This window comes from Coregonus lavaretus (genome assembly GCF_964263955.1).
Source record: "Coregonus lavaretus genome assembly, chromosome: 13".
Taxonomy (NCBI): domain Eukaryota; kingdom Metazoa; phylum Chordata; class Actinopteri; order Salmoniformes; family Salmonidae; genus Coregonus; species Coregonus lavaretus.
Window position 1 is genome coordinate 11055322 of NC_140000.1, and position 72089 is coordinate 11127410.

Genomic DNA, 72089 nt, shown 5'->3' on the forward strand with positions numbered 1-72089 from the left:
CATTTTAAAAAAGATATGTCCAGCAACAACATGAAGACAGGGGCAGCATATAAGTCAACACTGATATACACATTACTTGCTTCAAAAAGGCCTCATGGTTGAATTGGAAATATGTGCACCTGAGAAAGCAGGAGCTTTTGATAGAGGCTACTGAAAACATTGATGCAAGTTATTGGTAATAAGAAATTTTTATAGACTTCCATATTCTGCCCTCTTGTATAGATTTGTGAAAATGAACAGTGATAGACATTTTGCCTGAAAACAGAATTTGAAAATAATTTCTAGAAAAGGTAAACACAGCTATCTGTATGGCTTTGTAAATATGAACAACCATATTCTGGCCAATTGTATAGATTTGTAAAAAAAATTGTTTACTTTTTTAAAAATGAAAAATAACTATTTTAAACAACATCAACTGTGAACTGATTTGGGCGTGTGTGTGTTAAAGAGACAGACAGGGAGGGACAAAGAGAGAGAGAGGCTACATTACTTGTACTGAAACTGTTCTCTTCTCTCTTTCAATGCAGCAAAGCGGTCAATGACTTTCTCATTGAAATCAGGCATGCTGAGGACTAGTTTACTAGTTACTCTTTAGCTTGCTGCATGATCAAATTCAGCTGATGCGCATAGCAATGCACGTAATGGCCTTTCTTGAAATGCTCACGCACCTTTTGCCTTCTCTCGCCTCATCACACTGGCTCCATCGTAAGCTTGCGCAATGAGTTTGACTTTCACGTCGTCGGCAAAAAGACCGTTCAGTCTCTCCAAAAGCACACTGGCGATTGAGACTGAGGTTGATTCCGAGATGGGAAGGAACTCAAAAAAGCGCTCCTGCACTTTGTGGTTGTCTCTTTGATGTGAACTTCTTTCAAAGAGACAATCGAGTTGCACTGAACGCTATAGCCATCTTGATAGTAGTACGTGAATTGATTGATGCTGCTACCCGCTCTTTTCTTAGTTACGTTCATGGTTACGTTACGTATGACGAAAGCGCGTAAGTGCAAGCCCTCAGAAACCCATAGAGATTGTATTGAAAGCTCTGAAATTTGAAAAAAATAGATTTTACATGAGAGGCTATGAGAGACTTCTGGGCGATTTTCAACCTGACTGAAATCGCCCCAAAACGGGCGGGGCCATTTGAAGCACAACTTTAGCCTGATTGGACATTTAGTGGCAGATCAGACGTCTAGATTAGAACACTGATAACTACTGTTGCCGTGATATAATTGATTAGAAAAAAAATCCCTTGCTTTTCCCGTTTGGCAGTGCGTCGCCCATATCGCCCTAATGAACACACCGCCCCTGCACTATATAGCCTCAAAACATGGTTAAAACTACACTTTTGATATCATGGATGGTCAGTTATTGCATCCATAGCTCTGTTTATGAATTTGAGAGTGGATGCATTTCTCCAGCCCCATCCCTCAGCTTTTTATCAAAATAAGGGTGAGGATATGCTTTGTTATTGTTTCAACTGCTGATTGCCCCTTTAAATCGCTCCTGAGAGTATTGCAATGGTGAGAGAAATTACTGCAGCATGTTCCATCTCTTCTGATTTTTTAAATGTCTGTGATTCAGACTGAAGGTCTGTCTCCACAATAAGTATAGAAGACAAGGCTACAATAAGAGCACTTTACAGTAACACCAAAACCTGACATGAGGAAGAAATATTAAATGTATTCATCACTGCAAAAAGGAATAAATGACCAAACTTCCCCATTTGTTGCACAAACTCCACCTCCACAACCACTAATAAGGAAGCTGTGTCGGGTTTTACCTTCACTGAGCCTGTTCAACAATGTTGCCCTCTATTGGTTTGTAGGCTTTGACTGATAAACATAGTGGACTTTGGTCTTGGGGTATTTTCCGATAGTAAATGAAGCACAATTTACATTCATTTGAGATTATATATTCTATATAATAAACACCTGTGCTTTATAATCCTTCTCTAACAATGACATCACTGTAGGATCTTTTAGAACCATCACCCAGCTTTGTAAGAATGAATTAACTGAATGTCATCAGGTCATATCAACATATTACTGGTCACACTTGACACAAAGAACAACAAAGTTGATGGAGAAATAGATGTCAATCTTTATTATTCTGTTTTTACATAATTTAAAGCATTTAAGTATCCAGCTTCTGTACCTTTTTGCACCATAATTGACAATACAGAACACCAAAAAAGTGTATTTACAGTACAGCCCCCACCACTACCAAAAGAGGACAACCTTATCATTATGCTTTAATGTATTAAGTTACAGTATTGTGTTATCTACTTTTTATGAACATGTTATTTTGTTACTAAAAGTACACAATAAAGCAGACAATCAAACATAGCATGAATGTCATGATTATGTACATTATATTACTGATCCACACTGGGTGTTATCATGCAGGTTTTCTATGTGTTAATGATGGAACTCACTGGAGAATGATGGTTGATTGAAGATCTCTTCCATTGACTTCTTTTACTGTTAGATTTAAGGTGAGGGAGAAAAGAAATGAACATCAACTTCCATTTATCAGCTATAATACAGCATGAATACCATTTGACAAATAACACATCAATCAATTGTTTTTACAGTATAAAGAAGGTGTTGTTTACAGGGAGCTTAATCAAGAGATGACTACATTAATTACATGAATGGTCATTATCAAAGTTGACCTAAATGGCTCAATCAAAATGCAGATAATTAAGAAGAGGTAGACATGCAGACATAAAGTAAGAGACTCACAGCTGATGTTAAGGGTTAGTGTCTAGTTGTCACTGTTGATGTCGTTGGACACAATACACATGAACAGCACCTTGTCATACCGGATCACACTGTCTATGGTGAGAATGCATCCTCCATCACCAAACTGAACCCCATCACTGGCTGTGACTTCAGAGCTGCCATTCAGCCATCAGTAAGAGAAGGGGGAGGAGCCAGAGGAAGAGCAGGACAGACTGACAGAGCTGTTGAACTCCACTAAGTCTGTGTTGTTAGGAGTTATTGTGACGTTGGATTATTTGCACTGGGGGTTACATTTTAGCAGACAGTCTTATCCAGAGCAACTAGGGTTAAGTGCTTTGCTCAAGGGCACATTGACAGATTTTTCACCAAGTCTTCTCAGTGATTCAAACCAGCACACCTTTCGGTTACTGGCCCAACGCTCTTAACCGCTTGGCTACCTGCCGCCCATTTAAAAACATAACAACTTTCTCTTTCCTTGGTAGCCTATTTCATCCAAAGCCATACAATATTCAGGGCTTGGCTTCAGTATTACACATTTTCATCAACAGAGCAGAATGGAGCACCTAAAAATACCTATAAGTGTCATTCAGAAGAGCTCAACAGTGGTATAAATAACAAATAGACTTGGAATCAACAGGACCTAACTGCTCCATATCTCAAACAAATGTTCAATAAAGCAGTTATCATAACTTGGGAGCCAAGTAGGTCATCACAAACTGACCATGACTATCTTCATTCTGAGTGATGCTGAATGAGTCTATTAGAAAATGTACCTAACACACCTTTACTTCATCAATGATGCTGACATTAATAAAAAGATTTGTGCATAACGCATAAAAATAACATATTTGGGAATTGGAAGAGATGGACAGAAGTAATGGTTGACACTGAGCGAAATCATTGGATTTGAGAAACACCTAATAATGCAAAAGTAATGACAAACAGTAGCCTAATCCACTTATCAGCCATAGATATGTCTGAGATTTGGCCAGAGGAAATGCGTTTCTTTACTTCAAAACCATTTACTAAAATATGATGTGTCAGCATTATGGTATGGTAGTATGGTATATGTATGGCTGTGAAATGTTTCTGCAGTCCAGCCTCATAACGAAGTATTTGGACTGATGATGTGAAACCAAAAGCTAGAAAATGGAGGGGAACATATAGAATTAGAATACAAAACTTACCATACACTTCCAGTTTGGTGTTTTCATCCACTGATACTGTGTATTGTCCACTGTCAGTCAGAACAAGATTCATGAGCTCCAGGTCCTGAGGATCTGTCCAGATTGATCCTGTCTCTGTATCCATTTTCAGGGTGTCAGAACTGCTGATATAGTTTAATATAGTTGTACCATTAACCTTCCATTGTAATGTTATAAATGGCTGGGCTGATGCTCTGTTAAATGTCACACTCCCTCCAACCTTCCCAGGTAGATAAAAATGCCACCTAATCATCCCTATCTTTAAACTGGCTAAATCAACCCCTCTTGTTATAGTAAATTAAAACGAATGAGGCAACGGTAACAGCAGCATTTTCATAAGTTTATATCAGCATCCTTATTTTTCATTTGGGGTCGAATGTTAACACTGTACATTAAGTTACCCCTATTACTATGTAACTACACAGTAATGACTAGGAACACCATAGTAGTTACATAGGAATTGCTATGTAGGCCTATTTACATGGTAATAGGGTTTAGCAGTATCGGTTATAAGACAATTGGAACAAGGGCTGTGTAATTACGAATCCACTTGCTGAAGGTTATTCCAAATATGTAATTACTAATTACCTAATTGATGTTACGGAGTGGCTGAATGGCCAGATTCTCTGGATGCCGCTTTCCGATAGCTAAACAACCGTACCTTCTGCACATGTACTACTTTACGGTGAAAGGCCTGTTGTACAAACTTCTTTGTCTGCTGTAACTATAAACGACAAGATCGACAAGCGGTCAAAGTAGTAGGGTTCTTTTTTCAGCTTTTCAGGCTACAATATGGCAGCATATACTGTATATGACGATTAAATCAAGCATATATATGACTATTACATCATCACAAATAGCAGTAGGGCAGGCAGACAGTCTAAGCAGTAGTGTTATTTTTTCCGTCTCGGGGCTGGAAGAGCGGTTCGATCCGGTCGTGCAGCCTCATCCTCAGTTATTACACATTTTCTTATTACACATTTTGTTGTTCCACTATGACGTTTTGTAATTACACGTTTAAAGCTCACCTCCTGGTTAGCCTATTGTCTGCCAAGGTTGTTACACTGTAATTACATAGTAATTAAAAAGTCATTCCTACTGTGTTACACTTTACATTATATTGCTTGATTATAATTACTTTGCTTGATTATAATTACAAGTGTATTCTTTGTAACAACATTGTAATTACATAACATTTGATTGAATGTACCTGTCAAAGGTGTGACTTATTTGCATGTTTAATCTAACTAGCATTCCTATTGGTTAATTGACTCCATACTTAGAACCTGTCATTTACCACCTCGTGACACGTGTGTTGTAGTCGGCAGGATCTGGGCCACTGAGTGGACAGTTGTGGAGCAGGGGCCAGTTTTGTTTGGCTTTTACTGTTTTGTGTTTCTGTGTTCCCAGGTTCTGCAGTCTCCCCATTGGGTGGTTCTGGAGGTAGCTGGGGTAGAAGAGGAAACCATCCTCTGCTGGACTGAGAGACTATGTGTCACCTAACTGGCCTGGGGCATATTAAGGTGCCCCATGGGTGAAGGCTAAGTGTCTCCAAGGACATGGCTGGAGGTGCGTGGCCTGGTGAGCTGAGGGGAATGTGCCAGCAAGAGGACAGGTCAGCACTGCGATGGGGGCCCGCGGACAGCCGGATAGAGTTCCTCAAAGTGGGTGACCGATGGGCTTGAGGTGACTGGAGATGGGCGGAGTTCTGGATGTCACATCCATGGTTACCTGGCAGTTAGGATGTCAGCCAGGCGGAGTTGGGGCCACCGGAAGCCTGATGCCCCAGTTCAACCAGGAAAAGAGGAAGCAGGGGATGGAGAAGACGAATGGCCAGGCTGCCACAGGACGCCATGTGGGCGAGCTGCTTACTGCATTGTGGGACTGTTTCTTGATTATATTCAGGGTTTATTTACTTATGTGCGTAGAATAATAGTGAAGACATCAAAATTAGTCTTTGCATACAAAACTTTTTCTTGTTAAGCAAATTGATCTTGTTTATTACAGTACTACATCCCAGGTTACCAGGGCTTGCTTACTGTCAGGGGTAGAGGTGGAGATTGATTTTGTATTGTGTTCTCATATACAGGTAATGGGTTCTCATATACAGGTTGTTGTGAGCCTATAAGAGATACACAAATAGTAGGGGTTATATAGATGATGCTACAGTATCTTGTCTGCATTTGTTTGCATGAGCATTGTTACAGTGTTAAGCATTAGTGGTTACATTATTAAGTCATAGTGGTGTTGTACAATATCATGTAATTTGTCTGAATCCATCTCATTTCTTTGTGGAAACTGTAAATCACTCTGGATAATAGTATCTGCTTAGACACTAAACATAAATGTAGAGTGAACAAACATATATATATATTTTTTAATTAATTAGATATACCATAACGACCTGTAAGATTGGATATACAGTATGCTTATCTCCTTGATGCATTGGCTCAGCATTGTTTCTGTATAAAACAAGAAATAACATTCAAAGGTTGCTGTTTAGAAAATTATAAGAACATAATATTACAGTGATTTGACAGTTTACAGTGCTTTTGTGACCAGTTTTAATCAATGTGAAAACAGAGGCTACATTTTCTACAACTGCAGTGATAGAAAATGCACTTTCTTTACCCATTTTTCCTGATGAAGAACACTGCAACACCAGCTGCCACTCCCACAACCAACAATACTCCAATCACAATACCAGCGATGGCACCAGCAGGCAGACCTGGTGACAAAGATTCCTCTGCTGCAGAGATCAGAGACAAAACCATGCAGAGATGAGAGAAAGGCTACACAACAAAAACAAGATGGCAGACCTGGTTATGAAATATGTCAGCATATTTTCCAGAGGGATACTGGACTGTGGCGAAGCAAGAGACTTTGTGCATAGAATAAGACTGAAAGATGAGAGGCCTTTCAGACTTCCTTACCGCAGAGTGCCACCATGTGATTTCCAAAAACTAAAACAAACCTTGGAGGAACTGGAAGAACGTGACATCCTCAAGAAATCGAATAGTGAGTGGGCATCCCCTCTCGTTCTTGTCTGGAAACCAAATGGTGAACTCAGAATCTGTACAGATTTCCGATGGCTCAACACGAGAACTGAGAAGGATGCTTATCCCCTACCAAATCAAGCCGATGCACATTGGGCGGAAACTGCCCTTTCAGCACAATGGATCTGACATCAGGATACGTTTGCCAGGATGATGATGTCAATCTTTGCGGACCAGAACTATCTCTCCCTTTTGTGCTATCTAGATTACTTACTAGTCTTTGGTAAAAGCGAATAAGAAGCACTTGAATGGTTGGAGCTGGTTTTCAGTAGACTCTCAAACAACAACTTGAAGCTTGCCCCAAAGAATTGCCACTTCCTTAGGCGTTCTGTGAAATTCTTGGGCCATGTGATATCTCAAAAAGGGATCCAGACTGAGGAGGGAAAAGTGACGGCCATCAGTGAGACGACATCCGCTGAGCTCATGAAGATGGATGGGAAAACCCCTGGACTGAAGAGGGTCCAGTCATTTTTCAGAATGATGAACTATTGCTCCCACTTTATCAAAGGTTTTAAAAAATCGGCAAGCCAAAGTACTGTTTAACAGCGGGACAGAAAACCAAACGAAAAGATAAAAATGGCAAGACTCCGAGTAGGCCGTCCCGGAGGCTGACACCTGAAGACTGGACGAGTGAGTGTCAACTAGCCTTTGATTAGTTAATAGCAGCTGTGATAAACGTTTTAGTGCACCCAGACTTCAGTAAACCCTTCATACTTTTGACTGATGCTTCAATTGACGCCCTTGCCGCTGTTCTGAGCCAGATCCCAGAGGGTGAGAGTAAAAGTAGACCCATTGCATTTGCTAGTAAATCCCTCAACAAATCCCAAGCAAGATATCAAGCCTGTTGTCTAGAGTTTCTTGCATTGAAATGGACCGTATGTGAACATTTTTGTCACTTGCTAAAGGGTGCCCAGTTTACTGTCCTGACAGATAATAACCCACTCACTCACATACTGACAAAGCCTAAACTTGATGCCTGCGAGCAGAGGTTGGTGGCGAAGCTAGCCCCGTATGACTTTGATCTGAAATACATACCTGGGTCACAGAACATACCCGCCGACTTACTCAGCTGTGTACCGTTCGTCAGGGATGGCACCACTCAACATGTCATAGCAGAGAACGTACAAGAGATGCTCCGGCTGTCTGTGAATTGCCAAGCCCCGCCAGACAGTGGCATGACAGGGTCCAATCAAGGTGCAAAGTCTGCTGAGGTCTCTGGTGATGAAGTGAAGGCACTCATAGACAACAGCTTGGACCGACAGTGGATCGTATCCATGTGCACTGTCCCTTTGATGCAGCTATCCCAACATCTGCTGCTGGGTGGTTACCCAGTGCTACCTGCTTTTTCACTAGGAGATCTCAAGGAAAAGCAGCAAGCAGATGAGACATTGGCTCGTGCTACCTATTATGTGGAAAGAAAATGGAGACCATCACATCGTGAAAGAGAACATGAAGCAGTGGGCTTGCAGAAACTTTTGAAACATTGGGAGAAGTTGGAATACAAGGATGGAATACTGTACAGGAAATCAAAGGACAAAACCGGAAAGAAGAGATGTCAGTTCATTGTACTTTTGTCCCTGAAGGCGAATGTGTTGAAAGGAACACATGATAATGTTGCACACCAAGGCCAAGCAAGAGCCTTACACCTCATCAGACAGAGGTTTTTTGGGGTTGTTATGGATGAACAGGTGAAAGACTATGTCAAGACTATGACGCTGTGTTGTGAGCAAGCCAAGAAGACTTGAGGCAAGAGCTCCTCTTGAATCAATTAAGACAAGTGTGCCACTAGAGTTGGTCTGTATCAATTTCTGTTATTTCATAGTTTTGATGTCTTCACTATTATTCTACAATGTAGAAAATAGTAAAAAATAAAGAAAAACCCTGGAATGAGTAGGTGTGTCCAAACTGTTTACTGGGACTGTTTATGCCCACCTGATGACCTTCTGGTCTACATTTACTTCTGCTCTATCTACTACCACTCTTTAATAGTAAATGGATCTCCATATCTCTACCCACTGGGCACACACTGGTTGAATCAACGTTGTTTCCACGTCATTTCAATGAAATTACGTTGAATCAATGCGGAATAGATGTTGAATTGACATATGTGCCCAATGGGTAGTTCCCAGCTCTCTAAATACCTAATTTGCTCTGTCTACATGGGCAAATCTCTCCAAAATCTCATCTCATCTCATTCCAAAATCATGGGCATTAATGTGGAGTTGGTCCCCCCTTTGCTGCTATAACAGCTTCCACTTTTCTGGGAAAGCTTTCCACTAGATGTTGGAACATTGCTGCGGGGACTTGCTTCCTTTCAGCCACAAGAGCATTAGTGAGGTTGGGCACTGATGTTGGGCGATTAGGCCTGGCTTGCAGTTGGCGTTCCAAAGGTGTTCGATGGGGTTGAGGTCAGGGCTCTGTGCAGGCCAGTCAAGTTCTTCCAAAATGATCTCGACAAACCATTTCTGTATGGACCTTGCTTTGTGCACGGGTGCATTGTAATACAGAAACAGGAAAGAAAGGGCCTTCCCCAAACTGTTGCCACGAAGTTGGAAGCACAGAATCGTCTAGAATGTCATTGTATGTTGTAGCATTAAGATTTCCCTTCACTGGAACTAAGGGGCCTAGCCCGAACCATGAAAAACAGCCCCAGACCATTATTCCTCCTCCACCAAACTTTACAGTTGGCACTATTCATTGGGGCAGGTAGCATTCTTAGGCTTGTGTGCGGCTGCTCGGCAACGGAAACCAATTTCATGAAGCTCCCGACGAACAGTTCTTGTGCTGAAGTTGCTTCCAGAGGCAGTTTGGAACTCTGTAGTGAGTGTTGCAACCGAGGACAGACAATATTTACGCGCTACACGCTTCAGCACTCGGCGGTCCCATTCTGTGAGCTGTGTCTGTTTGTCAATAACTGCTGGTGCGCAATGTCTAATATTAAAGAAGTCTCGAGGTATTGCTCTCCTGAGTTAGAATACCTCATGATAAGCTGTAGACCACACTATCTACCAAGAGAGTTCTCATCTATATTATTCGTAGCCGTCTATTTACCACCACAAACCGATGCTTGCACTAAGACCGCACTTAACAAGCTGTATAAGGCAATAAGCAAACAATAAAATGCTCATCCTAGTGGCCGGGGACTTTAATGCAGGCAAACTTAAATCCGTTTTACTTCAATTCTACCAGCATGTCACATGTGCAACCAGAAAAAAATAACTCTAGACCACCTTTACTCCACACACAGAGACACATACAAAGCTCTCCCTCGCCCTCAATTTGGCAAATCTGACCATAATTCTATCCTCCCGATTCCTGCTTACAAGCAAACACTAAAGCAGGAAGTACCAGTGACTCGCTCAATATGGAAGTGGTCAGATGACGCGGATGCTACGCTACAGGACTGTTTTGCTAGCACAGACTGGAATATGCTCCGGGATTCATCCAATGGCATTCAGGAGTATACCACCTCATTCACCGGCTTCATCAATAAGTGCATCGACGAAGTCGTCCCCACAGTGACCGTACGTACATTTCCCAACCAGAAGCCATGGATTACAGGCAACATCCGCACCGAGCTAAAGGCTAGAGCTGCCGCTTTCAAGGAGCGGGACACTAATCCGGACATTTATAAGAAATCAAGCTATTCCCTCAGACGAACCATCAAACAGGCAAAGCGTCAATACAGGACTAAGATTGAATCCTACTACACCGTCTCTGATGCTCGTCGGATGTGGCAGGGCTTGAAAAATATTACGGACTACAAAGGGAAAGCCAGCTGGGAGCTGCCCAGTGACACGATCCTACCAGACGAGCTAAATGCCTTTTGTGTTCGCTTCGAGGCAAGCAACACTGAAGCATGCATGAGAGCACCAGCTGTGTGATCACGCTCTCCGTAGCCGATGTGAGCAAGACCTTTAAACAGGTCAACATTCACAAAACCACAGGGCCAGACGGATTACCAGGACGTGTACTCGAAACATGTACGGACCAACTGGCAAGTGTCTTCAATGACTCTTTCAACCTCTCCTTGACCGAGTCTGTAATACCTACATGTTTCAAACAGACCACCATAGTCCCTGTGCCCAAGAAAGTGAAGGTAACCTGCTTAAAGGATTACTGCCCCGTAGCCCTCACGTTGGTAGCCATGAAGTGCTTTGAAAGGCTGGTCATGGCTCACATCAACACCATCATGCCGGAAACCCTAGACCCACTCCAATTCGCATACCGCCCCAACAGATCCACATATGACGCAATCTCAATCGCACTCCACACTGCCCTTTCCCACCCGGACAAAAGGAACACCTATGTGAGAATGCTGCTCATTGACTACAGCTCAGCGTTCAACACCATAGTGCCCAAAAAGCTCATCACTAAGCTAAGGACCCTGGGACTAAACACCTCCCTCTGCAACTGAATCCTGGACTTCCTGACGGACCTCCCCCAGGTGGTAAGGGTAGGCAACAACACATCTGCCATGCTGATCCTCAACACTGGGACCCCTCAGTGGTGCGTGCTTATTCCCCTCCTGTACTCCCTGTTCACCCACGACTGTGTGGCCAAGCACGACTCTAACACCATCATCAAGTTTGCTGACAACACAACAGTGGTAGGCCTGATCACCGACAATGATGAGACAGTCTATTGGGAGGAGGTCAGAGACCTGGCAGTGTGGTGCCAGGACAACAACCTCTCCCTCAATGTGAGCAAGACAAAGGAGCTGAATGTGGAATATAGCAATAGGAGGTCCGAATAGGCCCCCATTAACATCGACGGGGCTGAAGTGGAGCGGGTCGAGAGTTTTTCAAGTTCCTTGGTGTCCACATCACCAACAAACTGTCATGGTCCAAACACACCAAGACAGTTGTGAAGAGGGCACGACAACATCTTTTCCCCATCAGGAGACTGAAAAGATTTGGCATGGGTCCCCAGATCCTCAAAAAGGTATACAGCTGCACCATCGAGAGCATCCAGACCGGTTGCATCCCCGCCTAGTATGGCAATTGCTCGCATCTGACCATAAGTCACTACAGAGGGTAGTACGTACGGCCCAGTACATCACTGGGGCCAAGCTTCCTGACATCCATTACCTACATAAGGGACCGAAACGGCGGGGGCCGTATGATCGGTGGGACTCACCATATGGCAAACGGACGGCCCCTTACTAGAAGTCCGCGGGTGAGCTAAAAATGGGGCGATGGCCTCAGGTCGAGCCCCCGGGCCCCGCCCCTCGCGAAGTCGCGAAACGAAGTCTCCAGGACCTTCGCTTTCCAGGATATGAATTGTTCTTTTTTTGGGGCAAATTCCTGCAGTACCAGACAGTTCCACAGTGTGGCGATGAGCGTCATATTGCAAATGGACATTTCATCAGCCAAATGGACTTGGCCGTTTCTCGTAAACGGTACCGGCTTTGAAAGCGAAACTCGGTGAGCGGGGGCACGGCCAGATGTGCTTTTAGCCTGAAGACAAGATGGCGTCGAGGACGCGACGCTCTTCGAGTTAATGCACAGTTTCTGAGAGTAGATGTCGAAAATGGTCATGCAGCGCTAATTTGACCGCTGCGCGTCAAAGTACACGACCCTACGGTGTAAGGAAAAATGGAACCAGCAATTTAACTGTCGTCGTTTACGAGAGATCGTAAAACGTCACATTGACGATGAAATTATTATTATTTTTTTGTAGAAAACACTTATAGGCCCATTTGAAGCGTGTTAAGGCGCATCCGTTAAGGCAGGTTTCGGAGCTCTACGTGATTTCTTTGATTTTATGTGATTTTCTGGGTAAAATTTGTCCATCTTTAACTAGTTATGTACATTTGCAACACTGATATCTACGTGTCCATTTGCCATTACGTACATTGCCAGTGCCAATATGTTGTAATGGAATTGGACAGTGCCAATATGTTGTAATGCAATTGGACAGTGCCAATATGTTGTAATGCAATTGGACAGTGCCAATATGTTGTAATTCAATTGGACAAACTAACACAAGTACTCTTTTGAGACCCAAAGAACCACCCCAGAAGCCCAGGACACAGAGAAAGCACCCATAGAGACATGCTGTAGCCTGACAAGCGCTCATACTAGCCATCAGACCTCCGAAAAAAACTCACACGCACAGCCAAGCTGGAGTGATACAGTGTGGGGCTTACAGACGCACAGAGCCTGTAATAGTTACCTGAATTGGAACCGTCAAAGAACCGTCAGACCTAGAGCTCTGAAACTTAAAAAAAACGGTTCTAGAGCTTAAGCCGGTCCTGCACAGTGAGTTTCGTGGCTCTAGGAGGTTCTCCGGCCGAGAAACAGCCTCGTACATTTGCAATAAGTTCCATTAATTTTTATCATCACGAATATTACGACATTTAGAAAAGTCCCAGAATCACAAGGCTGGGTGCATTGAAACCGGCCCGGCCCATAGAAACGGAACATAAAAGTCTCTGGCCGATAGCTCGTTCAGGGACCCCGTAGCGACCCCTGAAAGAAGTGATTTTTCAGCACTAATTAAGGCCTATCAATGACCTATCAAGCCGAAACTCTGGATTCTGGTTCGCCTCAGCTGGGCCTACTCATAATGTCAGAATCGGACCTGCAGGTTGAACGTAACTACGTGTTTTATGGTTTTTTATGGTTTCGAACAGAAGGCGCTATGTGTTTTGGTCCGGCTCTGACATATGTGATAGGTGGCTTCTAAACGAGTTGAACAAAGTGAGTTTGGTGTCAGATTGTATCCGTTTGGTGTCAGTATGACATTTTTTTGGAGTGATGGCTGAGTTGATGGCTGACTGTCCAATTGCAGTAGAAAGTATTGGCAGTGGCAATATGTCATTTGGCAAATGGACACTCTCCATCACCCAAACAGGGAGTTACCATCACCAAGTTGTCATGCTGAAACCATCACTGAAAGGCAAATGGATGGCATCACTGTAGGGTTAGGGTTAAATGAGTTATACTGGCATTGGCAATGTTTCATATGGCAAATGGACATTGTACATAGTCTCTAGGCCGTTCCGAGTTCAACGAGGTGCCCCACTTGACCGTAGCTCGCTCGGGCTGATCGCAGCGTCAGTGCAAATAAGTAGGCCCGGAGTGAAGCCTGACTAGTAGTGATTTCAACATGCTCTGGGTCCCCAGATCCTCAAAAAGGTATACAGCTGCACCATCGAGAGCATCCAGACCGGTTGCATCCCCGCCTAGTATGGCAATTGCTCGCATCTGACCATAAGGCACTACAGAGGGTAGTACGTACGGCCCAGTACATCACTGGGGCCAAGCTTCCTGACATCCATTACCTACATAAGGGACCGAAACGGCGTGGGCCGTATGATCGGTGGGACTCACCATATGGCAAACGGACGGCCCCTTACTAAAAGTCCGCGGGTGAGCTAAAAATGGGGCGATGGCCTCAGGTCGAGCCCCCGGGCCCCGCCCCTCGCGAAGTCGCGAAACGAAGTCTCCAGGACCTTCGCTTTCCAGGATATGAATTGTTCTTTTTTTGGGGCAAATTCCTGCAGTACCAGACAGTTCCACAGTGTGGCGATGAGCGTCATATTGCAAATGAACATTTCATCAGCCAAATGGACTTGGCCGTTTCTCGTAAACGGTACCGGCTTTGAAAGCGAAACTCGGTGAGCGGGGGCGCGGCCAGATGTGCTTTTAGCCTGAAGACAAGATGGCGTCGAGGACGCGACGCTCTTCGAGTTTATGCACAGTTTCTGAGAGTAGATGTCGAAAACGGTCATGCAGCGCTAATTTGACCGCTGCGCGTCAAAGTACACGACCCTACGGTGTAAGGAAAAATGGAACCAGCAATTTAACTGTCGTCGTTTACGAGAGATTGTAAAAAGTCACATTGACGATGAAATTATTAATTATTTTTTTGTAGAAAACACTTATAGGCCCATTTGAAGCGTGTTAAGGCGCATCCGTTAAGGCAGGTTTCGGAGCTCTACGTGATTTCTTTGATTTTATGTGATTTTCTGGGTAAAATTTGTCCATCTTTAACTAGTTATGTACATTTGCAACACTGATATCTACGTGTCCATTTGCCATTACGTACATTGCCAGTGCCAATATGTTGTAATGGAATTGGACAGTGCCAATATGTTGTAATGCAATTGGACAGTGCCAATATGTTGTAATGCAATTGGACAGTGCCAATATGTTGTAATTCAATTGGACAAACTAACACAAGTACTCTTTTGAGACCCAAAGAACCACCCCAGAAGCCCAGGACACAGAGAAAGCACCCATAGAGACATGCTGTAGCCTGACAAGCGCTCATACTAGCAATCAGACCTCCGAAAAAAACTCACACGCACAGCCAAGCTGGAGTGATACAGTGTGGGGCTTACAGACGCACAGAGCCTGTAATAGTTACCTGAATTGGAACCGTCAAAGAACCGTCAGACCTAGAGCTCTGAAACTTAAAAAAAACGGTTCTAGAGCTTAAGCCGGTCCTGCACAGTGAGTTTCGTGGCTCTAGGAGGTTCTCCGGCCGAGAAACAGCCTCATACATTTGCAATAAGTTCCATTAATTTTTATCATCACGAATATTACGACATTTAGAAAAGTCCCAGAATCACAAGGCTGGGTGCATTGAAACCGGCCCGGCCCATAGAAACGGAACATAAAAGTCTCTGGCCGATAGCTCGTTCAGGGACCCCGTAGCGACCCCTGAAATAAGTGATTTTTCAGCACTAATTAAGGCCTATCAATGACCTATCAAGCCGAAACTCTGGATTCTGGTTCGCCTCAGCTGGGCCTACACATAATGTCAGAATCGGACCTGCAGGTTGAACGTAACTACGTGTTTTATGGTTTTTTATGGTTTCGAACAGAAGGCGCTATGTGTTTTGGTCCGGCTCTGACATATGTGATAGGTGGCTTCTAAACGAGTTGAACAAAGTGAGTTTGGTGTCAGATTGTATCCGTTTGGTGTCAGTATGACATTTTTTTGGAGTGATGGCTGAGTTGATGGCTGACTGTCCAATTGCAGTAGAAAGTATTGGCAGTGGCAATATGTCATTTGGCAAATGGACACTCTCCATCACCCAAACAGGGAGTTACCATCACCAAGTTGTCATGCTGAAACCATCACTGAAAGGCAAATGGATGGCATCACTGTAGGGTTAGGGTTAAATGAGTTATACTGGCATTGGCAATGTTTCATATGGCAAATGGACATTGTACATAGTCTCTAGGCCGTTCCGAGTTCAACGAGGTGCCCCACTTGACCGTAGCTCGCTCGGGCTGATCGCAGCGTCAGTGCAAATAAGTAGGCCCGGAGTGAAGCCTGACTAGTAGTGATTTCAACATGATTGGACATTTTGCGGCCTCTGGGTCTCACAGAGACGTGCCGTTTTCGACTATCTCATCGGGGGGAGGTTGGGGTGGCCAAGCCACAGAGTTTGCCATATGAAACATTGCCAATGCCAATATGTTATACTGGCATTGGCAATGTTTCATACGTTTGCCATATGAAACATTGCCAATGCCAATATGTTATACTGGCATTGGCAATGTTTCATATGGCAAATGGACATTGTACATAGTCTCTAGGCCGTTCCGAGTTCAACGAGGTGTCCCACTTGACCGTAGCTCGCTCGGGCTGATCGCAGCGTCAGTGCAAATAAGTAGGCCCGGAGTGAAGCCTGACTAGTAGTGATTTCAACATGATTGGACATTTTGCGGCCTCTGGGTCTCACAGAGACGCGCCGTTTTCGACTATCTCATCGGGGGGAGGTTGGGGTGGCCAAGCCACAGAGTTATTCTAGCTGCGTGCAGCGGTTCATTCAGTCTGACCCATCCGAGTTGTTCCCCCAGAGGAAAACATGGGTATACATGTAATGCTCTAACTCTGCTCCCTGCCACGTGATCAGGGTCACCTGTAGCTCCTCTGATATGAATATGAATACAGTACATGGTCCCCTTCATATACTAAAACAGAAGTATGTCCTGGGGTGAAATAAAAAAAGATGGGCTTTCTGAAATCAACACTGAGAGGCAAATGGATGGCATCACTGTAATCTCGAGGCCGCTCCGAGTTTAACGAGGTGCCCCACTTGACCGTAGCTCGCTCGGGCTGACCGCAGTGACTGTGCAAAGAAAAAAGGCCCAAAATGAAGCCTTGACCTCAATTTATATGCTTTGGGGCCACAGCGAGAGAACCGTTGAGGCTAGAAACACAATTCAACCACAGGAACGCTCCTAAGGTCCTCCCGATCCGCGCAAGCCTACCCGTGACCATGTGGAATTAACCCTTAACAGTGACAACAGCGTGCATTTATTCACACTCATTTCCCCCCATAGAAATACATTGCCTGCTGCCCTAACTTCAACTTGATGCCTATGTGGGTTTTGATTGCCATATCAAACTCTCTTCTTTGTCAACCCATCAGGCCACTATAATGATTACCTGTGTTGAGTTTAAGCTTCCTGGAGCAACCGGAAGTGGTAAGATTGACCCTAAACATGGTTTAGATTGACCCAACCTGCAGATTGTGAAAACACTACATTCAACCCTCTGTAAAAAATGCAGTTTTTCTCGGATTGACCCCAGTCAAAACTGTTCGCTGCTCTGGCACCCCAATGGTGGAACAAGCTCCCTCACGACGCCAGGACAGCGGAGTCACTCACCACCTTCCGGAGACATTTGAAACCCCACCTCTTTAAGGAATACCTGGGATAGGATAAAGTAATCCTTCTACCCCCCCCCCTAAAAAAAAAAAAAAAAAAGATATTGTAAAGTGGTTATCCCACTGGCTATAGGGTGAATGCACCTATTTGTAAGTCGCTCTGGATAAGAGCGTCTGCTAAATGACGTAAATGTAAATGTAAAAATGTAAATATTGCCAATGCCAGTATAACATGTTGGCATTGGCAATGTTTCATATGGCAAATGTACAATGTCCATTTGCCATATGAAACATTGCCAATGCCAGTATAACATATTGGCATTGGCAATTTTTCATATGGCAAACGTACAAGTACATTTGGAATATGTTTGAATGGGCCTTTATTATGAGCCAAATGGACATGCTGAAATCAACACCTATGACTAAGGGAGAGGTTCCACTGTCATTTGTTGGCCAGCCCGAGTTCAATAATCTTGAAAGTTTGGCTTTTAAGCTTTGTAAGAGCATGTTACAGCATGTCCAATTGGTGGTTATAAATGCCCATTGTAGATATTGCTATTGGACAGTGTCCATTACACATCATTCATTACCAGTCATATTATGATGGAGACTGCCCATTAGTCATATGTTTAAGCAGTGACTGACCATTACCAAATGGGCATGCTGAAATCAACACCAATGAGTAATGGAGAGGATACACTATCATTTCTTGGCCAGCCCCAGTTGAGTAAGCTTTACATTTGTGCATTTCAGCTTTGTAAGAGCATATTACAGCATGTCCATTTGGCTGATAATAAAGGCCCATTCAAACTTATTGCAAATGTACTTGTACGTTTGCCATATGAAACATTGCCAATGCCAATATGTTATACTGGCATTGGCAATGTTTCATATGGCAAATGGACATTGTACATTTGCCATATGAAACATTGCCAATGCCAACATGTTATACTGACATTGGCAATATTGTCTCTTCACGACTGTCTTGGTGTGTTTGGACCATGATAGTTTGTTGGTGATGTGGACACCAAGGAACTTGAAGCTCTCAACCTGTTCCACTACAGCCCTGTCGATGAGAATGGGGGCGTGCGCAGTCCTCTTTTTTTTCTGTAGTCCACAATCATCTCCTTTGTCTTGGTCACATTGAGGGAGAGGTTGTTATCCTGGCACAACACGGCCAGGTCTCTGACCTCCTCCCTATAGGCTGTCTCATCGTTGTCGGTGATCAGGCCTACCACTGTTGTGTCGTCGGCAAACTTAATGATGGTGTTGGAGTCGTGCCTGGCCCTGCAGTCATGGGTGAACAGGGAGTACAGAAGGGGACTGAGCACGCACCCCTGAGGGGCCCCCGTGTTGAGGATTAGTGTGGCAGATGTGTTGTTACCTACCCTTACCACCTGGGGGCGGCCCGTCAGGAAGTCCAGGATCCAGTTGCAGAGGGAGGTGTTTAGTCCCAGGATCCTTAGCTTAGTGATGAGCTTTGAGGGCACTATGGTGTTGAATGCTGAGCTGTAGCCAATTAATAGCATTCTCACATAGGTGTTCCTCTTGTCCAGGTGGGAAAGGGCAGTGTGGAGTGCAATAGAGATTGCATCATCTGTGGATCTGTTGGGGCGGTATGCAAATTGAGGTGGGTCTAGGGTTTCTGGGATAATGGTGTTGATGTGAGCCATGACCAGCCTTTCAAAGCACTTCATGGCTACAGACGTCAGTGCTACGGGTCGGTAGTCATTTTGGCAGGTTATCTTAGTTTCCTTGGGCACGGGGACTATGGTGGTCTGCTTGAAACATGTTACAGACTCAGTCAGGGACATGTTGAAAATGTCAGTGAAGACACTTGCCAGTTGGTCAGCACATGCTCGTAGTACACGTCCTGTGAAAGTTGACCAGCTTAAAAGTCTTACTCACATCGGCTACGGAGAGCGTGATCACATAGTCATCCGGAACAGCTGATGCTCTCATGCATGCTTAAGTGTTGCTTGCCTTGAAGCGAGCATAGAAGTGGTTTAGCTCGTCTGGAAGTCTTGTGTCACTGGGTAGCTCGCGGCTGTGCTTCCCTTTGTAGTCTGTAATAGTTTTCAAGCCCTGACACATCCGACGAGCATCAGAGCCGGTGTAGTACGATTCAATCTTAGTCCTGTATTGACTCTTTGCCTGTTTGATGGTTCGTCGGAGGGCATAGCGGGATTTCTTATAAGCGTCCTGGTTAGAGTCCCGCTCCTTGAAAGCGGCAGCTCTACCCTTTAGCTCAGTGCGGATGTTTCTTGTGGCTTCTGGTTTGGGTATGTACGTACGGTCACTGTGGGGACGACATCATCGATGCACTTATTGATGAAGCCAGTGACTGATGTGGTGTACTCCTCAATGCTATCTGAAGAATCCCGGAACATGTTCCAGTCTGTGCTAGCAAAACAGTCCTGTAGCTTAGCATCTGCGTCATCTGACCACTTTTTTATTAACAGAGTCACTGGTGCTTCCTGCTTTAGTTTTTGCTTATAAGTAGAAATCAGGAGGATAGAGTTATGGTCAGATTTGCCAAATGGAGGGCGAGGGAGAGCTTTGTATGCGTCTCTGTGTGTGGAGTAAAGGTGGTCTAGAGTTTTTTTTTTTCTCTGGTTGCACATTTAACATGCTGGTAGAAATGAGGTAGAACGGATTTAAGTTTCCCTGCATTAAAGTCCCCGGCCACTAGGAGCGCTGCCTCTGGATGAGTGTTTTCCTGTTGACTTATGGCCTTATAGAGCTCATTCAGTGCAATCTTAATGCCAGCATTAGTTTGTGGTGGTAAATAGACAGCTATGAAAAATATAGATGAAAACTCTCTTGGTAAATAGTGTGGTCTACAGCTTATCATAAGATACTCTACCTCAGGCAAGCAAAACCTCGAGACTTCTTTAGTATTTGATTTTGTGCACCAGCTGTTGTTTACAAATATACACAGACTGCCACCCCTTGTCTTACCGGAGTCAGCCGTTCTATCCTGCCGATGTAGCGTATAGCCCGCTAGCTGTATGTTGTCCATGTCGTCGTTCAGCCACGACTCGGTGAAACATAAGATATTACAGTTTTTAATGTCCCATTGGTAGGATAACCGTAATCTTAGGTCATTGTCACGCCCTGACTCTGGGGACTCATATTTGTTGAGTCAGGGTGTGTATTTTCTATGTGGTCTAGATCTATGTTGGCCGGTGTGGTTCCCAATCAGAGGCAGCTGTCACTCGTTGTCTCTGATTGGGGACCATACTTAGGCAGCCTTTTGGCACTAGTGGGTTGTGGGATCTTGTTCCATGTGAGGTTTGTTGTGTGTACCTTAGGACGTCACGTATCGTTGGTTTATTGTTTTGTTGTTGTGTTTATTCGTTAAATAAACATGTTTGCATATCACACTGCGCCTTGGTCCGTCCCGTTTATGAACGAACGTGACAGAAGATCCCACCAGACCTGGACCAAGCAGTGTGCCGAGGAGGAGCAGAGAGGATGGACTTGGCAGGAGATGAGAGAGGATCTGGCAAGAAAGATGGAGGCCCTGATCAGGGTGGAGAGGCAACCCCAAGAACATTTTTGGGGGGGCACACGGTGTGGACGACGAGGCAGCAGGAGGCCGCGACAGGGCGGATCTGCTGGTTAGGAGAGGAGGCCACCAGATTACGGGGGCTATTGGTTCAGAGGGAGCAGAAGGAAGGTGTAGAGGCACGGCGAGAGGAGATGGTTAGGCAGCAGAAGGAGCGGGGGTTAATAAAGGAACCCAGTCCCGCTCCTCGCACCAAGCAAGTGGTGCGTGTCGCCAGTCCGGTCCGGCCCATTCCTGCTCCCCGCACTAAGCCAGTGGTGCGTGTTCCCAGTACGGCCCGACCCGTTCCTGCTCCTCGCACCAAGCAAGTGGTGCGCGTCGCCAGCCCGGCCCGGCCTGTTCCTGCTCCTCGCACCAAGCCAGTGGTGCGCGTTGCCAGCCCGGCCCGGCCTGTTCCTGCTCCTCGCACCAAGCCAGTGGTGCGCGTCGCCAGCCCGGCCCGGCCTGTTCCTGCTCCTCGCACCAAACCAGTGGTGCACGTCGCCAGTCCGGTCCGGCCTGTGCCTGCTCCTCGCACCAGACCAGTGGTGCGTTTGTCCAGTCCGGCACGGCCCGGTCCACCGGTGCCTGGTCCGGCACTAGTCAGCTGCTCCACTCCGGAGCCAGAGCAGTCCGCTCCACCGGTGCCTGATCTAGTTCCGGTCAGCTGTTCCACTCCGGAGCCAGAGCAGTCCGCTCCACCGGTGCCTGATCCAGTTCCGGTCAGCTGTTCCACTCCGGAGCCAGAGCAGTCCGCTCCGCCGGTGCCTGATCCAGCTCCGGTCAGCTGCGCCACTCCGGAGCCAGAGCAGTCCGCTCCACCGGGGTCAAGTCCTGCTCCGGTCAGCGGCTCCACTCCGGAGCCAGAGCAGTCCGCTCCACCGGTGCCCAGTCCAGCTCCGGTCAGCGGCTCCAGTCCAGACCATGACGTCAGCCCCTCTCCAGGTTCGGGGTCTCCCACACCAGGGTCCAGACAGGGCCTGGCGTATCGTGGGAGGAAGGAGAGGGGAAGTAGCGCGCCGAGGTCCAGACCAGACCAGGGGCGCAACAAGGAGGCGAAGAGTGAGAGGTCGTCACGCTTGAGCCGGATTCGCCTCCGAGGCGGAATGCCCACCCGGCCCCTACCCTGTTATGTTTATGTTGTGCGGTCGGAGTCCGCACCTTTGGGGGGGGGGGGGGGGGGGGGGGGGGGGGTACTGTCACGCCCTGACTCTGGGGACTCTTATTTGTTGAGTCAGGGTGTGTATTTTCTATGTGGTCTAGATCTATGTTGGCCGGTGTGGTTCCCAATCAGAGGCAGCTGTCGCTCGTTGTCTCTGATTGGGGACCATACTTAGGCAGCCTTTTGGCACTAGTGGGTTGTGGGATCTTGTTCCGTGTGAGGTTTGTTGTGTGTACCTTAGGACGTCACGTATCGTTGGTTTATTGTTTTGTCGTTGTGTTTATTCGTTAAATAAACATGTTTGCATATCACGCTGCCGTTTATGAACGAACGTGACAGTCATCCAATTTTTTCTCAAATGACGGGGATTTGGGCCTTGTCGGGTGTCTGTAGGATATCCTTCGCGGCCGCCTCGTTGAAGAAAAAATCTTTGTCCAATACGAGGTGAGTAATCGCTGTCCTGATATCCAGAAGCTCTTTTTGGTTATAAGAGACGATGGCAGGGACATTATGTACAAAATAAATTACAAATAACGCGGAAAAACACACATAATAGTACAATTGGTTAGAGGGCTGTAAAACGGCAGCCATCTTCTCCGGCGCCAGTTCAGTTCAGTTCAGTTCTGCCCACAAATCTTCTATAGGATTGAGGTCAGGGCTTTGTGATGGCCACTCCAATACCTTGACTTTGTTGTCCTTAAGCCATTTTGCCACAACTTTGGAAGTATGCTTGGGTTCATTGTCCATTTGGAAGACCCATTTGCGACCACGCCTTAACTTCCCTGACTGATGTCTTGAGATGTTTCTTCAATATATCCACATCATTTTCCTTCCTCATGATGCCATCTATTTTTGAAGTGCACCAGTCCCTCCTGCAGCAAAGCACCCCACAGCATGATGCTGCCACCCCTGTGCTTCACTGTTGGGATGGTGTTCTTCGCCTTCCCCCTTTCTCCTCCAAACATAACGATGGTCATTATGGCCAAACAGTTCTATTTTTGTTTCATCAGACCAGCAGACATTTCTCCAAAAAGTATGATCTTTGTCCCCATGTGCAGTTGCAAACTGTAGGCTTTTTTATGGCGGTTTTGGAGCAGTGGCTTCTTCCTTGCTGAGCGGCCTTTCAGGTTATGTCGATATAGGACTCGTTTTACTGTGGATATAGATACTTTTGTACCTGTTTCCTCCAGCATCTTCACAAGGTCCTTTGCTGTTGTTCTGGGATTGATTTGCTCTTTTCGCACCAATGTACGTTCATCTCTAGGAGACAGAACGCGTCTCCTTCCTGAGCAGTATGACGGCTGCGTGGTCCCATGGTGGTTATACTTGTGTACTATTGTTTGTACAGATGAACGTGGTACCTTCAGGCGTTTGGAAACTGCTCCCAATGATGAACCAGAATAAAAGAACATTTCTGAGGTCTTGGCTGATTTCTTTTGATTTTCCCATGATGTCAAGCAAAGAGGCACTGAGTTTGAAGGTAGGCCTTGAAATACATCCACAGGTACTCCTCCAATGGACTCAAATGATGTCAATTAGCCTATCAGAAGCTTCTAAAGCCATGACATCATTTTCTGGAATTTTCCAAGCTGTTTAAAGGCACAGTCAATTTAGTGTATGAAAACTTCTGACCCACTGGAAATTGTGATACAGTGAATTATAAGTGAAATAATCTTTCTGTAAACAATTGTTGGAAAAATTACTTGCGTCATGCACAAAGTAGATGCACAAAGTAGATGTCCTAACCGACTTGCCAAAACTATAGTTTGTCAACAAGACATTTGTGGAGTGGTTGAAAAACGAGTTTTAATGACTCCAACCTAAGTGTATGTAAACTTCCGACTTCAACTGTGCTTACAGATTACATTCACAGTGTCATTGGCATTTTCAGAGCTGACAGGGTTGCTGACTCTACACAGGTATTCTCCACTGTCTGTTCTCTTCTTTATGGACAGCACTCTCTTATCCTCAGATAAGATGATATTGTCACCAGAAGACAGAGGCTGACCATCCTTCATCCACTCTCTGGTGATGTTGAAGCCAGCAGCATCACAGGTTAAGGTGACAGAGCCCCCCTCGATGATTAGTAGGTTTGGGGTAAATGTGATAGTAGCACCAGATACTGTTTCAGTGAAAAGAGTACAAAATGAGATAATACTAATTATTGTGGTTTGGAAAAAAGAATATGAGATATGTTCATGTTACATTACCATGGACAGACGTGGAGCTCGAGTACCAGCACAGATGGGGCAGGGCGCTCTCGAGGTGTCCTTAGCAAATCTTTTAAAATGAATAGCTGATATGCCCCATTATAAAATCTAATTAGGCTGTTAGTAGGTTATTTCGTCATGTAACTTATTTATGACGCGCTACCGCATACCGCATACAGAGCCTAGTTTGAGCGAAGCGAGAGCTCACAGCTCATTAATCATGTGTTCTTATAATCCCAGTCAGTTGTGCAACATTTCTTCATTCTTCATGCAAAGTTTTACTTCATAGCCTATTATGAGGCATGTCTTACCTTGCTTCAAAGTAGCCTATAGCCAAAATCCGACCATAGAAACGTTTAGGGATTTATTTTATAAATATTCCTCATATGCCATTGAAACCAGCATTTCTCTCTTGTTCTTTAACTTTTTGTGTCAACTTTCTTTCGTTGTCCAGAAGCCAAAGGCACAATCCTATACTCTTAGAAAAAGGTTCCAAAAGGGTTCTACGGCTGTCCCCATAGGAGAACCCTTTTTGGTTCCAGGTAGAACGGTTTCTACATGGAACCCAAAAGGGTTCTACCTGGAACCAAAAAGGGTTATCCTATGGGGACAGCCGTAGAACCCTTTTGGAACCCTTTTTCTAAGAGTATAGTATTGTGCCTTTGGCGTCTGGACAACGAAAGAAAGTTGACACAAAAAGTTAAGGGACAGCCGAAGAACCCTTTTAGGTTCTAGATAGCCACTTTTTTTCTAAGAGTCTAGTCATATTAACAACCCATCCTAGTTGTTGCATCTCTAACAGAGTTGCAACTCTAACATAGTTGTTGCATTTTTTACAGAGATTTTCACCTCTGTCACATGAAACCGCTGGCATCAGCTGCCTATTAGAATGTTGTTTTCCCGCTAATTGCATTTTGGAAAATGTTTGAAAATGATGTCGCCTAATACGTTGCCTGCTTCATTACAGTAGCTGCATGTTCAATAATGGCCTATAGCCTCTTGGCTGTGAGACGATTAAAAAAATTAACTGTGAATATTGAAAAGGCTTGGCTAAACAATCTGTGTTAATTTAATATTATTGTAGAATAGTATTCTGGAAAATAATTTTCATGTTGTTTTGGTGCTGTATGAAGTAGAATATTAGTATTTTTAAACTAACAAACCATACTAAATAAATACATAAATTAATAATAATTTTGAAGACCCTGGTCCCTCCCAGCAGCAGACAGCCACCAGCCCAGGCAGCTGCCAGTCCCAGGCCAGGGGGGCCCTCAAGGGGGTACAGTGACAGACAGCTGTACATTGCTTTATAAAATAAGCAACACCAGCTCAGACCAATTCCAGGATTTAATGAAATCGTATAATATATTGTACTATATATACATTTGCCATGTTTTACAGTGTCAAATAATGTTTTTTGGTACATCATCGTTGAAAACGTTTATTAAATGTTTATATGCAGGAACAGGGGGCCCCTAGGTGCGTGGGCCCTGGGATGGTCACCAGGGTTGTGGTCAATTCCATTTAAATTCCAGTAAAATCAGGAAGTACACTTAATTTCCTATTCCAATTATCTTGCATGGTTTTCAATTAGTAAAAATGTAAATGTAAATTTGAATTGGAGTTTGGTTCACTTTTTGAATTGACTGGAATCTAAATGGAATTGACCCCAACCCTGGTGGTCACACCCATGGCCCTCGCACTAGCTCTGCTTCTGACCATGGATCATGTATGTATGAGTGTCAAGAGATATCCATCAAATAAATTGTAACTGCACCATTAAAGACTAGAGTAACTGCATTTCAACAAGCACATTGTGTTTTTTGTTTTATATTGTTTTTATGGATGGAAGTACATTATATTCACATTAGTTGACAACTCAATACAATATCAATGCACATTTATCATTCAGTGACATCTTTTGGAACTCAGGGGGTACTCACCATAGACATTCAGTGAAGTAACTGGCAACTGCATAAAATCAGACTCCCCTATGATCACTCTGTATTCTCCACTGTCAGCCAGGGTCAGTTTCCTGAGCTCCAGAGATCCAGTGCTATTGTCCAGACTGATCCTACCAACATATCCCACTCCGGTCACAGGACCTTCAGAACTGAGAAAGTCAACAATGGTGACAGGGGGATCACCAAATGTCCAAGAGACTGCACTAAGTGTGGTTGGATTGATGGTGGTTTTGAAAATCACATTTCCTCCCAATGTACCATTCACAGGTCCAGGTGGAAGCACTTCTAGACAAGAACAATATCCTGAGGAAACAATAACAGGGCTTGATTATCATGTCTCCAAAACAAACACAAAATGCTGTCATCAAAGACATAAGTGGAACGTTTTCAAATAACTTCTTAAACGCTCTTATAAAATAATAATTTCATCGAGAAAATTTTTGAAGCCACTATGGTAGCCACTGTGCCTAGTGGAATAACTATATTTTGTGAGAGCAAATATTAAGCAGCATTTGTCACCACCTGAAGGGGATAGTTCATCCAAATTTCAAAATGTCATATTGGATCCTTTACCATGTAAGCCATCTATGGACAAGGTCTGACAGCAATCCGTTAAACATTTAATTAAATGTGTATGGCCTTAGAGATGGATATGAACATCATTGAAACTACGTCTATGACTATTGACAAAGAACCTGCTATTTATTGAAGAACAATTCCTACTGTCACGGGAGAGGAGAATAATATATTACATTAACACAGATAGATGGTCCTAAAATTTCAGAAGGATCAAGAAAGGGTTTGGAAATTATGACATTTTTTACACCTTGGTGTCAACATTGACCCAATGTTCGTGGTTTTAGGGTTAACCTATGTGTGGCTGTATTTTATTGAGTGCAGCAGATAAGGTCTCACCTGAGAGTATTGCCATGGTAAGAAAGACAACAGCAGATGCCACCATCTCTTCTGATGTAACAAATGTCTGTGATTCAGACTAGTTCTGTCTCTACAAATAATTATTACATAGGAGACAGGGCTTCAATAAAAGCAGTCTACAGTAACACCAAAACCTGATATGAGGAAGAAATATTGAGATAAAATGTTTTGATGAGTTACATCACTGCATGAAGGAACAAGTGACCAAACTCCACTATTGGAACACTACAACCCACCTCCACTAAGACTAATAAGGAAGCTGTGGGGGGTTTTACATTCACTGAGTCTGTTGCCCTCTATTGCGTTGCAGGCTTTGACTGATAAACATTGTGGACTTTGGTCTTGAGGTATTTTCTGATAATAGATTATATAATATATATAATAAAGGTTTGTGCTTTATACTCCTTCTCTAACATTGACATCACTGTAGGGTCACATAGAACCAACACCCAGCTTTGTATGAATGAATGAACTGAATGTAATTAGGTCATATCAACATACTGCTGGAGACACTTGACACAAAGAACAACAAAGTTGATGGAGAAAAGTAATCGTTATTATTAATTCTGTTTTTACATCATGTAAAGCAATACATTACTCCAGCTTCTTTACCTTTTTGACTCCACACTTCACAATACAGTGTTCTATAAATAATGTTGTGGAAAATAACCACTATACTTTATTACAAATAAGGTCTTACAGAGTTTTTGTTGCATCAAGAAATGACTTTATTAAAGTTTTCAACAAAGCCGATACCAGTCTGCAGAGTGGCACCACGTTCTGTTTTCCTCACGTCACATTATATAAAATTTTCCCCAACTCTTCTAGCTCTAAATCGCTCACCCTTCAGTTTCCCGCTCTTTATCACTCCACACCCACTTCCTTTGTCCCTGAGGACGGCTGAACTATTACTCCAACAAATCACTCGCCCCCCTGTCTTGCACACACACTAATGTTTAGTTTAAACATGACAAGGCCCTAAATTACACAAACCTCACCCCCTCATGCTGTAATCAATCAAGAAGATACCAAGGAGACAAAGGTCTAGCCCAAACTCTATTCAACCCTGGTGCCGCTCCCTTCACTGTGTTTGAAGAGAGAGACAAAAGGCCACAAGCTAGTTTCAGTCTCTCATCAGATAAGACCGCCATGGATTTAAGTAAGAGCAAGCAATCTGACCCTAGGGCAGATTTCCTCTCTACTCCCCCCCACACACAGTGAAATGTCCCAATTAAATTCCTAGCCCAGTAACAAACAATTCTAACTCAATGTTCGTGATTAAACCAGTTCTATATCCTAAATCATTAAAGAATACACATCAATACTTGTATTGACTATTTACATTTTATTGTTAACATTACATCCTCCACATGCTTTGATCAGTTACGGTATCGTTGTTATCTACTTTCATTAACAAGGTTTTGGTTTTCAATTTTAATAAAGTAAACAATAAAGCAGATTATCAAACATAAGATATATTTATTGATTATGTACATTATATTACAGATCCACACTGGGTGTTATCATGCAGGTTTTCTATGTGTTGATGATGGATTTAACTTGATTGCTGGAGGTGGTGTGGAAGACCAAACTAAATGAAACATATATTATATATATAGAAATGTTTGACCATACTGGTTCTAGATATGTGCCATAATGCTGATCAATATTACAAATGTGTGTAAACTATCCCTTTATTGAAAACTGCAATAAATAAAAAACTGAACTAAAGTAAAGGTTGGGCATTTGTCATCTCTAGTGTGTGGTTTTTACACTAGTGTGTGGTTTTTGGATACTGACGTTTTGACACGTTCTGGCTTGCACTCTGTAACTGGCCACTAACGGCCATATAGGGGCCTTTTCCTATCTATGCAGTGGTGTGTGACATTAGTGTGAGAGCTATTCAGAGATGTGTGTGGGAAATGTATGTCTGCATCTTTCTCAAAGGCTTTTCAATTATGTTGTTCACACCATGAGAAACTGCCGATCCCTTATTACAGGTTTTCCCAAACTCAGTCCTGGGGCACCCCCTGGGTGCACGTTTTGGTTTTTACCCTGGCACTACACAGCTGATTCAAATAATCAAACTTGATGTTGAGCTGGGCAGGAGGACTGAACTCTGTTGAGCAGGACATAGTGAGGTCTGACCAGAGACATTAGAGAAAGCGAGACACCCCACTACCTCATTTTTTTTAGGTCAGGGTGGGGCCACTCTGGTCTACTTGTGCCCCCGCCACACGGGCGCACGCAAGAGAGGGAACGCCCAATTATACAGACAGGAACCTTGACAATTTTTTCCAATGGTAAACTGCCTGAGTAAGACATCTTAATTTATCCACCATGTTTGTTCTGACCCTGATCCATACAGTACATCTACATTTAAATTATCGACAGATTCAAACCAGCGACCTTTCAACCTTTTGGCCCAACGCTCTTAACCGCTAGCCTACCTGCCGCCCTAAAGGGGTCTAGAGGGGTTATCTAAAGGGGTCACCTTCATTGTGGTGTTTTCTGAACCTTATGCGACACATTTGAAAACCATTGTAAGCCCAGTAAAACATTAATGTCCAATAAATGTCATGGTCAAGACCAAGAGACAATATTCAACCAGCTAGAGTGTTCAACAAGTGTAGGTCATGTGAGCCTGTAGAATAACTTGAGGAGTATTGGATAAAACATACAGTTGCATACAGTTTGTTAATGAAAATGGACTCACAGCTGATAGTGAGGGTTAGAGGCTGGCTGGTTCCATTACTGACGGGGTCGAACCAATTATATGTATTAATCCTAGATGACTGACAAGGGGGCCGCTGTTTTGAAACCATTGCGCAGGCATTGTGGAACTCCTCCATAGTAAAACATGATTTGGAAGCCATAGAAATCAATTTATTATTGTCTACATTCATTTTTGACAAGTATATTATATTTCAGACACCTTAATGTATACTTTTAAATTATATTATGTGACCTGAACAAAAAAAAAATATATATAAAAAATATTACTTAAAGTAATTTTTTGGGAGAGTACTAAGGTTACTGTCTCCACTACAACAAATAAATACTTAAATACATATAAATTTGTCCTTGAAACATTTTAATACTGTAGAATTCCATTCATTCCTAAGGAGGACTGCTCCTTCTGAGGAGTACCAATATGGTGGCAGGTGGATTCAAAGCCTCTCATTGGCCATTACATAGCATCAGCAATCCAGGGTTTATACACATCATTGGGTTGAACACAGTACAGCTGAATGGTCCCGGGTCATACCAGGTCACACTGACTATGGTGATAGTGCTGTTTCCATCAACAAGCTGAAATCCATCACTACCTGTGACCTCATAGCTGCCATTCAGGGAGGAGCCAGAGGAGGAGCAGGACAAACTGACAGAGCTGTTGAACTCCACTAAATCTGTGTTGCAGGGAGTTATTGTCACTTTGTAGACTAGCTGTGTGGGTTACAAACAGAATAACTACTTTCTCTTTGCTTAGAAAACAATTTCTGAAGAATGTACCATTTCTGAACACATTGTTTCATCATACACTACTAACTAGAATACATGAGATCATTAGAAACAAATTAAGTGGAGAAATGGCACTGTGCCCAGACAACTGACTGGATTTGAGAAACAGCAGCTCATTAAACTGTGAATGACAAACAGCTACACCCTCACATGGCCTAAGCCTATACAATCTATACAGATTATTGGATGTTTCTGATTTCACCACAGAGGGAAAGTGTACTTTATGTCAAAACAATTTCCTACATTTCCTAGATCTAAATCAGTAGTACTCACCATATACCTCCAGTCTTGTTTCCCCACTCAGCGCTGATCCTTGTTTAAGGGCCAGGTCCCTGAGTTCTAGAGATCCAGTGGTTTTGTCCAGAGTTATTCTGTCTTCATATCCAGGACGGATGTTGTCACGAGTGATGATAGCGATGATTACATTGAGAACACATTCTCCTCTGGATCAACCGTTGTGGTGAATGTGACATTTTCTCCTACCTCAGCAACCAGGGGGTTGCTTAGGTAACATACGTAATCCATAACAAGACCCTGGAGAGACAACAACAGAACAGATTTGGGTATTTCTTCATAATGTATGTTACACGCACATGACAGGAGTGACTATAAGACGCTTTGGATAAAAGCGTCTGCTAAATGGCATATTATTATTATTATATCCTGTCACTGTATCCCAGTTCATTGGTGTCAGAAGACAGGTTATTACACTGGTACCAATAACTTTCAAGACTACTGATGTAACTGGATGAGATGTTAGCGTATTGTGGTTAACATTCTCTACTATAGCTCAATATACAGCTTCAGAGGGAAACATGTTGGCTTGCCTGAATGATGGCTCCAACACCATCATTAAGTTTGCCGACGACACAACAGTGATAGGCCTGATCACTGACAACGATGAGACAGCCTATAGGGAGGAGGTCAGAGACCTGGCCGTGTGGTGCCAGGATAACAACCTCTCCCTCAACGTGATGAAGACAAAGGAGATGATTGTGGACTTCAGGAAAAGAAAGAGGACTGAGCACTCCCCCATTCTCATCGAGTTGGCTGTAGTGGAACAGGTTGAGAGCTTCAAATTCCTTGGTGTCCACATCACCAACTAACTATCATGGTCCAAACACACCAAGACAGTCGTGAAGAGGGCACGACAAAGCCTATTCCCCCTCAGGAGACTGAAAAGATTTTGCATGGGTTCTCAGATCCTCAAAAAGTTATACAGCTGCACCATCGAGAGCATCCTGACTGGTTGCATCACCGCCTGGTATGGCAAATGCTCGGCCTCCGACCGCAAGGCACTACAGAGGGTAGTGCGTACGGCCCAGTACATCACTGGGGCCAAGCTTCTTGCCATCCAGGACTTCTATACCAGGCAGTGTCAGAGAAAGGCCCTAAAAATTGTCCAAGACTCCAGCCACCGTAGTCATAGACTGTTCTCTCTGCAACCGCACTGCAAGCGGTACCAGAGTGCCAAGTCTAGGTCCAAAAGGCTTCTTAACAGCTTCTACCAAGCCATACGACTCCTGAACAGCTAATCATGGCTACCCGGACTATTTGGATTGCCTCCCCTCCCCACCCCACCCCAACACCCTCTTTTACGCTGCTGCTGCTACTCTGTTTATTATTTATGCATAGTCACTTTAACTCTTCCCACATGTACATATTTAATAAATTACCTCGACTAACCGGTGCCCCCGCACATTGACTCTGTACCGGTACCCACTGTATATAGCCTCCCTACTGTTATTTTAGTTTATTGCTGCTCTTTAATTATTTGCTATTTTGTATTCTTTACTTGTCTATTTTTTACTTAACACTTTTTTTTATTTTCTTAAAAACTGCATTGTTGTTTAAGTGCTTGTAAGTAAGCAGTTCACTGTAAGGACTACCTACACCTGTTGTATTCGGCGCATGTGGCAAATAAAATTTGATTTGATTTGAGATGTAGATGATGGCCCTTACACCTTACTCTCCCCTGTCCTTGTGTAAACAATTCAATGTCCATATTTGACTTCCTTCTTTCTGTAATTTGCTGAGAACAGCAGGTAAAAACTCACCTGAGAGTATTGCAATGGTGAAAATGATTACTGCAGTTGCTTCCGTGTCAAGTGTCTCTGAAAAAAGAGTGAATCTGCCCATAATTTACCATGGCGAGGATGAAGTGTCATTCATTACAGGGACTCATAAAGTATATGGTTATTTGATGGTTACATCACAAAGAGTTGGGTTATTTGATGGTTACGTCACTGTCGATTCTACAGTGGTGTAATCATCAAATAACCCAACTCTTTAGGAGTCCCTGTACTGAATGAACGGCAGTGTAGAACGCCAGCTCTGTAGTAATTTATTAACTGAATGTCAGAAGGTCATATCCACATGATGTATGGCAACAAAGAATTAGTATCTTGTCAGAAGAAGCTCTCCACATAGAAAAGCCTAAAAATCATAAACTAACAATATATGAATAATCTTACAGCCATATACATTTACATTGTCAGAATTGTATGCATTCTTAACAATAAAGTGTTGGTATACTAATATTTATGTGAATAAATAGGGAATCTTTAGGTTATGTTTTAGGCTGGTAATTTCACTTCATAGTACATTATTGGTCACACTTGACACCGAGAACAAAATAATTGATGGAAAATATCTGTAAATGTTTATTAATCATGAAAAGCTATTTCCTTTTTGGCACTCCACTTCACAATAAAGTGGCCAAAAATTCTTGTATTGACTATTTACAGTAGTCATTCAGAGTATTGAGGACAACATCAGAAGACATTATCATCATGTTTCATGTTGCTAAGATACAGTATACACTGAGTGTTCAAAACATTAAGAACACATTCCTAAAATTGAGTTGCACCCCCCCTCTTTCCCTCAGAACAGCCTCAATTCATTGGGGCTTGGACTCTACAAGGTGTCGAAAGCAATCCACAGGGATACAAGTCCATGTTGACTCCAATGCTTCCCACAGTTGTGTCAAGTTGGCTGGATGTCCTTTGGGTGGTGGACCATTCTTATTTTTTAGGGGGTAGATCAGCTTTAATATTGCAGATAGATTGTGGCTTCCATCAATGTTTGAGTTTGAGTTTGAGTTTGAGTTTATTTTTACAGGGACAGTGCACATTAATCAACGTTTCAGTAAAAGTGCCGGTTTTAGCCAGCCGGCTAATTTTCAACCGCAGTCCCTGGGCAGGTTATTAAAAACAATTACAATATAGACAATAACAACATAGAACAAGACATAGCATACAGACATAGCAACATAGGACAAGCAAGACGTAGCATACAGACCGAGCAACATAGAACAAAAAGCAGCAAGACAAAATTCATAAAAGCAACAAAATGTTTCCACACCTCACAAGTTACAGACAACAGACATGGAAAGCGGCAACACACAGCTAGGGACCATGTTCACAAATCTGATTGACCTTTAGCCATGTCTTCAAGCATTTTGTGAAAGTGTGATATGTGGTGCAGTTATGTGTGTCTGATGGCAGTGTATTCCAGACATGGGAAGCTCTCACAGAAAAAGCAGATTTACTAAAGGTGCTTTTCCTTAGGGGAACTACACAGTCACCTCTCATGGCAGACCTTGTGGATCTGCTGCCATATGTTTGGGTTTTCTGTTTAACAAAAATACTGAGTGGAGGGGGAGCCAAGCCATTTAGGATCTTGAATACAAGACATGCATCGGTGTATTGCACAAGATTTTCCCAACTCAGGAGCTCATGCTTTCTAAGGATGTGACAGTGATGATGGCTATTGGGCTTCCTATCAAGCACTTTGAGAGCCTGTTTGTAGACAGACTGAATAGGTCTTACTGTTGTACAGCAAGCTTGGGCCCAACTAGTCAAGCAGTATGTTAAGTGGGGGAGTATCATAGATTTGAAGTACAGTTTTGCTACCTCTGTAGTCAAACAATTTCGTATAAATCGGAAATTAGCTAGGTTGAATTTGGTTATTTGAATTACCTTTTTAACATGCTTTTTAAAAGAGAGGTTGGAATCAAGTATGATGCCAAGGTACTTAAAATCAGATACCCCCTGGAGCTTCTCCCCTGACACATAGACTTCTGGCTCAGTAGCATCTGTTGCCCTCTTTGTGAAGAACATGCAAACAGTTTTTTTCACATTGAGATGCAAACACGAGTCACTGAGCCACTTTGTAACCTGGACCATTACAGTAGTGAGTTCTTGTGCAGCTTGTTGTTTGCTCTTTGCATGCACATATATCACTGTATCATCTGCATACATTTGAACTTCAGACCCAGTACAGACAGAAGGCAGATCATTAATGTACAGGCTGAACAGGAGGGGCCCCAGTATTGACCCTTGGGGCACACCCACATCATAGCTAAGAGTGGGCGATAGCTCATTGCTCACTCTGACACACTGAGTTCTGCCTTCAAGGTATGATTTCATCCATCTCAAGGCATCAGGGGAAAAGTTGAACTTGGACAATTTTGTGATGAGAATCTCATGGTTAACAGTATCAAAAGCCTTCCTTAGGTCCAGAAACACAGCCCCAACAACGCCCCCTTTGTCCATCTTGGACTTCACATTTTCCAGAAAAAAGCAGTTGGCCATTTCTGTGGAGTGTTTTGCTCTGAAGCCAAACTGCATGGAATGTAATGTGAAGGGGCTGTTGTTGAGGTGGGCAATCAGTTGTTCTGCTACACACTTTTCAACAACCTTTGACACCACAGGTAGTATACTAATGGGCCTGTAGTTACTCACGTCAGCAGGGTCGCCTGATTTAAAGATGGCCGTTATTATGGCCGACTTCCATACCCTTGGAAACACCCCGAGACCAATAGATGTGTTGGTGACCTTAGTAATGGGGCCAATGAGTGACTCTTTGTAGTTTTTAAGAAAGGTAGAGTCCATCCCAAACACATCTTTGGCTTTAGAGTTCTTTAGTGAGCTAATCACCTTGTCTACCTTTGACTCAGAAACCTCCCTTATGATGAAGACAGGTTGAGCATCATTTACTAGCACTGAGCCCAAGAAACCAGTGGAGGGGTTCTGTGTCAGTACCCTGACAGAGTCAATAAAGTAGGAATTGAAGGCTATTGCTATTTCGACTGCATCCTGTGTTAGATTGTTATTCACCATGATTTCTAGTCTTTTTGCAGTGTTACTATGGTCTTTCCCTGTTAACTTTTTTAGATTCTCCCAGATCAGTTTAGAATTTCCCTTTGCTTCACCAATTATGTTAATAAAAAAGTTTGCCTTGGCCTATCTGATTTCTTTCATCACCTTATTTCTCAACATGGTAAACCTACGTCTGTCATGCTCTAATTTGGATCTTAGGGCTATTTTTAGATAATAATCTCGTTCTTTCATCAATTTCCAGATTTCTCCATTTAGCCAAGGAAGAGTGCGCTTTTGGCCAGGTTTGGATTTGATTTTCTTTAGGAAACCATTTAATGTAGTCTGGATTGTGGATAGAAAAACTTGACTATCAGCTTCCACGTCTGCATAGGACAAGAGATCATTCCAGTTAATTCCCTTAATTGCATTTTCAAAATAGCTTAATTCACTCTTAGGTATTCTTAGTTGATCAGGCTTTCTAACAGTAGAGAGGTTAAACCTGCTCTTAGACAGCTTTCTGGCTATAAGTGTCAGATTATGATCAGATAGCCCAGTAACCATATTGAATGATTTAGTCACTCTCTCTGGTTTATTACTGAACACCAAATCAATCTGTGTTTTAGAGCAACAAGTCACCCTGGTTGGCCCTTTAACTAGCTGTGTAAGGTCAAAGGTATTAGTGATCCGTTTGAGGGTTTTCCTACAACACTTGTCTTCATAATTAATGTTAAAATCTCCCATTAAGATGACCTCTTTCCCAAAATCACATTCCCTAAGCATGTTATTAAACTGATCAAAAAACACACTTTTGTACAATGTAATTGTCTGTATTAAATAATATATATTATTTTTGTAAATATATATATCATTTTAAATATATATATTTTAATATATTTTCCTTCTTCATTATTTTCCCCTAACCCTACCGCCCCTCCCCTAATTGGAGTAAACTAATGGACAACAATACTTAGGCTTCCACTTCCAGTTTATACATACTACATACATTTCACAGACAGTAAATTTTACATTAGTTATCTTTTGTTTGTTTTTGTCCCAGCCTTCAGCTACCCTCAACCTCTCCCATCTATCACTGAAGACCATCCAGTTTTGATTTCTAACTGCCATATATCTTTCCACTGTGCTGTGATGTTTCACAAAAGTTCTGAACCTTTCTATTCTCATAGCTTCTACAGATTGTAAATGAAAGATAAACACAGGACTCCTACAGGACTCCGATTGCTTCCAATTAACCTAGGCCACGCCTCTTCCCTCCACACATGTTACCACTCCCTTAATAACTTATCCTACCCTTTTCACTCCTCTGTTTCCCCATATAAACAGAATGCTTCTCCCTGAACACTAGTGATGGTTCATGCTTAGTGATGCCATGGGACGGCCACTTTCCTTTCTGTGTGAAATGATAAAGAAAGTGCCTATTTATTACCCTTGTTGTACATAAGTAAATACTATATGCATATGCTGCCTTAACTTTGCCCTCTGTTATATCTCTTTGTATAGCCATGTCCTCAGTTTGATAATACCCCTTCATTATGTTTAGTCCTGGCAGCCTCCTTAGTTTATTTTGTTAAGCCCATTCCCTGTAATAGTCACCTGGCACTACTTTGTCATGTTTGCACGTTTTTATTTTACCTTTATTTAACTAGGCAAGTCAGTTAAGAACAAATTCTTATTTACAATGACAGCCTACACCAGCCAAACCTGGACGACGCTAGGCCAATTGTGCGCCGCCCTATGGGACTCCCAATCACGGCCGGTTGTGATACAGCCTGGAATTGAACCAGGGGGTCTGTAGTGACTGAGATGCAGTGCCTTAGACCGCTGCGCCACTCGGGAGCCCTTTAATGTTATGTGTTCCTAATGTTTCCTTTTATATCTCCCTTCCAGACCGCCACAGAGGACTTGGACCAACAACATCACCACTCTTGTCAAGAGGATGCAACAGCGGCTGAAGAAATTAATCATCCCGCCCCAGGTCCTCTCCAAATACTACCGCTGCACCATCGAGAGCATCCTGACCGGTTGCATCACGGCCTGGTATGGGAATTGCATCCGTCCTAGACCGCAAGGCCCTCCAGCGGGTGGTGAGATGGCCCAGTACATCACTGGGACCGTGCTCCCACCCATCCAGGACATATACTCGAAACGGTGCCTGAGGAAGGCATGCATAATCAAGCAACCCACACACCCCAGCCACGAGCTGTTCTCTCCCTTACCGTTGGGCAGACTGTATAGGAGCATGAGGTCTGATACCAACAGGCTCAGAGACAGTTTCTATCTACTTTTATTTTTTTTATTTTATTTCACCTTTATTTAACCAGGTAAGCCAGTTGAGAACAGGTTCTCATTTACAACTGCGACCTGGCCAAGATAAAGCAAAGTAGTGCAATAAAAACAACACAGAGTTACATATGGGGTAAAAAAAACATAAAGTCAGAAATACAACAGAAAATATATATACAGTGTGTGCAAATGTAGCAAGTTATGGAGGTAAGGCAATAAATAGGCTATAGTGCAGAATAATTACAATAGTATTAACACTGGAATGCTAGATGTGCTAGAGATGATGTGCAAATAGAGATACTGGAGTGCAAAAGAGCAAAATAAATAACAATATAGGGATGAGGTAGTTGGGTGGGCTAATTTCAGATGGGCTGTGTACAGGTGCAGTGATCGGTAAGGTGCTCTGACAACTGATGCTTAAAGTTATTGAGGGAGATAAGAGTCTCCAGCTTCAGAGATTTTTGCAATTCGTTCCAGTCATTGGCAGCAGAGAACTGGAAGGAATGGCGGCCAAAGGAGGTGTTGGCTTTGGGAATGACCAGTGAGATATACCTGCTGGAGCGCAGACTACGGGTGGGTGCTGCTATGGTGACCAATGAGCTAAGATAAGGCGGGGATTTGCCTAGCAGTGATTTATAGATGGCCTGGAGCCAGTGGGTTTGACGACGAACATGTAGTGAGGACCAGCCAACAAGAGCGTACAGGTCACAGTGGTGGGTAGTGTATGGGGCTTTGGAGACAAAACGGATGGCACTGTGATAGACTACATCCAATTTGCTGAGTAGAGTGTTGGAGGCTATTTTGTAAATGACATCGCCGAAGTCAAGAATCGGTAGGATAGTCAGTTTTACGAGGGCATGTTTGGCAGCATGAGTGAAGGAGGCTTTGTTGCGAAATAGGAAGCCGATTCTAGATTTAACTTTGGATTGGAGATTCTTTATGTGAGTCTGGAAGTTGAGTTTACAGTCTAACCAGACACCTAGATATTTGTAGTTGTCCACATACTCTAGGTCAGACCCGTCGAGAGTGGTGATTCTAGTCGGGTGGGCGGGTGCTAGCAGCGTTCGATTGAAAAGCATGCATTTAGTTTTACTAGTGTTTAAGAGCAGTTGAAGGCTACTGAAGGATTGTTTTATGGCATTGAAGCTCGTTTGGAGGTTTGTTAACACAGTGTCCAATGAAGGGCCAGATGTATACAAAATGGTGTCGTCTGCGTAGAGGTGGATCTGAGAGTCACCAGCAGCAAGAGCGACATCATTGATATACACAGAGAAAAGTGTCGGCCCAAGAATTGAACCCTGTGGCACCCCCATAGAGACTGCCATAGGTCCAGACAACAGGCCCTCCGATTTGACACACTGAACTCTATCTGAGAAGTAGTTGGTGAACCAGGCGAGGCAGTCATTTGAGAAACCAAGGCTATTTAGTCTGCCAATAAGAATGCGGTGGTTGACAGAGTCGAAAGCCTTGGCCAGGTCGATGAAGACGGCTGCACAGTACTGTCTATTATCAATCGTGGTTATAATATCGTTTAGGACCTTGAGTGCACCCGTGACCACCTCGGAAACCGGATTGCATAGCGGAGAAGGTACGGTGGTATTCGAAATGGTCGGTGATCTGTTTGTTAACTTGGCTTTCGAATACTTTCGAAAGGCAGGGCAGGATGGATATAGGTCTGTAGCAGTTTGGATCTAGAGTGTCACCCCCTTTGAAGAGGGGGATGACCGCGGCAGCTTTCCAATCTCTGGGGATCTCAGACGTTATGAAAGAGAGGTTGAACAGACTAGTAATAGGGGTTGCGACAATTTCGGCGGCTAGTTTTAGAAAGAAAGGGTCCAGATTGTCTAGCCCAGCTGATTTGTAGGGGTCCAGATTTTGCAGCGCTTTCAAAACATCAGCTGTCTGAATTTGTGTGAAGGAGAAGCGGGGGGGGCATGGGCAAGTTGCAGCAGAGGGTGCAGAGTTGGTGGCCGGGTTAGTGGTAGCCAGATGGAAAGCATGGCCAGCTGTAGCAAAATGCTTGTTGAAATTCTCGATTATTGTAGATTTATCGGTGGTGATAGTGTTTCCTAGCCTCAGTGCAGTGGGCAGCTGGGAGGAAGTGCTCTTATTCTCCATGGACTTTACAGTGTCCCAAAACGTTTTGGAGTTAGTGCTACAGGATGCAAATTTCTGTTTGAAAAAGTTAGCCTTTGCTTTCCTGACTGCTTGTGTATATTGGTTCCTAACTTCCCTGAAAAGTTGCATATCGCGGGGGCTATTTGATGCTAATGCTGTACGCCACAGGATGTTTTTGTGCTGGTCAAGGGCAGTCAAGTCTGAGGAGAACCAGGGGCTATATCGGTTCTTAGTTCTGTATTTTTTGAATGGGGCATGTTTATTTAAGATTGAGAGGAAATTACTTTTAAGGAACAACCAGGCATCCTCTACTGACGGAATGAGATCTATATCCATCCAGGATACCTGGGCCAGGTCAAGCCATCTGACCACTGAACAGTTGAACTGGACTGACCACCTGCTCTGTTTCTCTGCACCTTAGCACACAGACATACACACATACAGTATATATGTATATATATATATACAGTGGGGGAAAAAAGTATTTAGTCAGCCACCAATTGTGCAAGTTCTCCCACTTAAAAAGATGAGAGAGGCCTGTAATTTTCATCATATTTTTTCCAGAAAATCACATTGTAGGATTTTTAATGAATTTATTTGCAAATTATGGTGGAAAATAAGTATTTGGTCACCTACAAACAAGCAAGATTTCTGGCTCTCACAGACCTGTAACTTCTTCTTTAAGAAGCTCCTCTGTCCTCCACTCGTTACCTGTATTAATGGCACCTGTTTGAACTTGTTATCAGTATAAAAGACACCTGTCCACAACCTCAAACAGTCACACTCCAAACTCCACTATGGCCAAGACCAAAGAGCTGTCAAAGGACACCAGAAACAAAATTGTAGACCTGCACCAGGCTGGGAAGACTGAATCTGCAATAGGTAAGCAGCTTGGTTTGAAGAAATCAACTGTGGGAGCAATTATTAGGAAATGGAAGACATACAAGACCACTGATAATCTCCCTCGATCTGGGGCTCCACGCAAGATCTCACCCCGTGTGGTCAAAATGAACACAAGAACGGTGAGCAAAAATCCCAGAACCACACGGGGGGACCTAGTGAATGATCTGCAGAGAGCTGGGACCAAAGTAACAAAGCCTACCATCAGTAACACACTACGCCGCAAGGGACTCAAATACTGCAGTGCCAGACGTGTCCCCCTGCTTAAGCCAGTACATGTCCAGGCCTGTCTGAAGTTTGCTAGAGTGCATTTGGATGATCCAGAAGAGGATTGGGAGAATGTCATATGGTCAGATGAAACCAAAATAGAACTTTTTGGTAAAAACTCAACTCGTCGTGTTTGGAGGACAAAGAATGCTGAGTTGCATCCAAAGAACACCATACCTACTGTGGAGCATGGGGGTGGAAACATCATGCTTTGGGGCTATTTTTCTGCAAAGGGACCAGGACGACTGATCCGTGTAAAGGAAAGAATGAATGGGGCCATGTATCATGAGATTTTGAGTGAAAACCTCCTTCCATCAGCAAGGGCAATGAAGATGAAACGTGGCTGGGTCTTTCAGCATGACAATGATCCCAAACACACCTCCCGGGCAACGAAGGAGTGGCTTCGTAAGAAGCATTTCAAGGTCCTGGAGTGGCCTAGCCTGTCTCCAGATCTCAACCCCATAGAAAATCTTTGGAGGGAGTTGAAAGTCCGTGTTGCCCAGCGACAGCCCCAAAACATCACTGCTCTAGAGGAGATCTGCATGGAGGAATGGGCCAAAATACCAGCAACAGTGTGTGAAAACCTTGTGAAGACTTACAGAAAACGTTTGACCTGTGTCATTGCTAACAAAGGGTATATAACAAAGTATTGAGAAACTTTTGTTATTGACCAAATACTTATTTTCCACCATAATTTGCAAATAAATTCATTAAAAATCCTACAATGTGATTTTCTGGATTTTTTTTCCTCATTTTGTCTGTCATAGTTGACGTGTACCTATGATGAAAACTACAGGCCTCTCTCATCTTTTTAACTGGGAGAACTTGCACAATTGTTGGCTGACTAAATACTTTTCCCCCCCCACTGTATATATATATATATACTATATATATATATGCATGCTACACATGTATCACAACTGCTGTAACCAGACTTATTATACTGCTCAATTTATACACTTCCCCCCTTCCCCAATACACATGTAAATATTGAACTATAAATTGTGCCTTCCTGCATTATACTGATGCTAAATTGTTTATTATTTTCTACTGCCATTTGTATTATATTTTTTCTTATTGTTGAGATGGAACCTGCAAGTAAGCATTGCATTGGATGACGGATGCTATGCATATCCCGTACATATGACAAGTAAAGAACTTGAACACCTATCTCCTTGCATGCCACATCCTAAAGCACATCTTTCCTATCCAACCTAGAGGCCTTGCAAGCCAAACTCCTAACCTTTGAGGGAGGGAAAAAAAACAACTTAATCAATTTTAGAGTAAGGCTGTAATGTAACAAAATGTGGAAAAAGTAAAGGGGTCTGAATACTTTCCGAATGCACAGTAGAAGACAAGGCTCCAATAAGGGTGGATTACAGTAACACCAAAACCTGATACTAGGAGGAAATATTAAATGTATTCATGAGTTACATCACTGCATGGAAGAACAAATTACCAAACTTCCCTATTTGTAACACAAACTCCACCTCCACTAACATTAACACTAAGGAAGCTGTGTGGGGTTTTCCCTTCACTAAGCCTGTTAATGTTGCCCTCTATCGCTTTGCAGGCTTTGAATTATCAACATAGTGTACTTTGGTCTTGAAGTATTTTCCGATAGTAAATGAAGCACAATTTACATTCATTTGAGATTATACACTGAGTATACAAAACATTAAGAACACCAGCTCTTTCCATGACATAGACTGACCAGGTATATCCAGGTAAAAGCTATAATCCCTTATTCATGTCACTTGTTGAATCCACTTCAAATCAGTTTAGAAGAAGGATTTTTAAGCCTTGAGACAATTGAGACATGGATTGTGTATGTGTGCCATTCAAAGGGTGAATGGGCAAGACAAAATATTTAAGTGCCTTTGAACGGGGTATTGTAGTAGGTGTCAGGCGCATACGCTTGTGTCAAGAACTGCAATGCTGCTGGGTTTTTTACACTCTACAGTTTCCTGTATGTATCAAGAATGGTCCTCCACCCAAAAGGACATCCAGCCAATTTGACACAACTGTGGGAAGCATTGGAGGCAACATGGGGCAGCATCCCTGTGGAACGCTTTTGACACCTTGTAGAGTCCATGCCCGGATTGAGGCTGTTCTGTGTGTTGATGGTGAAACTCACAGGAGAATGGTGACTGAATGAAGGTATTTCCCATTGACATCCCTTACTGCTAGATTGAAGGTGAGGGAGAAAAGAAAGCAACATTAACTTCCATTTATCAGCAGTGACACAGCATGAAGACCACTATAGATCAGCTTTAATATTGCAGATAGATTGTAACTTTCATCAATGTAATTGTCTGCATCACTTCCAGTCCCCCATATGTTTAAAAAATAATATATATATATATATATATATATATATATACATACATATATACACATATCCTTAAAAAAATATATATTTCCCTTTATTACTTTCCAACCCCACCACCCCTTCCCTAATTGGAGTAAACTAGTGAACAACAATGCATGAAGACCACTTTACAAATATCACATAAATCCTTTTTTTTGACAGTATTGCAATCAAATGGTGACATATGGTTACCATTATCGTCATATCATAGGTACTCTTGATGTCCTGCATTTCCTATTTTGGGATAAAAGCAGACATCTAAAAAGGCATAACATAGAAGGAACAGCCACACCAACAGTTGCCATGACAAAATATAAAACCTCAGTGTCCTAAACAAACTTTGATAGCTATCATATGTTAATGACTAACGTAATATGCCAGAGACTGAATGGCTGCCATTGAGTCAAAACTGAAACTTCCTGGTTAAGACTATCACAACAAAACAGTCTTTGCATACAGTCATTAATATTTTTCACACTTTATTTATTGATAAAACAAAGTCATTCTTGCAGTTTTGGTTGGGTAACCAGGTCTTACTCAGTCTCAGCAGTAGAGTAGGAGATATATGTTGTTGTGTGTTTTCATACACAGGTAACGGGTTCTCGTACACAGGTGATGAGTCCTCATATACAGGTTGTTGAGAGCCTGGAAGACATGGAAGTAGAAGCGGTTGTATAGAGCTGCTGTTTTGTCTTCTACATGAGCAGCAACAGTATTTAGAATTACCTTAAACCTTCTTACAAACAATTATCATATTATGAATAAAGCTGTACATATTGCATGTTATTTGTCTGCCGTTTGACTGTCTTTGCATTTCTCAGAGGATGGAAGAAAAACTTGCAATACATTCTTATATACAGTGCATTCGGAAAGTATTCAGACTGCTTGACTTTTTCCATATTTTGTTACGTTACAGCTTTATTCTAAAATTGATTAAATAGTTTTTCCCCTCATTAATCTACACACAATACCCCATAATGTCAAAGCAAAAACAGGTTTTTAGACATTTTTGCTAATTTATAAAAAATAAAAACGGAAATATTACATTTAAATAAGTATTCAGACCCTTTACTCAGTACTTTGTTGACGCACCTTTGGCAGCGATTACAGCCTTGAGTCTTCTTGGGAGTTTCTCCCATTCTTCTCTGCAGATCCTCTCAAGCTCTGTCAGGTTGGATGGGGAGCGTTGCTGCACAGCTATTTTCAGGTCTCTCCAGAGATGTTCGATCGGGTTCATTCAGAGACTTGTCCCGAAGCCACTCCTGCGTTGTCTTGGCTTTGTGCTTAGGGTTGTTGACCTGTTGGAAGGTGAACCTTCGCCTCAGTCTGAGGTCCTGAGCACTCCGGAGCAGGTTTTCATCAAGGATCTCTCTACTTTGCTCCATTTATCTTTGCCTCGATCCTGAATAGTCTCCCAGTCCCTGCCGCTGAAAAACACCCCTACAGCATGATGCTGCCACCACCATGCTTCACCATAAGGATGGTGCCAGGATTCCTCCAGACATGACGCTTGGCATTCAGGCCAAAGAGTTGAATCTTGGTTTCATCAGACCAGAACATTTAGTTTCTCATGGTCTGAGAGTCTTTAGGTTCCTTTTGGCAAACTCCAAGCAGGCTGTCATGTGCCTTTTACTGAGGAGTGGCTTCAGTCTGGCCACTCTACCATAAATGCCTGATTAGTGGAGTGCTGCAGCGATGGTTGTCCTTCTGGAAGGTTCTCCCATCTCCACAGAGGAACTCAAGAGCTCTGTCAGAGTGACCATCGGGTTCTTGGTCACCTCCCTGACCAAGGCCCTTCTCCCCTGATTGCTCAGTTTGGCTGGGCGGCCAGTTCTAGGAAGAGCCTTAGTTGTTCCAAACCTCTTCCATTTAAGAATGATTGAGACCACTGTGTTCTTGGGGACCTTCAATGCTGCATACATTTTTTGGTACCCTTCCCCAGATCTGTGCCTCGACACAATCCTGTCTCGGAGCTCTACGGACAATTCCTTTGACATCATGGCTTGGTTTTTGCTCTGACATGCACTGTCGACTGTGGGACCTTATATAGACAGGTGTGTGCCTTTCCAAATCATGTCCAATCAATTGAATTTACCACAGGTGGACTCCAATCAAGTTGTAAAAACATTTCAAGGATGATCAATGGAAACAGGATGCACCTGAGCTCAATTTCGAGTCTCATAGCAAAGGGTCTGAATTCATATGTAAATAAGGTATTTCTGTTTTTTATTGTTAAAACATTTGCCAAAAAATCTAAAAACCTGTTTTCACTTTGTCATTATGGGGTATTGTGTGTAGATTGATGAGGAAAATTGTTTATTTAATCAATTTTTGAATTAGGCTGTAAGATAACAAAATGTGGAAAAAGGGAAGGGGTCTGAATACTTTCTAAATGCACTATTGATGACACATTCATTCTATCGATTTATGACATTATTCTGCTTAGCAAGACTTTATACCCAAGAAAGCAAAGGTAACTGAACTAAATGACTATCGCCCTGTAGCACTCACCTCTGTCATCATGAAGTGCTTTGAGAGACTAGTCAAGGATCATATCACCTCTACCTTACCTGTCACCCTAGACCCACTTCAATTTGCTACCGCCCCAATAGATCCACAGACGATGCAATTGCCATCACACTGCACACTGCCCTATCCCATCTGGACAAGAGGAATACCTATGTAAGAATGCTGTTCATTGACTATAGCTCAGCATTCAACACCATAGTACCCTAAAAGCTCATCATTAAGCTCGAGGCCCTGGGTCTGAACCCCGCCCTGTGCAACTGGGTCCTGGACTTCCTGACGGGCCGCCCCCAGGTGGTGAAGGTAGGAATCAGCATCTCCACTTCGCTGATCCTCAACACTGGGACCCCACAAGGGTGCGTGCTCAGCCCCCTCCTGTACTCCCTGTTCACCCATGACTGCGTGGCCAAGCATGCCTCCAACTCAATCATCAAGTTTGCAGACGACACAACAGTAGTAGGCTTGATTACCAACAATGACGAGACCGCCTACAGGGAGGAGGTGAGGGCTCTGGGAGTGTGGTGCCAGGAAAATAACCTCTCACTCAACATCAACAAAACAAAGGAGATGATCGTGGACTTCAGGAAACAGCAGAGGGTGCACCCCCCTATCCACATCGACGGGACCGCAGTGGAGAATGTGGAAAGCTTCAAGTTCCTTGGCGTACACATCACCGACAAACTAAAATGGTCCACCCACGCAGACAGTGTGGTGAAGAAGGCGCAACAGAGCCCTCAGGAGGCTGAAGAAATTCGGCTTGGCACCTAAAACCCTCACAAACTTTTACAGATGCACAATTGAGAGCATTCTGTCAGGCTGTATCACCGCCTGGTACGGCAACTGCACCACCCGCAACCGCAGGGCTCTCCAGACTGTGGTGAGGTCTGCCGAACGCATTACCGGGGGCAAACTACCCACCCTCCAAGACACATACAGCACCCGATGTCACAGGAAGGCCAAAAAGATCATCAAGGACATCAACCACCCGAGCCTCTGCCTGTTCACCCCGATATCATCTAGAAGGCGAGGTCAGTACAGGTGCATCAAAGCTGGGACCGAGAGAATGAAAAACAGCTTCTATCTCAAGGCCATCAGACTGTTAAATAGCCATCACTAGCACATTAGAGGCTGCTGCTGCCTATTGAAATCACTGACCACTTTAAGAAATGGAACGCTAGTCACTTTAATAATGTTTACATATCTTGCACTACTCATCACATATGTATATACTGCATTCCATTCTATAATATTCTACTGTATCTTAGTCCATGCCGCTCTGTCATTGCTTGACCATATATGTATATATTCTTAAATCCCATTCCTTACTAGTTTTGTGTGTATTGGGTATATGTTGTGAAATTGTTAGATATTACTTGTTAGATATTACTGCACTGTCGGAGCTAGAAGCACAAGCATTTCGCTACACCCGCTATAACATCTGCTCAACACGTGTATGTGACAAATACAATTTAATTTGATTTGATTTGATTTAAAATGCATTTTCATTTTTCTTGGAATAGAAACACCATAATATTAATCAATTTAATTAAGCTAAATTTGTAACAATATAAACAGCACAACAAATACAATAATAATGTACAAACAAATTATAATCAATCCCATATAGTCTTTTCTAACAAAAAAAAGGTTTTATAGTCTCTAGTACAGCAATATTAAAAACAGTCAAATGCGTTGGTGAATTCAATCACTTTAGCCGACATTGTGGTTTATTCATTGATTAATTATTCAAGGCTCACTTTGTTATTTCGTTTTATAACTAAAATGCTTGACTGTATTTAAAGACATGGATGACTTGTATGCTGTGTGATGACATGAACAAATGAATGAATGATTGATTGATATACTGTATATTGAGGCCTTTACGCCAATAAGTAAGTTATGCTAAAACAGCTACAGTAAACAGGACTCTTAGGCCTACAGCTCCATGACATTTCAAGAATGTAGCTTCTCAAAGATGCCCTCTGGTGGTCAAACTAGCATTAATGGCAACAATGGGTGACAGTAAAATACTATGATGTTATGCACTCCAACATGCCATACCATTCTGCAGCACACTGCAGTATGACGCAACTTTTAAAGGAAGAACCACTGTACCAAACATTAGGAACAGCTTCCTAATATTGAGTTAACCCCCCCTTTGCAGTTCTTGGCACAAACCGGTGCACCTGGAACCTACTACCATACCCTGTTCAAAGGCTCTTAAATCTTTTGTCTTGCCCATTCCCCCTCTGAATGGCACACATACACAATCCATGTCTCAGTTTTTTCAAGGCTCCTCCCCTACATCTACACTGGCTGCCTATGAGTTTTAGAATTAATTTTAAGATTCTTCTATTGGTTTTTAAATCAATCCATGATTGTGCACCCCAATACATGTCAGACATGCTTTTAAGTTATGTACCCAGTAGGTCCCTCAGGTCCTCTGGTACTGGCCTTTTAACTATCCCAAAGCCTAGGACCAAGAGGCATGGAGAGGCAGCATATAGTTATTATGCCCCCAGCTTCTGGAATAGCCTGCCAGAGAACCTGAGGGGGGCTGAAACAGAGGACATACTGTATTTAAAAAAGATCTTAAAACACATATACAGTGGGGAAAAAAAGTATTTAGTCAGCCACCAATTGTGCAAGTTCTCCCACTTAAAAAGATGAGAGAGGCCTGTAATTTTCATCATAGGTAAACGTCAACTATGACAGACAAAATGAGAAAAAAAATCCTGAAAATCACATTGTAGGATTTTTAATTAAATGTATTTGCAAATTATGGTGGAAAAGAAGTATTTGGTCAATAACAAAAGTTTCTCAATACTTTGTTATATACCCTTTGTTGGCAATGACACAGGTCAAACGTTTTCTGTAAGTCTTCACAAGGTTTTCACACACTGTTGCTGGTATTTTGGCCCATTCCTCCATGCAGATCTCCTCTAGAGCAGTGATGTTTTGGGGCTGTCGCTGGGCAACACGGACTTTCAACTCCCTCCAAAGATGTTCTATGGGGTTGAGATCTGGAGACTGGCTAGGCCACTCCAGGAACTTGAAATGCTTCTTATGAAGCCACTCCTTCGTTGCCCGGGCGGTGTGTTTGGGATCATTGTCATGCTGAAAGACCCAGCCACGTTTCATCTTCATTGCCCTTGCTGATGGAAGGAGGTTTTCAACTCAAAATCTCACGATACATGGCCCCATTCATTCTATCCTTTACACGGATCAGTCGTCCTGGTCCCTTTGCAGAAAAACAGCCCCAAAGCATGATGTTTCCACCCCCATGCTTCACAGTAGGTATGGTGTTCTTTGGATGCAACTCAGCATTCTTTGTCCTCCAAACACGACGAGTTGAGTTTTTACCAAAAAGTTATATTTTGGTTTCATCTGACCATATGACATTCTCCCAATCCTCTTCTGGATCATCCAAATGCACTCTAGCAAACTTCAGATGGGCCTGGACATGTACTGGCTTAAGCAGGGGGACACATCTGGCACTGCAGGATTTGAGTCCCTGGCGGCGTAGTGTGTTACTGATGGTAGGCTTTGTTACTTTGGTCCCAGCTCTCTGCAGGTCATTCACTAGGTCCCCCCGTGTGGTTCTGGGATTTTTGCTCACCGTTCTTGTGATCATTTTGACCCCACGGGGTAGGATCTTGCGTGGAGCCCCAGATCGAGGGAGATTCTCAGTGTCTTCCATTTCCTAATAATTGCTCCCACTGTTGATTTCTTCAAACCAAGCTGCTTACCTATTGCAGATTCAGTCTTCCCAGCCTGGTGCAGGTCTACAATTTTGTTTCTGGTGTCCTTTGACAGCTCTTTGGTCTTGGCCATAGTGGAGTTTGGAGTGTGACTGTTTGAGGTTGTGGACAGGTGTATTTTATACTGATAACAAGTTCAAAAAGGTGCCATTAATACAGGTAACGAGTGGAGGACAGAGGAGCCTCTTAAAGAAGAAGTTACAGGTCTGTGAGAGCCAGAAATCTTGCTTGTTTGTAGGTGACCAAATACTTATTTTCCACCATAATTTGCAAATAAATTCATTAAAAATCCTACAATGTGATTTTCTGGATTTTATTTTCTGAATTTGTCTGTCATAGTTGATGTGTACCTATGATGAAAATTACAGGCCTCTCTCATCTTTTTAAGTGGGAGAACTTGCACAATTGGTGGCTGACTAAATACTTTTTTTCCCCACTGTATTTAGCTTAGCTTTTCCTTAGGGTGCTTTTCAGTTGTTCAGTTTGTGTCGTTCTTTTGTTTTTTATTTTCATAGTTTTTTATTTTTTCTGTAAAGCACATTGCGTTGCATTCTATGTCTGATATGTGCTGTATAAATAAAGCTTGACTTGATTCGATTTGATTTACACTGATTGAAGTGGATATAACAAGTGACATCAATAAGGGATCATAGCTTTCACCTGGATTCACCTGGTCAGTCTATGTCATGGAAAGAGCAAGTGTTCTTAATGTTTTGTATACTCAGTGTGGATCTAGTTGAGTTACCCCCTCACCAGCATCTGCCATCAACAGTAGGTAGGCTTGATTCATTAGAAATGTAATCCACATGAATAAAACAACTATTCCAAAGCAAATTAATGACAAAACCATATCCAATACCAGAGTATAATTAAGCATTAAGGCACCTCGGGGGTTTGTGATATATGGCAAATATACCACGGCTAAGGGCTGTTCTTAGGGACGATGCAACATGGAGTTCCTGGATACAGCCCTTAGCCGTGGTATATTGCCCGTATACCACAAACCCCCGAGGTGCCTTATTGTTATTATAAACTGGTTACCAACTTAATTAGAGCAGTAAAAATAAATGTTTTGTCATACCTGTGGTATACGGTCTGATATTCCACGGGTGACAGCCAATCAGAATTCAGGGCTTGAACCACCCAGTTATGATGGGTTATATGGTATTGAATCTTGTTATTTCTAAGCAGATGAAGCTTCCAGTAGCAGGCAGGCACTACAGGAAGTACTATCAAGATGACTACAGGAACTACATGGTGAAAGGTCAACAACCAGACTAGGCTCACTGGACAGACATTGGCTATTTTACATACATTTGTGCACCTTCATATACAGCTAGAATTCTTAGTTGCTACATCTATTTTTGGACTTATAAATTAATGATATGTATCTATTGATTCTTGAAGAATATAACTTATAAATGCATCATGAGCTTAGTTCAACTGTTGTACCTCATCAGAACCCAAAAGCATGTTTTACTCCAATGTTTGTAAACAAAGTAAATGTAACTAAACTATTTAAACCAAATCTTAAGCTTTTACAGCTGTCATATGTTAATGAATAACCTAAATAGGCCAGACACTGATAACGGCATTGAGTAAAAAACCGAAACTGCCTGCATTACACTATCATAGGCAAGCAGACTTTGCATACAGTATTTTTTCACACTGTGCATCCTGTTAAGTAAGACTGTAATAGAATACAGACATGCACAGACACATACTTACAGTCACATGGTGCCATGTGGTCTAGCACAAACTTACCTTTATCCTAGTATCATAGGTACTCTTGAAGTCCTGCAGTTCATTATTTGGGATAAAGCTTGAATTAAAAAAGGTATTACATAGAAGTCAACAGCCACTCCAATAGTTGCCATGACAAAATATGAAACTTCAAAGTATTTTTTACAGCGATCATATGTTAATGAATAACTTAAATAGGCCAGAGACTGAATAGCTGTCATAGGCAAACAGTCTTTGCATATTAACTTTTTCTTGTTAAGCAAATTGATCTTGTTTATTACAGTAAGACTGTAGTAGAATACAGACGTGCACAGACATCCCAGGTGACCAGGGCTTACTTACTGTCAGGGGTAGAGGTGGAGATGTATTTTGTCTTGTATTTTCATACACAGGTGATGGGTTCTCATACACAGGTGATGGGTTCTCATACACAGGTGATGGGTTCTCATATGCAGGTTGTTTAGAGCCTGCAGGAGATGCACAGATAGAGGGGGTTGTATAAATGCTGCTATCTTGTCTGCATAAGCATTGTTACAGGATTAAAGGGACAATCAGCCGATGCTACATCCATTTTTGGATTTATAATTTAATGATACGTACCCATTGATTCTTGAAGAATATTACTTATAAATGCCTCATGAGTTTAGTTCAACTGTTGTACCCCATCAGAACCCAAAATATATGCTTGTTTTATATAATGGTGTTTTTCTGCTGTCTGATTCCATTTCAGTTCTTTGTGGAAACTGTAAGTCGCTCTGGATATGAGCATTTGCTAAATGACTAAAATATGAATGTAAATGTGAGTAAGCAAAGCTTTGAAAGACATGATTAATTATGACGGCCTTTAAGATAGATATATGCTTACCTCTTCGATGTATTGGGTCAGCATTGGTTCTATATACAACAAGAAATACAAATTGAAAGGTTTCTGTTTAGAAAGTTGTAAGAATATAATGCTACGGTGTTTTTATTAACAGCTTTTTAAAATAAACCCAGGCCCTCTTAGTGACCAACTTTGATCAATGTGAAAATAGAGTCTATATTTTCCACTACCTGCAGTGATAGAAAATACACTTTTTAAATGAAATGAAAATAAATTTTTAATAAGTTTACAAATATTAACATATGAAAATGTCTAGGTTCCATCTTTATGATAAGTTTCTTAACTCACCCATTTTTCTTGATGAAGAACACTGCAACACCAACCGCCACTCCCACAACCATCAATACTGCAATCACAATCCCAGTGATGGCACCAGCAGACAGTCCTGGAGTTAGAGAGCCCACCGCTGCAGAGACCAGAGATAGAACCATACAGAGATGAGAGAAAGGCTACACACAGTGAACAATCAGTACTGCACATTACAGTGCATCTGGGTGACAGTTACAATACAATACAGACACCTACTATGTTCATATTGTCTTAAAAGCTTCTGCTAACTTTACCTTTTACTGACAGTTCATGGACCGCAGATGTGTTGTTCCCAGTGACATAATTTGTTGCTGTACAGGTGTAATTCCCACTGTCAAAGTATTCACTCTTCCCTTTAATGAGCTCAGGTGAATGTCCAGGTATCTTTGTCCCATTGTGCATCCAGGTGTAACTAGCAGTCGGTATGGAGTCAGCAGAGCAGGTCAATGTAAACTTCTGTCCTACTTCTATTTCAGTTGGACCCTTGATTTCTATACCATCAGGTCCATCTGTAACACATATCACCAGTTCCAATATAAGGTAGCCATGTGTTTGTAATCAGCATGATGTTGGGGTCAGGATTGTTAATGCGTCTTAATGAGTCTCATTCATAAATTATGTATTCTGTTTAATACACTGCAAATGTAAAGCCGTGGTATATTGTCTGATATACACATGGCTGGAATGCTGTTTCAGCCCATCAGCATCCAGGATCCAAACGACCCGTTTTATAATAGAATGAACACTATATCTTCTCTAAGCATTTACATTTGTCAGATTTGAATACAAAAGGAGTTAAAACACATAAATGGTGTATAGACATAACCCCAGGCTAATAGCAGAGTACTTACAGTTTACAGTCAGATTATAATTGGCATTATCAGAGTTGATAGGGTTGCTGACTCGACACATGTAAATCCCACTGTCGGTTCTCTTCACAGGGTTGATAGATGCTGTCTTATTATCCTCAGAGAATAAAATATTGTCACTAGGAGACAGAGGCTGACCAGCCTTCATCCACTCTCTGGTACTGATGGAGCCAGAAGCATCACAGGTTAAGGTGACAGAGTTCCCCTCCATGATTGGCAGGTTTGTTGGATAAGGGATGTCAACATTAGATATTATTTCTGTGAAAGAAGTAAAAATGATTGTTATATTAATCATAATCACGTGAAATGAACAATGACAAGCAACATAGTAAAGTTTGTGCATGAAAAATGATTAGTTACTTATATAATAGGTGTCGACACTTGACAGAAAGAAAATCATACTGCAAAAATACTACTTTGCCCATACAGCATCTTAATCATTTTTCTGTAAAGATGGACAATATTTACAAGGCCATTGAATGATTAAAGTTCAATTACATAATGCATTGTGGTTTACTCTTTCCTCACTGCATGACCTTCTAAACTCTAGAATGTTCCACCAGAGACTGTCCTTCTAAGAGACAGCCACAAAATCCTGACAACCAACGCTATACTTGTATTTGCCAATATACAGTACAGTGCACAGTATCAGCTAATAATCCAATGTCATCTGCTTTGTAGTCTCACATGCCACTCATAGGTCTCTCTTCTCATGTGTCATAGACACTGTCTCTATTGAATGAGACTCTGCTCTGCTACATATAGAAGGCTAGCTGTCCAAATGTTTGTACAAAATGGAAGGAAAATAAAAAGTGTACTTGAAGACATTACAAAGGACTCTGGAGGGGTGATGTTCATTGTGGTTCTATCTGGCCCATCTGTAATGAATGGTCCTTGTCAAACTCCAGCATTTAAGAAGGTATGTCAACCAAAACAGCAATAATCTACACCATGTTGAAATGACCCATCCACGTTATATCAATGTTATCAACATTAGAATGCATCTATCTAGTTTATTTATTCCATCACCAGCAATCATCCACCAAAACAGGCTTGATTCAGTAGAAATTTAAGCCACAGGACGACAACGCTACTCCAAAGCATAATAAGTTAGTGCCATATAGAACAGGGATAATATCTCGTTAGACTTGATATAAAGTTAAAGCACCATGTTCAATACCAGAATATATTGTAGTGGGTTATTTATATGATGTCAAGTCTTGTTATTTCTTAGCAGATGAAGTGTACACTAGCAGGCTCTGCAAGAAGCACTATGAAGATGAATACATGAACTACACTGTAAACAAAGGTTATATGAATGGGTTCATCCACAAGCAGTAAACTAAGAAAGTTATAAGACATGCAGGTTAGAGACTCACAGCTGATGGTGAGGGTTACATTCTGGCTGGGGACACTGCTGATGGGGTTGGACACAATACACGTGTATGGCTCTTGGTCATACCGGGTCACTCTGACTATGGTGAGGGTGCTGCTCCCATCTCTAATCTGAACTCCATCACTGGCTGTGACCTCAGAGCTGCTATTCAGCCAGCGGTAAGAGAAGGGGGAGGAGCCAGAGGAGGAGCATGACAGACTGACAGAGCTGCTGAACTCCACTAATATGTCACTGTCATTGGAAGTTAGCATCACATCAGAGAAAAAAAAACAATAACTTCCTTTTTGCTAAGCAGACAATTAAATGTTATTCAAAGCCAAATACAGTGCTTGGCTTCATTTGAAAACATCTTACATCAATTATAGAGAATTTCAGAGTGAAGACCATGTACAGCAGAAGTGCTCAGTAGTAACAAAATGTAGTTGGAACCAGTAACTGTCCAGCCCATTTCAAACCATTTGGCAGTAATGTAATGGGAGCGATTCATCACAAGCTGACCATGATCTTATTTCTTCTACGATCATTTTCATTTTCTGTGGTGTCAAAATAAAATCCTCACACACACACATGCTCTTCATCAGTGATGATAAGAAAAACTGAAAAATTTCTGTGAGAACTGTGTGGTCTGGTCTACTGATCTTATACTCCTTTTGATCAATAATTTAATGACAAAACATGTCTGGAGCTAGAAACTCAAGCATTTCACTGCACCTGCTTTAACATCTGCTAATCTGTGTATGTGACAAACAAACTCTGACTTGATGTCAAAGGGCCTTGTTTGACCTCTTTTTTTTCTAATGGTAGAATGTATAACTTTGGCACTAACTATCACTTTAAGGATGATGTATCAGTATCATGTTACAGTAATTACATAAGAAAACCTTCTGAATTAAAAACTCCATATCAAAGGTACAATGTGACTGCTAAGGAATGCTGAGAAATGAAAGGGTATGGAATACAGCAACACAGGGTACTTACCAAATACTTTCAGTCTAGTAGTTTTTATCAGTGATACATCTGCAGCAGTAATAATATTCACTACGTATTCTCCACTGTCATCCAGGGACAGATTCCTGAGCTCCAGAGATCCAGTAGTTCTAGACATGGTGATCCTGCCTTTGTATTTACCAAATACAGTTTCAGTGCCACCAGATATAATTATTATAATGTTTACACCAAAACTCCATGTGACTGTTTTAGGTGGTTCTGGGGGGCTTAGGGTTACATTAAATGTAATATTCTCTCCTAATGCTCCATTCAGGGGTCCGGCTGGTAACAAGTCTCCATGACAGAAACCTGAGACAAATAAAGATTTAAGTAGCAATCAACCTATCTATATTACACAGTATTAAAAAGGATGTCAATGTTCCCCCCCTTTTTTTCATTATCATATTGTGAACCAAATTGCAGTTACACAGTAAGTCATACAGAGGGTGATCTTATCCTGTATGCCACTTAGCAAATATATAAAACATTTATCATACAAGACTGATAGCAATTCATGAAATGCCAACTGTAATAGTCATGCAATTGTAATGTATCATGGAAAATGTATTCTATAACTTTGTTGTACTGTATCATGAAAAATGAACATTATAACTGAAATGGTACATATGTTATTGAAGTTTGGTACATAATGGTCAATATTGAAGAACAATTCCTACCCCTATAGGTTTAATTGGAGACGAGTATTGGTTATATTGAAAGTGTTAATATGTGATTTATACATTCGTCAGTAAGCAAAATAAACTTTGGCTGTCAAATCTTTAAACATTTCTACAAAACTTTTTATAATGTCTCCTGCACTTCTGTCCTTTTCCCTTCTTTTGACTTGTGTCTGTCTCTGAAAGCCAAGTTTCTGTGCCTTACTGTGAATACTTTAAAAGTCTTACCTGAGAGTACTGCCATGGTGAGAGAAACAACTGTAGCTGTTTCCATCTCTCCTGATGTATCAATAGCTTTGATTCAATCAAGTCAAATAAGAGGGGTCTTCGGTTAGCAAAACCAAACCCTGTACATCCTGTCTAAAATAATTTGCATAATATGGATAGATGTTAAGACGAAATGCCTTATTGTGTCATAACACATATGACCAAACTTGAATATTTTATGGTGTTAAAAATAAGGAAGCTGTGTTGTTTTCCATTTAGAGTGGTAACCCAAGCATTTCAATGTTCAATTCAATGTTTGAATTTGGTCAATTCTTTAGTAAATCAAACATAATATTGGTCAACATAGAACATTTTGGACGCTATTCAATGAAATCAAATATCACTTTACACTATATATTACCTTCCCGAAATGTCCCCTGTGAATGGAAAGGTTTAGTGTGTGCGTTCTCAGTGAGGGGAGGAGTCAAATACAGTCAAACCAAACGCAGAGGGGACCATATAACACCACAAGGTGTCAGTATTACTCAAAGAACTACAGTTTAGATTAAATACTTTACTAGGTCTACGTTTTGATGGATTTATTTATTTGATTTCAGCAATTGGTGCCCAGCCGGTATGGGCTTTTAAAACAAGAACATATGCACAAAACACAAAACAAAATTACATTTACAAAATATAGCTGTGAGCAGCAAATAATGGGGTTCACAGGACGACGGAAAGGACACAAGATCAGTTGGATAACAAAGCCAGCACTCTATCATGTAGGGACTACAGTCTCTTCCTTTATGTGCAACCAGTGATACATTACCATGTTTATCTCTCAATACCACAAGGATGATGCAAGTGAAGTTTGTCTAGTGCTGTAGGTTGCTGAATGCAGCAGGTAATCATTCTTAAAGTCATTACCTAATGTATTGTGTTTATATACCAATTCTGGGGAGAATTTGACTAATGGTTTATGTTAAGCTTTGTGAAATATTTTCTGTGTTATTTTCACAATATTTCATATTGTTCCTCTCCATAATTTAAATCTAACATTAATTTGTATGAGACAAAGTCCACTTGATCAATAGATTTTGCTCTAGTATATAGGTGCAAATTACATCTATAGTGCCACCAACTGGTCTGGTGCAGCCATCTAAGGTTGCAGTGACTTTATGTTCACAAAGCTTCTAAGGACATGTACATAAGGTTTACATACCAAATTTCATGGCCTCATGTCCATCGGTTAAGTTGTTATTGCCCAGGTGTGATATGGTGCCATTTAGTGGTGTAGCATGGCCGACTTTGAATGCAACATTTCCTTTTATAGAGGAAAATGTATTGAGTCTATAAACCAAATCTGGAGTCAATCTGACTTATGGTTCATCAGCATTTTTCACACATCATGTCCAAATCATCTGAAAGTATCTAAAATTAATTTGAAGCGCAACAAAGTCCCTTATATATGATTTGATCATGATATGCAAAAAAATGCTAAAATTGGTCCAATTTCAAAAAATGGGATTTGTGCCACAAATGCTAAAACAGTGCCAGGGAAACTAAACCAAACAATGGATTGCTGCATACCTTGTCCATATACTGTTTACATGAGAAGACGTTTTTCAAAGGTTTTCAAACATTTCCAAGATGGAGGAAAACCTATCTTGACTCACCGTATTGGTCTTTGGGGAAAATCTGTTCAGCATGAGAAAAGACACCTACATACTGTAACAATGACACTGAGTCGAGATGCAGGTGCAGGAGAAACGTTCAATAAAACAACAAACATGAAACGAGACAGCGTAACAGTGGCGACATACAGTGTGGGAAAAAAGTATTAGATCCCCTGCTGATTTTGTTTATTAGATCCCCTATCCACTGACAAAGAAATGATCAGTCTATAATTTTAATGGTAGGTTTATTTGAACAGTGAGAGACAGAATAACAACAAATAAATCCAGAAAAAATCATTTCAAAAATGTTATAAATTGATTTGCATTTTAATGAGGGAAATAAGTATTTGACCCCCTCTCAATCAGAAAGATTTCTGGCTCCCAGGTGTCTTTTATACAGGTAACGAGCTGAGATTAGGAGCACACTCTTAAAGGGAGTGCTCCTAATCTCAGCTTGTTACCTGTATAAAAGACACCTGTCCACAGAAGCAATCAATCAATCAGATTCCAAACTCTCCACAATGGCCAAGACCAAAGAGCTCTCCAAGGATGTCAGGGACAAGATTGTAGACCTACACAAGGCTGGAATGGGATACAAGACCATCGCCAAGCATCTTGGTGAGAAGGTGACAACAGTTGGTGCGATTATTCGCAAATGGAAGAAACACAAAAGAACTGTCAATCTCCCTCGGCCTGGGGCTCCATGCAAGATCTCACCTTGTGGAGTTGCAATGATCATGAGAACGGTGAGGAATCAGCCCAGAACTACACAGGAGGATCTTGTCAATGATCTCAAGGCAGCTGGGACCATAGTCACCAAGAAAACAATTGGTAACACATTACGCCGTGAAGGACTGAAATCCTGCAGCGCCCGCAAGGTCCCCCTGCTCAAGAAAGCACATATACAGGCCCGTCTGAAGTTTGCCAATGAACATCTAAATGATTCAGAGGAGAACTGGGTGAAAGTTTTGTGGTCAGATGAGACCAAAATCAAGCTCTTTGGCATCAACTCAACTTGCCGTGTTTGGAGGAGGAGGAATGCTGCTTATGACACCAAGCACCCCACCGTCAAACATGGACGTGGAAACATTATGCTTTGGGGGTGTTTTTCTGCTAAGGGGACAGGACAAATTCACCGCATCAAAGGGACGATGGACGGGGCCATGTGCTGTCAAATCTTGGGTGAGAACCTCCTTCCCTCAGCCAGGGCATTGAAAATCGGTCGTGGATGGGTATTCCAGCATGGCAATGACCAAAAACACACGGCCAAGGCAACAAAGGAGTGGCTCAAGAAGAAGCACATTAAGGTCCTGGAGTGGCCTAGCCAGTCTTCAGACCTTAATCCCATAGAAAATCTGTGGAGGGAGCTGAAGGTTTGAGTTGCCAAACGTCAGCCTCGAAACCTTAATGACTTGGAGAAGATCTGCAAAGAGGAGTGGAACAAAATCCCTCCTGAGATGTGTGTAAACCTGGTGGCCAACTACAAGAAACGTCTGACCTCTGTGATTGCCAACAAGGGTTTTGCCACCAAGTACTAAGTCATGTTTTGCAGAGGGGTCAAATACTTATTTCCCTCTTTAAAATGCAAATCAATTTATAACATTTTTTACATGCGTTTTTCTGGATTTTTTTGTTGTTATTCTGTCTCTCACTGTTCAAATAAACCTACCATTAAAATTATAGACTGATCATGTCTTTGTCAGTGGGCAAACGTACAAAATCAGCAGGGGATCAGATACTTAATTCCCTCACTGTAGCATGAACACAGGAACAATACCGACTGAGGAATAAACGTAAGGGAGGGACAGATAAAGGGCAGGTAATGAGGAAGGTAATGGAGTCCTGGTGTGAATCATAATGATCTGCAGGTGCACGTAATGATGGATGCCAGGTGTGCGTAATGATGAATCCCAGGACCGGTGGTCAGTATTCCGGTGACGTCGCACGCCGGAGGGGAGAAGCAGGAGTAGACGTGACACATACAAAGTTTCAAGTCTATAGGTCAAACGGGGCGGTGGATAGGACGGTTTAAGTGAGACTGTTTATAACAGCTCCACCTATATGCCAGTCGCTGCCATTCTTTTTTACCAAGTTACTCATGGCCTTTAGTTTCTGTGTGCAAAAAAAGAGATTCCAATCAATGCTTAAGTTATTTAACCATGGGAAAGGAAGAAATTTTTTTCGAAGAATAACAATAGCTTTGCTGTCAAACCCTAATTAGACGCATAGTTAATCACCATAACAAAGTACAGCTATCAATCACCTTGTCACATTGTACAAACAATAAACTTCTCCTTTTCCCCCAGGGTTTGAAAATAAATTGGGCAACATCTAAAAAAAGATTATAGCCTGTGTTTGTCATGTAGCCAGACACTTCAGGGTGAGCATGAACACAAGACAGAACTTCTCCGATCATCATATATGGGGAAATAAAACACAAATTGGATTTTATTTTTGATTTCCCCAAGATCACACAATAAACAAAATCGTTCATCTTCAGGGACTGTTAAATCTACCCGTCTCTATTGCCAGAGGGAGGGTGCTGGATCTTAGCTGTTCACAAACTGACCTTTCGCCTTTTGTTAGGTTCAGATTGACATACGGTTCAGGGCTGTAGTTCTGTGATACCAGCTGTATAGCCCATTGCCTGTTTATGAATATTTTATTAAAGAATGTGAAACAATGTTGTGTCTGTTTGCTGCCTTTCATAAAATCATGCATTAAAAAAAAAAATATATGGCCTAAAATAAATGTGTTCATATGGGCAGAATATTATCTATAGTCTATAGCATAGGTCACTAACAGGCGGACCGCGGTCCGGATCCGGACCCAGAAGCCGTCCCATACGGACCCGGACCAAAACAAAAGATTATGAATTAAAACCTGACGGGGCGCTTCTATTTTAATATGCACAGCTTTTGTAGTCTTTACGGTACTCGTTTTGTGAATGAGGAAACTCACCGACCAATTGCATGTGAGTTAAGCGATCCCAGGTGATACCACTCAGCCAATGAAGTCTTTGCATTCCTGGCGGTAAACATTGGGACTCTACAGTGCAGACAGATGAGAGTTTTAGAGGCAAGTTACCAAGGAAAAGAAAGTCGGATTAAAAAGATAGCGATATATGTAGAAAACAAAGGGAGCGAAAACAGACGAATGAGACGGAGAAAGGGAACGAAACAGACGAGTGAGAAACAGACGAATGAGACGGAGAAAGGGAGAGATACAGACGAGTGTGCCGGAGAAAGCTGAGGAAAATACGAGTGAGACGGAGAAAGTTGACGAAAATATGAGTGAGACGGAGAAAGGGAGCGAAACAGACGAGTGAGGCAGAAAAAGGGTAACAGTTAGAGAAAATAAGGAACAAATGGCACTCTCCAAAAAAAGAAAATTGGACAATGAAAACAGAGCATTTAATCCAGAATGGACAGACTCATTTCTGTTCATACTTCCCAATGGGAGCACTAAACCAGTGTGTCTCATATGTGCAGAAACCGTGGCACTTATTAAAAGTGGCAATGTGAAACGCCATTATGAGACAAAACATAAAGGTTTTGAACAAACGTACCCACTCAAATCTGAATTGAGATCACAGAAAGTAAGTAGTCTCAGAGCCCAATATGACCAGTCCACCAGGATCCTGAGCAACACATTCACTGCCCAACAACGTGCTCTTGAGTGTTCCCTCAGAGTTTCTTGGATTTTGGGTAAACACAAAAAGCCATTTACAGATGGAGGGGTTGTCAAAGAATGCATGAGTGCAGTAGCTGAAACACTACTTGAGGGAAAACAAAAAAATGAACTTTGTGATAAAATAAAGCAAATTCCCATGTCAGCATCATCTGCCACAAAGAAAAGTGAAATATTAACTCAGGATGTGCTAACCCAGCTAGATGAAGCCATGCATAAGGCACCATGTGTAGGCTTAGCTGTGGATGAGTCCACTGACATATGTGACAATGCTCAGCTGTTAGTGTTTGCCAGGTTTTTCAACACAGCCCAGAAAACATTCTGTGAAGACATGTTAGGTGTCACTCCCCTTCAGACCAGTACAAGAGGAGAGGATATCTACCTGGCCATTAAGGAGATGTTAACAAAAAGAGGAATAGAGCCAAAACAAGTGGTTTCAATAACCACAGATGGAGCCCCTTCTATGATAGGGAAAGAAAAAGGAGCTGTAGCAAGACTGAAAGGGGACAATCCTGAGCTTTTATCTTACCATTGCATCATTCATCAATCTGTCCTCTGTGCCTCCCTGTCAGATGAGCATGCTGAGGTGATGAATACAATGATGAAAATGATAAATTTTCTCAGGGCATCCTCTTCCTACCAGCATCGCATGCTTAGGGAATTCCTCAGAGAAGTTGATGCCAATGCTGATGATCTTTTGCTGCACAACAATGTGAGATGGCTCAGCAAAGGCAGGGTGCTAGAGCGCTTTTGGTCCATCAGGAGGGAATTAGCATCTTTTTTGGCAGAGCTAAGCAGTCAGAAGGCAACACAGTTTTCTCTCTTTTTAGAAAATGAGAAATGGATGGATAATGTGGCCTTTTTGGTTGACATCACGTCACATCTGAATGAACTGAATTTGAGGCTACAGGGCAAGGACAATTCAATTTGTGAACTGATGACAGCTGTTCGCTCCTTTCAGAGGAAACTTGAAGTGTTCAAGGAAGACCTGCAGGGAGACTGTGTACACTTCCCAGCAGTGCAGGAACAGGTTCAGGGACAGAGAGATTTGTCTTCTTTTGTTGATTTTATTGATAAGCTGATTGTAAACTTCAGCAACCGTTTTGACAGCTTCAGCTTTGGAGAGCAGCTCACCATGTTCATTCAGAACCCATTTCTGATCACAGATGTCAGGGGGTTCTCAAAGGAAGTCACACAGCACTTTAAATGGGTAAATGCTGGGTCTCTCCAGATGCAATTGGTTGATCTCCAAGCAGATGTGGCCCTGAAAGAGCAGTTTGTAAGAACTGACCCTTCCACTTTCTGGTTCCAAATGGTCCCTGAGACTGCTTTCCCGGGTCTGAGGAAAGTAGCCCTATACATCTTGACCATGTTTGGCTCCACATACAACTGCGAGGCAGCTTTCTCCACAATGAACATAATTAAAACTAAATATCGTTCCAGGCTCACCAATGAGCACCTTCACATGTGTATGAGAATGGCCCTGACTCCATTCAAGCCCAGGTTTAAAATTCTGGCAAGACAGGCTAAAGCTCAATTCTCTCACTGAGCAAAAACATGGTGGAGTGGGATATGAGGGGAAGAAAGTGATACTCTAAAACTGTTCAATTGTTAAGATCTGTTGAGATTTATTATTTGTAAAATTGGTTGAGACTGTTGAGTCAATATGTGAAACAGAAAAGGGGAAATTCAAACTTTTCCTCCCTTTATATTATTTTTCTGAAGTTAAGCACTTTTTTTGAAAATGCACAATTTTCACATTTTATTTATTTTCTCTTATTTTGACATGCAGCCCTAGTTTTATTTAGTTAATTAATGAGAGCACATTGTACATATCTACAGTCATACATATATGTTCAGTAGGGCTGCCCCTCTTAGTCGATTAGTCGACTAATCGGTCGTTTTGGTCTTAGTCGACTAAGATTTCTTTAGTCGATAAGTCATTTTTTATGCTTATTCATGCTTAATTACTCATTTCCAAGTAACTTATGAGAACATTTCTGGTGAACACGAGATTTAAAGTGGTGCTTTTGCAGGATTAATTTCGGAGAAACTCAGTTTTACAGATGGTTAATTAACTACATTTATATTGCGCTTTTCTAGTCTTGCACAGCTCTGTCGATTAAATCAACTAATCGATTAGTCGACAAACTCATATAAGTGTTAGTCGACTAAGAATTTCTTTAGTCGAGGACAACCCTAATGTTCAGTTCTATGTTTCGTGATAATAAATATTGTCAACAAGTTTTTGAATTGTACTGAACTAATTTGATTAGACGGTCAGTTATTGATTACATTCAGAACTACTCGGCTACTTAAATATATATACCACTAAATTGTTAGACATTATGATCTTCTGGACCTTTGCTTCAAAACATTTTCTCTAACTGGACCTTTTTTAAATTTTGTTGAATACCCCTGGTCTATAGCATATCGAATTCTGATCAGCTACGAAAATAGAACATTCAATGCAAAAAAAAAATTATCTGCTGCCGACATTTGGATGTTTCAATTAAAAGAGACTGTCGAATGACTATAGAAATTTAAACATTGTGATTTTAGAGACACAGAGTAACAATATCCTATGATTAAAGGGTTAGGCTATACTGAGCTCTCATCATCATTTTCATTATTCACATCATTCCAATTCAATCAATTCACAATTATCAGCTTTAGTATTGAGATCAGTGAGTAGCAGGCTTTCCAAGTGAGGAGAGACACCAAAGGAAAACGTCTGAAAACTGAAATTATTATGAAATTCGAGGCACAGAAATCCAATGTTTAAATAAAATTTCAGCCTTTCCCCCTACATTTCTTGTTCAATTAACCATAAACAATGAATGAACATGCACCTGTGGAACGGTCGTTAAGACACTAACAGCTTACAGACGGTAGGCAATTAAGGTCACAGTTATGAAAACTTAGGACACTAAAGAGGCCTTTCTATTGACTCTGAAAAACACCAAAAGAAAGATGCCCAGGGTCCCTGCTCATCTGCGTGAACGTGCCTTAAGCATGCTGCAAGGAGGCATGAGGACTGCAGATGTGTCCGTACTGTGAGATGCATAAGACAGCGCTGCAGGGAGACAGGACGGACAGCTGATCGTCCTCGCAGTGGCAGACCACGTGTAACAACATCTGCACAGGATCGGTACATCCGAACATCACACCTGTGGGACAGGTACAGGATGGAAACAACAACTGCCCGAGTTACACCAGGAACGCACAATCCCTCCATCAGTGCTCAGACTGTCCGCAATAGGCTGAGAGAGGCTGGACAGAGGGCTTGTAGGCCTGTTGTAAGGCAGGTCCTCACCAGACATCACCGGCAACAACACCGTCATGGTCTGGGGTGGTGTGTAACAGCATCATCGGACTGAGCTTGTTGTTATTGCAGGCAATCTCAAATCTGTGTGTTACGGGGAAGATATCCTCCTCCCTCATGTGGTACCCTTCCTGCAGGCTCATCCTGACATGACCCTCCAGCATGACAATGCCACCTGCCATACTGCTCGTTCTGTGTGTGATTTCCTGCAAGACAGGAATGTCAGTGTTCTGCCATGGCCAGCAAAGAGCCCGGATCTCAATCCCATTGAGCACGTCTGGGAGCTGTTGGATCGGAGGGTGAGGGCTAGGGCCATTCCCCCCAGAAATGTCAGTGAACTTGCAGGTGCCTTGGTGGAAGAGTGGGGTAACATCTCACAGCAAGAACTGGCAAATCTGGTGCAGTCCATGAGGAGGAGATGTACAGCAGTACTTAATGCAGCTGGTGGCCACACCAGATACTGAATGTTACTTTTAATTTTGATCCCCCCTTCGTTCAGGGACACATTATTACATTCTGTTAGTCACATGTCTGTGGAACTTGTTCAGTTTATGTCTCAGTTGTTGAATCTTGTTATGTTCGTACAAATATTTACACAAGTTTGCTGAAAATAAACGCAGTTGACAGTTTTATTTTGTTGCTGAGTTTACATATATGGACAGCAATGACAGAGCGGCATGGACTAAGAGACAGTAGAACATTATAGAATACAGTATATACATATGAGACGAGTAACGCAAGATATGTAAACATTATTAAAGTGACTAGTGTTCCATTTCTTAAAGTGGACAGTGATTTCAATAGGCAGCAGCAGCCTCTAGCGTGCTAGTGATCAACTGGAGGAGCTCCTGACATACCTTCAGGTAACATGGATTTATTTGTCACATGCGCCGAATACAACAGGTGTAGACCTTACAGTGAAATGCTTACTTACAAGCCCTTAACCAACAATGCAGTTTTTAAGAAAGAATACCTAAAAAAAATATATATAAACAAATAATAATTAAAGAGCAGCAGTAAAATAACAATTGCGAGGTTATATACAGGGGGTACCGGTACCGAGTCAATGTGCAGGGGCACCGGTTAGTCGAGGTAATTGAGGTAATATGTACATGTAGGTAGAGTTATTAAAGTGACTATACATAGATAATAAACAGAGAGTAGCAGCAGTGTAATAGAGGGGAGAAGGTTGGACGCATTCGAAGAAAGTCAATGTTTCCCATAGGCTATGTCTTGTTTAACATAATAATGGCTTTATTATTCTTATTATTGATGACATCATGCCCAAGGCCAATAACAAGGCTTACTCTTATTTTTGTATATATTTTTTGGGTTATTTGAAATACATGTTTTAGGCCTACTTATTTTTGCCCCATCATTTTTTGTATTTTGCTAAGCTTTTTGTTGATAAATAAAGGTTTTATAGTGAATGGTTGGTGTTAATGGATGGAGTAAAAACGAGATAAAACGAAAACACATAGATATTCGCTGTTTTTAGCCTTCAGCATTTATATAACCACATGAACAAATGTATATACATTCTGCCCATATTATGTATATAGGCTTAGGCTACAATATACTGCCCATATGAAGGAATGCATATACAATACTTGTAGCCATACATGATTTATTGAAAAGCAATAAGAATACACATTTCATAACAGACTCATGAACACAATCAGGAAATAGTTAACATACACGACTTGTTTCACATTCTTTAATAACCGACTCATAAACACATGCATGCTGTGACGAGTACTGAGGATACGAAGAGGCAGGACTCAGAAATTAACAAGGTCAAGGTTTACTCAAACAATGACAAAGAGAATGAACAAAGATAGAGTACATGACATGAAGCAAAACAATCACACACAACATCCTACAGAACAGTCCAGGGCTAAATAGGGGTAGTGATGAGATGAGGTGCAGGTGTGCTGGAGGTGATTAGGGTGCGTTGGGTTTCCATTCCGCCTTGTGGAGGTGCTTCGCAGAGCCTGTGACTCTCCTTCCTCCCATGACTGTCTCCATCTCCGTCTCCTCTGGTACCTCAGGGTTCTGGTATTAAGGGCCCAGCATGAAAGAGGGGAGGTTGAGCAACAGTGATTTACAGAGATAATTTCTAGAGACCATGTTCAAAAGACCCATTGGGCCATTTTATCAATATTATGGGTGCATTATGGATCCATGTTATTAATATTAGTGTGTACCTAGCTTCAGCATCCCATCACTTGCAACCAGCAATCCGCCACCAGCACATGAAATAGTGATGACGCACAAGGATGAAATGACCGAATAAGGCCATTGAGACCTGCCACATGATGAGACCATCTTTCTAAAGCATGATATGTTAATTAGTGATATATGAAGCTGGGAAAATATCTCCATAGACTTTATCTAAAACTGAAAGCAAAATATTCAGTAACAAAGCATCAAGCCTTGTTATTTCTAAGCAGGTGTCGTTTAAAGGGAGCTTAATCATGAGATGACTACATTAACTACATGAAGGGTCATTATCAGATTTGACCTAAATGGCTCAATCGAAATGCAGATAATTAAGAAGAGGTAGACATGCAGATATAAGGTTAGAGACTCACAGCTGATGTTAAGTGTCTGGTTGTCACTATTGATGGGGTTGGACACAATACACATGAACAGCCCCTTGTCATACTGGGTCACACTGACTATGGTGAGAATACATCCTCTATCACCAAGCTGAACTCCATCCCTGGCTGTGACCTCAGAGCTGCCATTCAGCCAGCGGTAAGATAAGGGGGAGGAGCCAGAGGAGGAGCAGGACAGACTGACAGAGCTGCTGAACTCCACTAAGTCTGTGTTGTTGGGAGTTATTGTCAAGTTGGATTATTTGCACTGTGGGTTACATTTTAGTCATTTAGCAGACACTCTTATCCAGAGCAACTTACAGGACCAATTAGGATTAAGTGCCTTGCTCAAGGGAACATCAACAGATTTTTCACCTAGTCAGCTCGAGGAATTGAGCAAACAACCTTTCGGTTATTGGCCCAATACTCCTAACCAGTAGGCTACCTGCCGCCGAGTTAGAAGCATAACAATCTTTCTCTTTCCTTGGTAGCCTATTTCATCCAAAGCCATACAATATTCAGGGCTTGGCTTCAGTATCACACATTTTCATCAACAGAGCAGAATGGAACTCCTAAAAATACCTATAGGTGTTATTCAGAAGAGCTCAACAGTGGTATTAATAACAAATAGACTTGGAATCAACAGGACCTTACTGCTCCATATCTCAAACAAATGTTCAATAAAGCAGTTATCATAACTTGGGAGCCAAGTAGGTCATCACAAGCTGACCATGACTATCTTCATTCTGAGTGATACTGAATGTGTCTATTTGAAAATGTACCTGTGGTGGTGGGGCAAGCCAGCAGAAAATACGGAGCGTTGCGCCGTGTATGGCTCAGTGTTCTGTCACTCATGGCGACACTACATCACCGCCAAGTCTAAGGGTAGACCTCGAAAATTCAAGCCCTTTGTGTTCTGCCATAGAGTTACATTAGAAGTGCCCTTCCAAGAAGGCTCAAGGTCATTGGCCACAGATAAAATTATGTCAAATCACGTTACATGTACAGTAGCTTTGATTGGACTGATCATGTCAACATCATACTTTCAAAATCTTAGCTAGCAGTCATCATCATGAATCAAGTCGACAATCTACTGGCAAATCCTTTTTAATACTTGTCATATGAAGAGAAATAATAAAAATTAATAAAATGCCATTTAGCAGACGCTTTTATCCAAAGCAACTTACAGTCATGCATGCATATATATATATTTTTTTTTTTTGTGTATGGGTGGTCCCGGGGATCGAACCCACTACCTTGGCGTTACAAGCGCCGTGCTCTACCAGCTGAGCTACAGAGTTCCATCCATATTTTTATTTTATTTAGAAATAATGAAGATAAATTATAAATAAAACGTATCACTGCTCTTTGGCCATTGGACATAAACAAGTTGGAAATCGTAAATTCAACAATGAGTGGTAGTGGCTAACTGCAAGCATTGCAAAGCAATCACTAGCCTGCTATTCAGTGGAGGTTCTGTGTGGTCCCAAATCTGGGATTAAAGGGCTCTTTTCCAAGATTAAAATGACAAACATTCAACATTGGTCACGCTGTCAATGAAGCATGATTTGTGCAGCGCTCAAAACAACCGTTAACTCGGAACTGCGAAAACTTGACTTCCAGTGAGTTCAAGACAACTGGGAAGTCGGGAATAAACGAGCTCCAACTGGCAAAATATGTTTTGAACGGTCATCCAACTCGGAATTGTAAATCCAGCCTCTTTCTCTTTCTTTGATGACAAAATTTGCCCATGAAGGACCGCCGCTCCACCTTCCTGTTCAAGTGAGCACAGCACAACAACTTGAGTACAAAAATGTATTGTATGCTGCTGCATAAATTATGTAATATGCCAGGGAGAAATGTATACTGTAGCTAAGAAAGTAATACTAAGTGTATGTTGTGAAGTAAGCTGTTAGTAGCCCATGTGCCTCACCCTAATAATTTGGTCTATTTTCACCTCTTAGTTTCGCCTACTGTTCTGACTTGGTGGTGCACATGTAGCCTATAACCTGTTTTAGAGAAATGTAATCATCGAATATTGTAAAAGCTTTCATTGTCTGTGTCATGGGCCTCTCACTCCACCGGGTTACCACCTTAATTTTCTTCCACTCTGCTCACCACTCTCTCTACTCAGCCTAACTAGCTCCACCTGTCCCTGCTCTGCTCTGCTCTAATTACTCTGCCAGCTGCGCTGCATTACCCACTACCTCTCCCAGTATTTAAGGCCCTGTCTTTCAGCTCTCCGGTGTCAGATCGTCTGCAAAGCTCACACCCGGAACCTGTTTGCTCGCGCTTCTGGCTCACCCTGGTTTTGTGACCCCGGACCTGCCTGTTTTCTGGTTACTCTTCTGCCTCAGGAGATCCAGACCTGCTTCTGCCATTACGACTCCTGACTACTCTTCAATCCCGGTAACTCTGACCAGCCTTCTGCCTTGCTACTACGTATTTTGGATTTCCCTTGAACTGTACTGCTGCCTGGTTTCATTCCGCCCTGTTGTGTCTGTGTCTCCCCCCCCCAGGACTTCTGGACCACCCACCACCGGCTTCATAGGACGCATCGCTGCCACTGGGGGGGGCACAGACCCAGCGCATTGGACGGGATCCCTGTTACCCCTGGAGCCTTCATTCACTCCCTACTTCCCTTTTCCCTTAAGTTTAATAAACTTTCTGGTGTGACGCAATTGTGGTCCTCTGGTCGTCTGTCTGAACCGTGACAGTACGATCTGACCATTATGGACTCAGCGCACACTTTCCCCGACATGGAAACCGATGAGCATGAGCAGCAGTTCCAGCAGCAGCAACAACAACTCGCCATGATCATTCAACTCCTCACCAACCTTACCCCAGCCAGTCTGCCCACCAGCCCAGCCCCCGAGTTACCTGCCCCGGTCATTGCAGCCGCTGCTCCGGAACCCAAGATTGGAAACCCCGAGCGGTTCAACGGCGATTCAACCCAGGTCCGGCCATTCCTGACTAGCTGCCGACTTCAGTTCTCCTTGCAGCCAAGGACCTTCGCCACGGAGGGGGCTAAAGTTGGGTATGCCATCACTCACCTGACGGGCCGAGCTCGACTCTGGGGAACAGCAGAGTTCGAACGTCAAACCCCCGCATGTGCAACCTTCGACCTGTTTGCTGAGGAGATGCTGAAGGTGTTTGACCTGGATTCACCCACCGCAGAGGCGTCTCGTGAACTGTTCAGTATTCGACAAGGCAGACGTACAGTCGCAGACCATTCCATCGACTTCCGAACCCTGGCTAGACGAAGTTCTTGGAACACACCATCGTTGGGGGACGCGTTCTTCCATAGTTTGGCTGACTATATCAAGGACGAGTTGGTCTCCCATGAACTGCCTTCCACTCTTGATGAAGCCATCGCACTGACTGTCAGGATCGACAGAAGGA

At 42.4% G+C, this 72089-nt stretch overlaps 1 protein-coding gene across 1 annotated transcript; it reads right to left on the reverse strand.

Annotated features, from left to right (window-relative positions):
- Positions 1–24191: 24191 nt before the first annotated feature.
- On the reverse strand, positions 24192–54360 carry LOC311139361 (cell adhesion molecule CEACAM20-like; the record flags this gene model as incomplete). The annotated part of the gene is made up of 7 exons (XM_084174233.1): positions 54112–54360; positions 53515–53769; positions 53240–53357; positions 52934–52962; positions 52457–52535; positions 26501–26670; positions 24192–24469 (listed from the first exon to the last, which is right to left on the reverse strand). The coding sequence occupies exons 1-7, from the start codon at positions 54338–54340 to the stop codon at positions 24192–24194; spliced, it is 1158 nt and encodes a 385-aa protein (XP_084030359.1). The 5' UTR covers positions 54341–54360.
- Positions 54361–72089: the final 17729 nt, after the last annotated feature.